Source organism: Poeciliopsis prolifica, unplaced genomic scaffold (genome assembly GCF_027474105.1).
Source record: "Poeciliopsis prolifica strain line A6 unplaced genomic scaffold, Auburn_PproV2 SCAFFOLD129, whole genome shotgun sequence".
In the NCBI taxonomy this organism is placed as follows: Eukaryota; Metazoa; Chordata; class Actinopteri; order Cyprinodontiformes; family Poeciliidae; genus Poeciliopsis; species Poeciliopsis prolifica.
This window is the reverse complement of record NW_026562504.1, coordinates 413,580-485,668: the sequence shown is the minus strand read 5'-3', so window position 1 is coordinate 485,668 and position 72,089 is coordinate 413,580. Positions and strand designations below refer to the sequence as shown.

Here is a 72,089-nt window from a genome sequence, read left to right as displayed (position 1 = left end):
TCTTCCAAACCTGAGAGAAATAACTGCACCATGTGACCCACCTGCATACCACTGGACTCTTAACAATATTCACAGTTACAATAATGTATTATACTGTTCAATTAATAGCTACATTTTCATACTCAGTGTTTTTGAAAAGCCTTTGCAGACGTTTTGTTCGGTTGGTAATGCATAGTTGTATCAAATGAGAAAGCTGACTCATTATCTGCTTCCACTGGTTTTACTGGCGCTTTGCTCTCCTTTCCAGTTAAAACTTTAAAATCTCAACAGCTGTGCAGATCAGAACTTGGTCCTAAAACAGCTGCAGTGGAGGAACAGACAGGAGCCACAAAGTGGATTTTAATTACAGTCGACTCGATAGGAAACCTGAAATGTTTTTATAAACTAAATGCTCTTATCTTCTTTAACTGCTTTTTCTTAAATGTGATGCATTTAATGCTTAGGCAGCTTTTTCTGTTATAAGTTAGATTTATTTGCAAATCACGAAAAAGTGGAAAATTACTCAATAAAATGAAAATTTCATTGAGTAAAGATATTTACGGTTTATTTCAGCAGGAATTGTTTCATTTTCCTACTGAAATAAAAGGTTAAATGTTGATTTTTAAAGAGAGAGAAAGAGTAAATACCACATATTTGACATTTGTGTTTGGAAATAATTTAAGCACTGAGGTGATCAGCTGCCTCACAGTTTAATTTAAATAATGGAGAATCCATTTGTAGTGAAGATGCACCAAAAACATAGAGGTTGTATTTTTACATCCCACAGAAAAGTGAATTACCAAGATTATGAATCAAAGTGTATACGCTCACATTTTTATCATCTTTCTTTGATTTAAAATCTACATTCTTAGTTTGGTGCATTTAAAAATCTGATGTTTTGATTTTCATCCAACAGAAATTAGTCTGAGCCAAAAGACAATTAGCCTTAAAATGATTTGCTTCAAACTGTAGATGATCAGATGGATGGAACCAGATGGACTAAACTATTATTTAAAGTGTTGGTTTTTCCTACTATCTTTAAACAAACTGTTTTCTCTCCATTGCAGCTTTTTACACTAAACCTCTGATCTGCACAATCAGAGCACCTTACTGCATCGTTTTCCTTCCCATCACCAGCAAACCGGCGTTTCTTCCCTCCATCCTGCTCTCTCCCTCCATCCTGCTCTCTCCCTCCATCCTGCTCTCTCCCTCCATCCTGCTCTCTCCCTCCATCCTGCTCTCTCCCTCCATCCTGCTCTCTCCCTCCATCCTGCTCTCTCCCTCCATCCTGCTCTCCCTCCATCCTGCTCTCTTCCCTCCATGCTGCTCTTCCTCCATCCTGCTCTCTCCCTCCATCCTGCTCTCCCTCCATCCTGCTCTCCCTCCATCCTGCTCTCTCCCTCCATCCTGCTCTCCCTCCATCCTGCTCTCTCCCTCCATCCTGCTCTCTCCCTCCATCCTGCTCTCTCCCTCCATCCTGCTCTCTCCCTCCATCCTGCTCTCCCTCCATCCTGCTCTCTCCCTCCATCCTGCTCTCTTCCCTCCATGCTGCTCTCCCTCCATCCTGCTCTCTCCCTCCATCCTGCTCTCTCCCTCCATCCTGCTCTCTCCCTCCATCCTGCTCTCTTCCCTCCATCCTGCTCTCTCCCTCCATCCTGCTCTCTCCCTCCATCCTGCTCTCCCTCCATCCTGCTCTCTCCCTCCATCCTGCTCTCTCCCTCCATCCTGCTCTCCCTCCATCCTGCTCTCTCCCTCCATCCTGCTCTCTTCCTCCATCCTGCTCTTCCTCCATCCTGCTCTCTCCCTCCATCCTGCTCTCCCTCCATCCTGCTCTCCCTCCATCCTGCTCTCTCCCTCCATCCTGCTCTCTCCCTCCATCCTGCTCTCTTCCCTCCATCCTGCTCTCTCCCTCCATCCTGCTCTCTCCCTCCATCCTGCTCTCTTCCCTCCATCCTGCTCTCCCTCCATCCTGCTCTCTCCCTCCATCCTGCTCTCTTCCTCCATCCTGCTCTCTTCCTCCATCCTGCTCTCTCCCTCCATCCTGCTCTCTCCCTCCATCCTGCTCTCTTCCTCCATGCTGCTCTCCCTCCATCCTGCTCTCTCCCTCCATCCTGCTCTCTTCCTCCATCCTGCTCTCTCCCTCCATCCTGCTCTCTCCCTCCATCCTGCTCTCCCTCCATCCTGCTCTCCCTCCATCCTGCTCTCTCCCTCCATCCTGCTCTCTTCCCTCCATCCTGCTCTTCCTCCATCCTGCTCTCTCCCTCCATCCTGCTCTCTTCCTCCATCCTGCTCTCTCCCTCCATCCTGCTCTCTTCCCTCCATCCTGCTCTTCCTCCATCCTGCTCTCTTCCCTCCATCCTGCTCTCTCCCTCCATCCTGCTCTCTCCCTCCATCCTGCTCTCTTCCTCCATCCTGCTCTCCCTCCATCCTGCTCTCTTCCTCCATCCTGCTCTCTCCCTCCATCCTGCTCTCTCCCTCCATCCTGCTCTCCCTCCATCCTGCTCTCCCTCCATCCTGCTCTCTCCCTCCATCCTGCTCTCCCTCCATCCTGCTCTCCCTCCATCCTGCTCTCTCCCTCCATCCTGCTCTCTCCTCCATCTGCTCTCTTCCTCCATCCTGCTCTCTTCCCTCCATCCTGCTCTCTCCCTCCATCCTGCTCTCTCCCTCCATCCTGCTCTCTCCCTCCATCCTGCTCTCTCCCTCCATCCTGCTCTCTTCCCTCCATCCTGCTCTCTCCCTCCATCCTGCTCTCTCCCTCCATCCTGCTCTCTTCCTCCATCCTGCTCTCTTCCCTCCATCCTGCTCTCTCCCTCCATCCTGCTCTCTCCCTCCATCCTGCTCTCTCCCTCCATCCTGCTCTCTCCCTCCATCCTGCTCTCCCTCCATCCTGCTCTCTCCCTCCATCCTGCTCTCTTCCCTCCATCCTGCTCTCCCTCCATCCTGCTCTCTTCCTCCATCCTGCTCTCTTCCTCCATCCTGCTCTCTTCCTCCATCCTGCTCTCTTCCTCCATCCTGCTCTCTTCCCTCCATCCTGCTCTTCCTCCATCCTGCTCTCTTCCTCCATCCTGCTCTTCCTCCATCCTGCTCTCTCCCTCCATCCTGCTCTCCCTCCATCCTGCTCTCTCCCTCCATCCTGCTCTCTTCCTCCATCCTGCTCTCTTCCCTCCATCCTGCTCTCTTCCTCCATCCTGCTCTTCCCTCCATCCTGCTCTCTTCCCTCCATCCTGCTCTCTTCCTCCATCCTGCTCTCTCCCTCCATCCTGCTCTCTCCCTCCATCCTGCTCTCTCCCTCCATCCTGCTCTCTTCCTCCATGCTGCTCTCTCCCTCCATCCTGCTCTCTTCCTCCATCCTGCTCTCTCCCTCCATCCTGCTCTTCCTCCATCCTGCTCTCTTCCCTCCATCCTGCTCTCTCCCTCCATCCTGCTCTCTCCCTCCATCCTGCTCTTCCTCCATCCTGCTCTCTTCCCTCCATCCTGCTCTCCCTCCATCCTGCTCTCCCTCCATCCTGCTCTCCCTCCATCCTGCTCTCTTCCTCCATCCTGCTCTCTTCCCTCCATCCTGCTCTTCCTCCATGCTGCTCTCTCCCTCCATCCTGCTCTCTCCCTCCATCCTGCTCTCTTCCCTCCATCCTGCTCTCTCCCTCCATCCTGCTCTCTCCCTCCATCCTGCTCTCTCCCTCCATCCTGCTCTCTCCCTCCATCCTGCTCTCTCCCTCCATCCTGCTCTCTCCCTCCATCCTGCTCTCTTCCTCCATGCTGCTCTCTCCCTCCATCCTGCTCTCTTCCTCCATCCTGCTCTCTCCCTCCATCCTGCTCTCTCCCTCCATCCTGCTCTCTTCCTCCATGCTGCTCTACCAGCCATCCTGCTCTTCCTCCATCCTGCTCTCTTCCCTCCATCCTGCTCTCTCCCTCCATCCTGCTCTCTCCCTCCATCCTGCTCTTCCTCCATCCTGCTCTCTTCCCTCCATCCTGCTCTCTCCCTCCATCCTGCTCTCCCTCCATCCTGCTCTCTCCCTCCATCCTGCTCTCTCCCTCCATCCTGCTCTCTCCCTCCATCCTGCTCTCTTCCCTCCATCCTGCTCTCCCTCCATCCTGCTCTCTCCCTCCATCCTGCTCTCTCCCTCCATCCTGCTCTCTCCCTCCATCCTGCTCTCTCCCTCCATCCTGCTCTCTTCCTCCATGCTGCTCTACCAGCCATCAGCTTTTCACGTTCCTTTAGGAACATATTTTTCCCACAAAAAGCCAGAATAAATGTGAACATCAGTAGCTTTAAGGACAGATGCTGACAGTGGCAGACGGGTTGAAGGAGGTGAAACGTTTCCGCTCTGCTTCATTTTCACTCAGACGTGTGGAGGAAGCCAGAAAAACAGAACAAGTTGTTCTCTCTGCGTTGTGTTTGCAGCCTTTCCACAGTCAGGTTAGCACACGGCTAATATATACAGCAACACACATGCAGCTTTTTAAGCTTTCTCTGCTCTCACTGATGCTCCTCGTTTGCAAACAATCAAGTCAAGCAAGCACTAAAGGAACAGGAAACATGCATTTCATAACTTGCTGGTTATGAGAGGGACGTCAAACTCACTTTTATTTTTGGCCGTATTGAGATTATAATGTCTGCTTCTGGGAAAATATTGATAAAACCCATCAACAAACCTCTGAAATATGAATAAACTGCCACCTCTGCACTCAGTGTGAGAAGTTAAATACTGAATTCATATGAAAACTAGAGAAGATGATGATGATGATGCCCACTGGGAAAAATCATTTGGGTTTTAATCTTCTGAGCTCAAAAGTCAGAATCTGAGAAAAATTTAAATTTTCACGTTTTTCCAGAATTTTCAATTTTTTCTCAGAATTATAATTATTAATCTTGGAAGACTAAGTCAGATTTTTTTTTTCTGTGGCCCTAATTATCCTCTGTTGAAAACTATTGGACTGATAAAATACTATTTCAGCAAACAACAGTTAGTTTCTGGGTTCTGGTCACATGTCCATCTGGGCCACATAAAGCTTTACAGCGGCCCATATTTGGCCCCTGGGCCTTGAGTTTGACACTTGGATTATAAGAGCCATTAATCTGAAAAAATTAAAGAGTCAAACTGAAACTGGGGCTGATATTGATTTCAGATCATCACCTTAATGTTCTGACATGTTACGCCGAGAACCTGGAGAAAAATGACAGATATGGTGGATCTGGGTTATGCAACTTATCTGATACTTAAAGGAGAAATATCATGCAAAATTCATATTAAATGCAAAGTGGAATAACCTGTTCAGAGAACAAAATATTTCACAACACCTTAGACATAAAAGTTGTGTTTTATTGCAATGCAAAACCATTTGGTGGCCTTGGTTTGAGTAGAACTCGAGTTTCCCTGCAACAGACAGTGAGTTTAATGAAACCGGTGCATAATACTGAAGGTGTAAATTCATACTGAAAACAATATTTGTAATGCAAGAAAGCTCCTTCATTGATACTTCTTGCAATTTATGGCTTTTCTTCATTTCCTTCAGGATTATTTTAATCCATTTCCAAAATATATGTAGCAATAAAACAGGTTATTTTCCCAGTTTCTCTCCTGCTCCCATTCACAAAAAGTTCAACATCGATGCATTAAATCTGAATTATGACAATCATTTTATTTATTGTACTAACATTAAAAATGAAATTTACCATGGGGGCACAAGGGAGAGTCCATTTTGTTTCCTGAAATGTGTTTTGCATAAAAGTAAAAACTGGACCAGACACATTGCTGTCAGTATTTTTATTTCCAGCTTTATTTTGCTGGTTCCTTCTTGGCGTCTCCTTGCAGAGCAGAAACTTTGACTCATTAATCACACAAACTCTCTTCTCTCCTTCACCCATAAATTCAGTTTCTCCCTCAGGTTTAAAACTTGATGAAACAACAATTTTGATCAATTTTTGCCTTGCAAAATTCTTTCAAGGACTTTTGAATTTTCTGCTGAAGCGTTTGCTGCAGTTGCTGCAGTCGGATCTATTGATCATTTATTCTGCTGCAAAACTCCGAGGGTTCTCAAAAGAGTCCTTTTGCGCCTCTTGAGTCCAAATCATTGAGTGAAAGCAGAGTTGGACCGGACCAGACTGACCCGGACCGGACCGGACCAGACTGACCCGGACCGGACCGGACCAGACTGACCCGGACCGGACCGGACCAGACTGACCCGGACCGGACCGGACCAGACTGACCCGGACCGGACTGACCCAAACTGGACCGGACCGCCTCCTCCTGCTGTCGCATTTGTCCTTATGAAGCTGTTGTCGTTCTGCTGTCCTCCGTTTCTCCTCCGTTTCTCCTCCATTTCTCCTCCGTTTCTCCTCCATTTCTCCTCCATTTCTCCTCCATTTCTCCTCCGTTTCTCCTCCGTTTCTCCTCCGTTTCTCCTCCATTTCTCCTCCGTTTCTCCTCCATTTCTCCTCCATTTCTCCTCCGTTTCTCCTCCGTTTCTCCTCCGTTTCTCCTCCATTTCTCCTCCATTTCTCCTCCGTTTCTCCTCCATTTCTCCTCCATTTCTCCTCCATTTCTCCTCCGTTTCTCCTCCATTTCTCCTCCATTTCTCCTCCGTTTCTCCTCCGTTTCTCCTTCGTTTCTCCTTCGTTTCTCCTTCGTTTCTCCCCATCGGTTCTTCATACAATAATATGAATGTTGCAGGAGTTGATCCTTCTGTGTTCTTTGTTTCAAAGAATGTTGTGCCATTTGTGAATAGCAAAGAGAACTATTGAACATATATGAAAAAGAAGAGCTTTTAAATTATTTTTGGCTTTTTTTGCTATATTTATTTTATTGTATTAGAATCTTATTTGTAGGAGGGAAACAAAAAAAATCAAAAACTGTATTTTTCATTAGTGCAAAAAACCTATTTTCTTCCTTTTTGTACAATTTCAATGTTTTAAGCGAGACTTTAAAAAGCAATATGATGATGATGATGATGTTCCTGTGACTGTAACTGCATGCTGTTTGTGTTGCCTTAATAATGGCTGCATCCCACTTTGTCCAACCCTTCTGCTGTCCTTTCCTCAACAATCAACCCGACCTCCAGAAGGGTTTCCAGTCCCATCTGATCCAGTCCAGACCAGTCCAATCCAGTCCAGTGCAGTCAATAAAGCAGTGCTTTCTGTGTACAAAGCTCTCTGCCTCTCTTTTCATCGCACTCATTCCTCACATTCAACATTTATTATATTCTAAATTAGTTCTGCAGCACTGATCAAAACTAATGCACCAAATTTTATGTTGTGATTTTATTTGTATTGATTTTTGGGGGCAGAAAAGTTTTGCAACATTCGGTTCTCATGACTGACAAAGTGAAACGTGTCCAGATCCAGTTGGTCGGATTAAACTGTAAATACTGAAGTCTGTTATCTAACCGAGACGCAGAAATCATTTAAATTTGAAATGATCTTTGCTCCAAGCTCAGTTCAATAACTGAACTTAAAGTAGAAATGATATTTAAGCAATATGCTTCAGACTGTCACTTTTCCATAGATTAGCTCAGTTTTTATTTATGAGACAATCAGTTACTAAACTCAGTTTGTGTTCAGAAATCTGCAGTTGAAACGAAGCTGGAGGATTTGGATCCCGACTGAAACCAAAAACATGAAAGTTTCCATTTCCACTGAAAGTGTCGATAATGAAAAGATGAGGCCATCAAAATCAGAATATGCAAAACTATCAGACATTAAGCAGGAATGACAAACTTTCTTTGTTCTTCAATTAAAACTCTCCTGATCACCACAGCTGCTGCTGAAACAAAGAATCTCACTAAAGGTTCATTCTTACCCTGGACGTTCAATCATAATTTACCTCATTAATCAGATTTTCAGCTGCTGTTGAAACTCCAACGTCAGCTGAAAGTTTTTCTCTGCAGTTATTTGGGGTGAAAACAGTGAAAATCACTGAGGCAGAACAAGACTGCACTATTTTAGTTCCAGTCATAAAACAAACTTTTCTTCTTCAAAAGCCGTTCACCAGATTCAGTTTTCTAGATTAGTTCAAATTATGCAACGATTTGTTCATTTGTGTGTGTGTGTGTGTATATATATATATATATATATATAATATATATATATATATATATATATATATATATATATATATATATATATATATAATATATATATATATATATATATATATATATATATATATATATATATAGCTGACTGGATAGCTCAATACATAAGGCATCAGTATATCACCCGAGAGGGCAGGGTTCGAATCCAGTCTGGGTCCTTAGGCAAGACCCTTCAAGCTACTGCCTACCTCATACCATGAGAGATACTAAGTTGCATAACATGCCGGCTCAGACGTCGCCCGGCCAAACAAGGTCTGCGTCAGGTGTTGGGGAACCAGAGCTTGATGACAAATGGGCTACTGGAACAAGACGGAAATGGGCGAGAGATGAAAATGTGGATCTGTTGGAATGCTACTACTCAAGTAACCCTAGTGAGAGAGGTTACATGCAAAGACTGGGGAAGGAATGGTTACTTCGACATCCCCAGTCAACACTAAGCGCTAAACAACTAGTAGCTCAGTGTTCCAACATCCGCAAACAGCAACTGCTATCACAACTTGAGATTGACGAGATACAACACAAATGCTACGGCAAAAGGGAGGAACCCGGATGTCAGGACTGTGGGGACTTAACTACAAGTCCCCACCCAGTGAGGGGATACACGGCCCCAATGAGCGAAACAGAGCTGAACGAGACAGCTGCTGACCTGAGAGAGAGAATCATGACCCGAATGACAACCAGGCCTCCCCGGCGCCAATTACAACTGCTGAGTGAAGTACCATCTGAAAGTCTCATTGAGAATGTGAATGCAGCATTGAGAACGATCCCTACCAACACCATAACAGAAACCAATGAGCTGATCTACAACTCAGCATCAGTGATCCTTGAGATACTTGGCTATAAGAGCAACCATGAGACCCAATACCCACCATGGAAAAGACGGTTAGAGGCTAAAATCAAGGTAACAAGGAGGGAAGTGAGCCAACTGTCAGAGCTCCACAAGGGTGCAATGAAAAGACCAGTACTCAGAAAGTACAGGCAGATGCCCATACCTGAAGCACTTGAAACTGCCAAACAGAGGCTCCAAGCCTTGGCCAGCCGCCTAAAGAGATACACAAGGGAGAATGAATCCAGAAGGATTAACCGGCTCTTCTCCACTCAACCAGCTAAGGTGTACTCTCAATGGCAGGGTAACAATAACAACAGAGCAGACCCACCAAGGCTGGAGACGGAACAATACTGGAAAGGCATATGGGAAAGGGAGGCGTCCCACAACAGCAATGCACAGTGGCTGATCTCTCTACGAGAGGACCACAGCAACCTCCCTGAGCAAGCCCCGGTAACCATCACTGTGACAGATGTTCAAGAAAGACTCTCAGGCATGAAAAACTGGACAGATCCATGCCTACTGGCTAAAGAAACTCACTGCTCTCCATGAGCGAATGGCAGCCCAAATGAACCAGCTGCTACAAAGTGGGACTCACCCTGAATGGTTAACTGAAGGGCGGACAATCCTAATCCAGAAGGATCCATCAAAGGGTCCAGTCCCACCCAACTACCGACCAATAACCTGCCTCTCCACAACCTGGAAGCTCATGTCAGGCATCATAGCGGCCAAGATAAGCAAACACATGGATAAACACATGAGCACGGCACAGAAGGGTATCGGTGTAAATAGCAGAGGAGCCAAACACCAACTCCTCGTAGACCGCACAGTTGCCCGAGACTGCAAAACCCGACACACCAACCTGTGCATGGCTTGGATTGATTACAAGAAAGCCTATGACTCAATGCCGCATACTTGGATCATTGAATGCTTAGAGATGTATAACATCAACAGGACTCTGAGAGCCTTCATTGCAAACTCGATGAGGCTGTGGAAACCACCCTTGAAGCCAACTGCAAACCACTTGCACAAGTGTCCATCAAATGTGGCATATACCAAGGAGATGCTCTGTCCCCGCTACTGTTCTGCATAGGCCTGAACCCCCTCAGCCAAGTTATCAACAAGACTGGCTACGGATACAGACTCAAAAATGGGGCCAATATCAGTCACCTACTCTACATGGATGACATCAAGCTGTACGCCAAGTGTGAGCGAGACATCGACTCACTGATCCACACCACCAGGATCTACAGCACTGACATTGGGATGTCATTCGGACTAGAGAAATGTGGTCGGCTGGTCACAAAGAGGGGGAAGGTCATCCACACAGAAGGGTCTCACTCCCAGAAGGAACAATAGCAGACATAGAGGACAGTTACAAGTACCTAGGTATACCACAAGCAAATGGCAACCTCGATGAGGCCACAAGGAAAGGAGCCACAGCTAAATACCTCCAACGAATAAGGCAAGTCCTGAGAAGCCAGCTCAATGGCAAGAACAAAATCCGTGCGATAAACAGCTATGCCTTGCCAGTAATCAGATACCCTGCTGGAATAATTAGCTGGCCAAAGGAGGAGATAAAAGCCACAGATATTAAGACCAGAAAGCTAAACAATGCATGGAGGGTTCCATCCCAAATCCAGCACCCTGAGACTGTACACGAGCCGCAAGGAAGGAGGCAGAGGACTAGTGAGTGTGAGAACCACTGTCCAGGACGAAACAACTAAGATCCATAAATACATCAGGGACAAAGCCTCAACAGACAATGTGCTCAGTGAATGTCTCAGACAACAGGGAACGGAGGTTGAGGTGCCAGAGATACCATCATGGGAGGACAAACCCCTACATGGGATGTACCACCAGCAATAACCCAAGTGGCTGATATCAGTAAATCCTACCAATGCTGGAAAAAGCTGGACTCAAGGACAGCACAGAGGCCCTCATCCTGGCAGCCCAGGAAACAGGCCCTAAACACCAGAGCAATAGAGGCCCAGATCTACCACACCAGACAAGACCCAAGGTGTAGGTTGTGCAAGGAGGCCCCTGAGACAGTCCAGCACATCACAGCAGGGTGCAAGATACTGGCAGGGAAAGCGTACATGGAGCGACATAACCAAGTGGCAGGCATAGTGTACAGAAACATCTGTGCAGAATATGGACTGGAAACCCCAAGATCAAAGTGGGAAACACCCCCAAAGGTGGTGGAGAACACCAGAGCTAAGATCCTGTGGGACTTCCAGATCCAGACAGACAAAATGGTAATGGCGAACCAACCAGACATTGTCGTAGTGGATAAACATCAGAGGAAAGCCGTTGTGGTAGATGTAGCAATACCAAGTGATTGCAACATCAGGAAAAGGAGCACGAGAAACTAGAGAAATACCAGGGCCTCAGGGAGGAACTGGAGAGGGCCTGGAAGGTGAAGACCACAGTGGTGCCTGTGGTCATCGGGGCCCTCGGGGCAGTAACCCCCAAACTGGAGCAGTGGCTACAACAGATCCCAGGAACAACATCAGACATCTCAGTCCAGAAATGTGCAGTCCTTGGCACAGCCAAGATACTGCGCAGAACCCTCAAGCTCCCAGGCCTCTGGTAGAGGACCCGAGCTCAGAGGATAAGAACCACCCGCCGTGGGTGAGAAGGGAATTTTTATATATATATATATATATATATATATATATATATATAAAAACACCAGAGCAATAGAGGCCCAGATCTACCACACCAGACAAGACCCAAGGTGTAGGTTGTGCAAGGAGGCCCCTGAGACAGTCCAGCACATCACAGCAGGGTGCAAGATACTGGCAGGGAAAGCGTACATGGAGCGACATAACCAAGTGGCAGGCATAGTGTACAGAAACATCTGTGCAGAATATGGACTGGAAACCCCGAGATCAAAGTGGGAAACACCCCCAAAGGTGGTGGAGAACGCCAGAGCTAAGATCCTGTGGGACTTCCAGATCCAGACAGACAAAATGGTAATGGCGAACCAACCAGACATTGTCGTAGTGGATAAACATCAGAGGAAAGCCGTTGTGGTTGATGTAGCAATACCAAGTGATTGCAACATCAGGAAAAAGGAGAAACTGGAGAAATACCAGGGCCTCAGGGAGGAACTGGAGAGGGCCTGGAAGGTGAAGACCACAGTGGTGCCTGTGGTCATCGGGGCCCTCGGGGCAGTAACCCCAAACTGGAGCAGTGGCTACAACAGATCCCAGGAACAACATCAGACATCTCAGTCCAGAAATGTGCAGCAGTCCTTGGCACAGCCAAGATACTGCAGAACCCTCAAGCTCCCAGGCCTCTGGTAGAGGACCCGAGCTCAGAGGATAAGAACCACCCGCGGTGGGTGAGAAGGGAATTTTTATATATATATATATATATATATATATATATATATATATATATATATATATATATATATATATATTTATATATATATATATATATATATATATATATATATATACATACACACACATTTGTGTGTGTATATATATATAATATATATATATACATACACACATTTGTGTGTGTATATATATATATATATATATATATATATATATATATATATATATATATTATATATATATATATATATATATATATATATACACACACATTTCTGTGTGCATTATTTTTATCCCAAAAACATTGCCTGCCTTTCTTTTAATAAGGCAAATGTGCAAAACCCTTTTTAATTTTGGGGGATACAAATTTATACTCATTCTTACAAAATCTCTCAATCCTTTATTTTAATTATTGCATGATAAGTTTATTGTTGAACAGGTAAAATTAGATTTCAAATTGTTGACTTCAAATGCAAATTATTCATGTTCATTTTAATAGTATTTTTGATTTCTTGTTTTAAGACTAGATATCTTTTCACTGACGATGTTTTTCCAAACACATAATTACCCAGTAATACTTTTACATTTTCCTGTCTACTTCCTGCCCCCACCCCGCCCTCATCTAACCCCGCCCTCATCTAACCCCGCCCTCACCTAACCCCGCCCTCACCTCGCCTTAACCCCGCCCTCACCTAACCCCGCCCTCACCTCGCCCCGCCCTCACCTAACGCCGCCCTCACCTCGCCCCGCCCTCATCTAACCCCGCCCTCACCTCGCCCTCACCTAACCCCGCCCTCACCTCGCCTTAACCCCGCCCTCACCTCGCCCCGCCCTAACCCCGCCCCGCCTGCCGGTGGACGCTCGCTCGCCTCATTTTAATTTATCATGTGATTAATTCATTTATTGCTTATTGATTTATTGCCTGTACGTTTCTGTGGCGGCTTGATGGACATCAAAGTTGATTAAAAAAAGCTCCTTTCCAATTATTCTGGACTTGCTGCTTTGAGTTATTTCCTCCAGTTTTGTCTTTCAGATCATCTTCGGCTCTGTGAAACCAAGACAAACAACTTTCTGACACTTGTCTCATCAATTTCTAAATGAAGTCACTGGGAATAAAAATGTCAGCTTAACTGATAAATAATATTTAGCTGAATGTTCGCCTCTTTATCCAGCAGCTCCAGTGGTCCCAGTGATCCCAGTGGATTTCTCTGCTGTTGTGCCGTTTCAGTCAATCAGGCTCAGATTTTAATGCTGCAGGGAAACGGAGTCAGTCAAAAACAAATCTGCTGGCTTTGAGTTAATGAATTATTCTTTTTAAAAAACGACTCGCTGCTGCTTCAAATATTAGACAAAAGATTCTGCAAATGTGGCAGATAAAGATGACTAACATCAGCAAACTGTGGGTGAAAAACACAATGATGTTTGTTTTGAGCATAAACTAAATTAGCGGTTACCTGAAGCTGCCTGTGAAGATGTGAGGTTTAGTCACGGCTCCCTGAGCAGCTGCAGCTTCATCACAGCCTTGAATATCATTTTAAACAAAACAGCAAAGAGTTTAAATAGGAGAAAAATGGAAGTGAGGAAGCAGCTGCATGAATCTGTGCAGGTGATGCAACCGTCTCTGGTTTCACTCCAGCTTGTTTCCATGTCTGAGGGATTCACACCGAATCGCTCGACCCCTGAGGATGACCTCACACTGAGAGGTGAAAGGTCATTGGACACAACAATTAAACAGAAAATAATGTTTCATTGGACCAATCAATCATCGCTTTATTTTGTAGCTGAATGCTCTAAATACTCATGTTCAGTCATGCACTTCCCAATATTTTAGCATTTTTACAAAATGATGGTTTTATAAAAATCTCTTTAGTCTAAAACTTATTCAGCCGTTTCTCCCGGGATGAAAATAACCACCATTATAGCCATCGGTTCTTCTGACGGCTAATCCCATAAAAGATTGGCAGTCATACAATTTTACAAATACATTATGCAAATAAACAACTTCAATAAGAAAAAAACATTTTACTTTTATAGTTTTTATTATAAACAGTTTGGGCTTATTTTCTGTTCAGTGTCTTTTCAGATCAGATGTTTTCATTAATCCAGACTCTACATGAAACATTAATATACAGAGTTGATCAAATAAAATCCTCATATTAGGATGAGCATTAATCACATTTTGTTACTCTGAGCATCAAACAAAATGTTTGTTTTACTTTGTTTCTTCAGAAAAACCAATACATTTCTAATATAAAACACTAATATTTTGATCATTTACCTTTTTTAAATGATGGCAGTAAAGTCAGGTGCCTTCCTGTGCTGCCCCCTGGTGGTGAGATGTTTCTTCACTTCATCCAGAGGAATCAGAAAATGTTCCTTCAGACTAAAATGTGAGATGATATCATGCAGTTTTAGATGATAAACATTGCATTAACATTTTTTAAGTTCTCTCAAATCTGATGCTGTTGCACAAGTTACACCAAATAACAGAGCTGGAGTAAAAACTTATCTTGAAATGAAAGTAGATTTATTTAATTTAAAGTAGCCAAATATGAAGTTTTATTTCTCTGAGATCTCTTATTCTGGGGACATTGTCACAAGGTTTAAGCCGAACAGCTTTTTTTTAAATCTTCCTAATTCCAGATTCTCTGAATCTTAAAATAACTCAACACTTTGAAAAACTTGCTACTAATGTCTTCCCCCTTTCCTGTCAACCAACAACCATAAAAACCCTGCAGGGGAAATAAACAGTTTATATCGGGTAATACTGCAGTCAAGTCAAAATTTTGTTTATTTCTTTAGAAATTGGACTTAAAATTAGAATTCAAATTTCCAGCAATTCTGAGGTTAAAATCTAAATTCTAAGGAAAAATGCATTTCTAAAGTCAGAAGCAGAGTAGCATGCATTATATAGCTATGCTTTTCTCACTATATTTGCATAATTTACTGCCCATCTTGAAATTATTTTTTTCATCTTTTTTACAGTCTGTAATAAACTTAAACACAATGCCAGGTTTCAATATAAACAGAAACTTTAAGATGCACTCGAGTTTCAACGATCAGTTGAGAGAAGAAGGTTAAACAGAAATGAAGGCAGTGGCAGGCTTGAGATGCACAGCAAGATCCGATTCTCAGGAGGATTTAATCGAGGCCAAATTTGCTCTTATCTGAGAGCAGATCTGGTTCCTCTGAGCTGACGAAGCAAAGTGACAAACCAAATATTTCCTGTTTTGTTTATGAAGCTGAGCTGCCTTTCTGCTTCAGAGAACCGTTTGTTCGGTTTTCACAAACAACTGATTTGGTTTTATTCTTTCTGAAAACACAAAGTTATGAGTGATTAAAAGAATACAGAAAAAAACTAAATAGAAAAGCCCCTTTAATGCCAGCTCAGGCAGAGTTGGGTATTAACTAGTTATATTTATTACATTTACTTGGGTAACTTTTTAAATATGTATGTTTAGCAGCATTTTTACTATGCTGTACTTTTTACTTTTACAAATTATAAAGTATTTTTCCTCTTATTTGAGTAAAATTTCTGGATTTTCTTCCCACTGAATGAAAAACAAACATGTTTTAACCAGAAATAGAACTCACACCTGCAGCTTCTGTTAAACTTCAACTTTTCATTGAAAGAAACTGATTTGGCAACATTTTATTTGGCTTGATTTTGTTATTTATATAAAAATTGTCATTTTGTTCCTTAAATTTATTCACTAAACTTTCCATCTGATGTAATTTTCAAATATTAAATGATTGATAATTTGATCAGTCACTTAGGACTTGAGTCAACCTTTTACCAAATACTTTTTCACTCAAGTCACTTTACTTCAGTAATACTGAATTAGTTCAACTAATATTTTTGGATGCCCTCCCCTCTGTCTCCAGGTTTTTGGGGAGAAATTAAATCTAACGCTGCAAGGGTTGAGATTTCCACTGAGCTGCTGTGTCCAGCAGAGGGCGCTCCTGGTTTCATGGAGGCCAGGTCGCTCCATGAAACAAACGAGTTTTTATGTGCAAAGTTCATAATCACTGGATTATGGACATTATGTTGAGCATGAACTTTGCACTCCGTTTAGTTTGTTGGGCTGGAGAGACATTTAAGAGTCAACTACTCTTGAAATGATGCATTTAGTAAATCTTAAGAAAAAAAAAAGATATTACATAACTAACATTTAGCACTGCACGCTCAGGGGAGGGTTAACCTGAATTATCAGGAAGAATTTTGTCCAGTTTGAGTAACTATTATAATTAAAAAACCAACCTGGTAACGGTCCATATACCCAGACCACAGCAGAATCAGCCTTATTTGTACTAAAGAGGATTTACGTCATCTCTATGGAAAATGATATAAACATGTTCTGAGCACCACCTAGTGGCAGAGTTGAGCACTGCACATGCCAACAGCGTTACACAACATTGTTATGCAATTTCAGTTTAAACCAGCTCAGTTAGAAATAAACTCAAAATGTATAAATTAACCAGGATGCTTTAGTTTCTTCTAAATGTAGCACTAACAGATGTTTTCACCAATTTCAGAGTTTCAAATCTACGTTTTCTAAAAGAGCAACAGAAATACCAGTCCAACCAGATCATGGTTTTCATTTATTAGTGATTTATTTAATATTTAGAGAAATCAACTAAAGTGAAACAGGGAATGAGTCCAGACTCATGGAGCAGCTGCACTGGCCTTCAGCGGCCCGCTGTGCGTTTAGGTTACAAAATGTTCAGTTACAAAAGTCGGAGGAGCAGAAATAACAGCATGAAGCCAACAGCAGCCGAAGGAACGCCACCGTCTGTCCATAACCCAGCCAGTTCAATGCGCTACGAAGCTAACGAGTGAATAAAAATCCCCATTTAAAATATACCAAGATAAGCCTGGTGGGGACAAATGAAGCCTGGTGGCCCACCAGGCTGGTGAAACGCTGGAGAAAACCCGACTTCATTCTACACCACGAGTTCGAAGCAGGAACACAGGAGCAACATGTCGCAGACGGTTCCTAGGATCTCTGGGATCCCTCCACCACAATGAGGCGGCAACATGAAGCCAGAAACAGTTTAACTGATCTGGGAGATGGCCTGAGGTGGCGCTGGTGTTAGAACAGAGATGCTAAAGAAAGACCTGACAATATTAACTGGTGGAAATGGCCTTCAGCTTGGTTTCAGGTTCCTTTCATTACAGACTGACATAAGAATTAAAAAGTTTTATTACATTTGGGGTCAAACAGGACAATGAGTAATAGCACAATGCAAAAATACTTTGATCACAAAGGGAAGTTAAATGCATAACCAGTTTATACCAATGATCGTATTGGTACCAACCATTTCCTCTCCAGCCGCTCCACCTGGTCTGGTTCTGATTGGCTGCTTCCTTCCTGGAGAAGGACACCAGCCGGCATGATGCTGCCATCACCGAGCCGGTCTCCTTCTCCTGCTGTTAACTCTTTACTCCATGAATGTAGAAAGTTCTCCTGACCAGCTGACCTGTTGTGTCTCGGCTCCGTCTCCTCGGCTCCGTCTCCTCGGCTCCTTCTCCTCGGCTCCTTCTCCTCGGCTCTGTCTCCTCGGCTCCTTCTCTGCGGTCATTTCAAATGGCTGCTGGTTCTGAGCCCGGTTCTGGTTCTGCTGGAGGTTTTTCCTGTTAGAGGAGAGTTCTTCCTCTCCACTGTGGCTACATGCATGCTCCGTATGAGGAATTGATGTAATTCCATAAGCTACATGCTCATGACTCAACATGAACATGTAGCTGTAGCCCCCTGCTGGTCAGGAGGAGTGAACGCTGTAAGTAATGCCTTCATGCAGTCTGCTGTTGTGGCAGACTTGCCAATTTTTTTGAAATCGTCCACTGACCTCAAAGTCTTGAGGATTGTCTACAGGAAGTAGCAAACCACATTTCACACTGTTCAGAGTCCAGTGCCATTGTGAAAACCTGAAAAAGAGGGTGGATTAAACAGTTGACATTACCTCTGTGACCTCTGACCTCCAGCAGATCTCTCCATTGATTACAGTTGTCCAGAAGAAATGAAATCGCATGAGGCCACGCGTTTGACGCCAAGACAAGCAGTTGTCACGTTTAAGTTGTTGGACGTAAATGAAATTTGTTTGAGTTAAATTATTAAAGTATGAACCCTCTTTCTGAAATACTTAATTAGGTTTTAAATTAAATTTTAAATGCAAACAAAAAATAATGGTATGTGTATTGAAATGTGGAAGACCTAATTTTCCACCCAGACATCCAGTTTTCATCTAAAAGACAAATAGCTGATGCAGCTGTGTTATATGGCCACATTGACTCGCCACCAATAATGTAGAGGTATGGTATCAAGGAGTATTATGGTGATATTTACTGGACTGAACTCAGTGACTTCCTGCAGCCTCTATACTGTATTCGCCAGTACTTTGGCAGCCATCTTTCTTTTACGGCAAAACCGATTTTCAACCATGAACTTCAGATTCCAACATGCCAATTACACCTGAACCTCCACAGGTCAACATGACCACAACAAGGTTAAACAGCAGAATCCTTCCCAGGCATCAGGCCTGGCGTTGGCCTTCAACAGCGTTAGCATCAGCAGCTAGCATCAGCAGCTAGCATCAAACCCACAGCAGCTCCGACTCTGAGATGTCTTCTGGACCCGCCATCGGGCAGCTGCTTGACTTAACAAACCTTTGACGGGTCGGGCGGATCCCAGGGGCCGCATGAAGCGATCCTGACTGTCAGGCCCCTCTCCGGCTCCAGGGGTCCCTCTCCCGGCTCCTGGGGTCCCTCTCCGGCTCCAGGGTCCCTCTCAGGCCCAGGGTCCCTCTCCGCTCCAGGGTCCCTCTCCGGTCCAGGGTCACCCAGGTCGGCTTGCTCTTCCTCTGCTGTCCTGTTCATCCACAAAGACGACTGCTGTAACTTAACCAGAACAAAACAAAACCCTCAAATAAGGAGTCCAAAGAAGAACTTACTACCGAGTAACATGGCGCTGCTCCCAACATGGCGCTGCTCCCAACATGGCGCTCCTCCCAACATGGCGCTCCTCCCAACATGGCGCTGCTCCCAATGGCTGCTCCTCCCAACATGGCGCTGCTCCCAACATGGCCTCCTCCCAACATGGCGCGCTACCCAACATGGCGCTCCTCCCAACATGGCGCTGCTCCCAACATGGCGCTCCCTCCCAACATGGCGCTGCTCCAACCTCCTCCTCCCACGCGCTGCTCCCAACATGGCGCTCCTCCCAACATGGCGCTCCTCCCAACATGGCGCTGCTCCCAACATGGCGCTCCTCCCAACATGGCGCTCCTCCAACATGGCGCTGCTCCGCCGCCTCGCGCCGACCGTCAGCAGGTGAGTTAAGGCTCATTGGGCCCCGGGGACCGCGGGCTCATTGCAGGTGGATTCAGCAGTTTTTGGAGAGATTTAGTCTGAGCATCAGAAACGATGCGGTGTCTCAGAGGACAGAAAGCTCGTTTTTACATCCGGGTTCCAGAGTTCATGAATGCCGCGCCGCTTCTGTCTTTCAAACAATTAACGTGGAAGCTGCGCATGCGCATCACGCTCATAAATGACAAACATGGCGCTGTTGGACATGACAATTTCCAGTAAAACTTGCCAACTGCAAAATCCAGTGCGCATCTCAAACCGTAATAAAGCCAGTGGAAATAGCACTATGTTTACTCCCAACATACTTGTAGAATCATTTAGGCAAACAGTGACATTGATTTACATTTTGTTATGATGTAAGACTGAAGACACGTTTTAAAGCTTTGAAAATGTACATTGTAGTCAGAACAACAATTTATCTCTAATGCAGTTTTTGCTGCAGGGGTCCCCACTGTGGGGGGCCCTGGAGGGCCGGTAGCATCCTGCATGTTTTAGTCCTTGGTGGCAGTGGCAACCTTCCAGAATGTCAAAGTTCTTCTCTGGATCAAATGGAGCCGCCATTTGATCCAGGCGCGTTAAAACAGGAAAAACTAAAACATGCAGGAAGCAACCGGCCCTCAGAGAAACAGTGAAATTTAACATATATAACTTATACTGCTCCTCCAGTCCTCCACTCCTACATAGCTTATTAATAATTGTGTAATGAACTTATTAAAAGTCTCCATTCATTCTGTCAGAACAATGAAGTCGAGTCCAGTCGGACAGATGTTTCACGTTTCAGTTTTAAATCAAGATTATTTTCTAAGAAAGCAACAGGACATGAAATGACACAACCAGATCATCTTTATTACTCATCTTTTGCTCCATTTTACATTTAGAAAATTCAAATCACACAAAAGTTTTCTGTCTGGAGAGTAAATTGTAAATTTACTTTAATGATCGACAAAATTAAACCAAATTTTGCAAGCTGTTGATTAACAGGACAGTTTGACATTTTGACACCTTACTGGCAGGAATGTTAAATCTTTATTTTAATTACATTTTTTCAGTGGAATGAAGACACAAGGAACTGAAAATATATTTTAATATAGAAACAAGATGCAAAGTTTGAACTTATTGCTACTTTTTCAAATAGGCTGAAATGTAGGATGGACACAGATACAAACATTTAATGTTTAATTTACCTTTACAAAGACCTTAATGGTCCCACTTTCCCTCCAGGCTTTTTTACCTTTTTGAATTTGAGCTAAAAAAAAACAACAAATTTTGTATTTTTATTTACTTTTATTCTGTTTTTGTCTTTTTTAAATATTTCATAAAGCTAAATTGAACAAACAAAAACGTTACTTACTTGTGAGAAAAGATACCCAAAACAAAGTGAAATTATGTTTCCAAGCCTTCCTCATGCCACAGCCTAAGTAGTTTCAAACCACGACTTTGACTAGGCCAATACAGAACCCCATCTGGCTGAATTCAGATATAAATTATGTCTTTACTCAGGTTCTGTTAAATATGAAAATTTGTGGTGAAAAAACACAACCTATTTCCTGTATTACACTTTTTTACTTTATCATATTTTTTGCCAGATTTTTTCCATAAATTTCAGAAATATTTTGGATATTTTTTTAGTAAACACAGGATAAAAATATCTTTTTTTCCACATTTGTGTTGACAACCATATTAATATTGACAATTTATGTAAATACATACATTTTATTCCTGAAAACCACTTCATGTTGCTGAGCACTGCACAAATAAAATTAGATTGAATGATCCGATTATTCATTGCAAACATTTATTACATTTTGTAATGATGCAAACAACAGCAGGTCCCATTCATGTTGGAACATCTCATTACTTATTCATGAGGGATGAAAGAGACACAAAGGGACAGGGACAGATTAAAGTATATTATGCACATTGTTTCCTTAAAAAAACAAAAACATGACAATCATCTCTAGTTGGTAATTTTGGCATTGTGTTCCCTCGTACAGAGTTAATAATAGTTCTTAAAAATAATCAAAAGAACAAGGCATGCATAATAGTTCCTGTTAATGCACATATTTCAAAGGTTGCCATTCAGAAATAGAAAATCCATGTACGGTGTTTGTGTACATTTCATATATTTATATTTAATATGGTCCCTTTGTCGGAGGTGTCCTAGGCCTGTCTACCTGTCTCCGCTGTTTTCACCAAATTCACCCTGTCCAAACGTCTCACTTGCTTCTAATATTGCCTAATTTGAACCAGCGTCTCTTTATTCCTTCCTCATCTCTTTATGGCGTGTTACAGTCAGCCAATTTGATTCCTTTAAATATCTATCTTTGCGTCAGCTGAACATTGTGATATCTACATAATTTTATCAAGAGTTATAGCCAGTATCATATTCTATTTCAAAACAAAAAGAAGTTGGCTCCAGTTTTAAAAGGGAGCCTGCTGAGAGGCTGGACAGAAAGAGATATGGGTCTAATTTATGATACACTAAGATAAACGCACTGCTCCATTCAAATACACGGGAAACAGCCAAATGTGTGATGGTGAGGGCAATTTTTAAATTTACTCAAACCATGTTAAAGAAAGCAACAAAAAAAAAACTGGTTAAATACAAGGTGGAATGAATTTATCTGTTAAAAAAGTGTACTGCTGTGTGGCTGTCTCTGAGTTTGGGGGAAGGAAGAAGTTTATTTAGCAACAGAATCAAACAGATTTAAACTTCTGAGTGTATCGGAAGAGGAGGACAGCAAACGACAGACACGGTGTAGAAAAGATTCAACCATTTCAACGTGAACCCCTCTCTCTTGGAAAAATGAAACAAAGTAAAGAGATGATGATGATGATGATGAGAGTGAGTGAGTGTGTGTGAACCAAATGTTCGACCAATAAAAGTCTATTGGGGTCGAGTCGTACTGGTTTCTCTGGAGGCGAAGGCAGACTTGATTAACCGAACGGGGCTCAGAGGATGATGATGGCGGGCGTCTGGATGGGCTGGTTTTGGCGCCCCTCGCCGATGGCGTAGTGGGAGGCGGGCCTGGTTTAGTCGATGTACTGGGACAGCCAGCGGAAGCCCTCGCCGTAGCCCTGCCTCTTCAACACGCTGCACATGAAAACCTCCAGTGGTCTCGTGTTCAGCTCCTTCATGGGGACGCTGCCCTGGAGACCAGAAAGGTTTTTATCCAATATCAGCGTGAAGCAGGAGAGGATGGAGAGTTATACACCTACTATAAAAACACTAATTTATGTAGTATTAATGAAGGTGTACAGATTTACTGGAGCTGATTTCCTGATTCTATATTCATTATAGATCGGCTGAGAACCGATGTGGAGCCGATCTTTTCTAACTCAGCAAAGGTCTAAAGGTCAGACTGGCAGGCCGGCCCGCTCAGGGCTGCAGTCGCCCCACTGTGACCAACTCAGTCACTCTACATTTAGCAATATTTCAGACAAAAAAAACTTAAAAACATCAATATCGGTCAAAAATGGATCAGCAGGTCAGGCTTTTAAATTGATGATTGTCCAGAAAACTGCAGTCAGTGAATCTCCAGCTTTAAATAAAACATTTTATTCCTAAACCAAACAGCAGCTTTCCTTCATGATTTGAAAAGTTCATTCAATACAGCGCAGGGCTGATCTGTTGATTAGTTTTGGATTAATCAATTAATCATTGGCAACCAAAAGGTGCCTAACAGTTTGTTGGGTTTTTTACTTAATTTAAACCAGATGAAACTTTGCTAAATGAGGAGTTCAAACACATTTCCAGACAAAGTAAAGTAACTAAACCCCAAATCGTTTTCTTTGCTGATTATTGAGACAGGTTAGTTCTGATTCTGTATTCATGTTTCTGTAGGTGAATTTTAATGTTTTCATATAATCAGACAAATGAGTCATCAGGTAGAAAATCAGCCGCGCTGGGTTATGCTTTCACTGCGGCGTTAGTTACACTTTCTACAGTTTTGGTTTAATTTCATGTCTGATTAGCTAATTATCAGAATATTAAATCATTTATAAAATCATTCTTTCAATAATTGATTCATCGTGATTAATCCAATTAATTATTAAAACAATGTTTTATTTTTTTTTTCTTTTCATTGTAGACTGAACGCAAACTGATCTTTGCAGTTTTAAAGTTCATTTGGTCTCAAATACCTGAAACATTAAATCAGAATCAAATCAAATTTTATTTGTAGAGCACATTTCAGCAGCAAGGCATTTCAAAGTGCTTTACATCATAAACACAAAAAATATCAGTGTAATATTAAACATTTTGACACTTTTAGTTCAGCAGTTTTATTATTTGTTTTACTTAGTTGATCAATACCAGCTTTGTTAAAGAGCTGAAGAGGTTTGTTCATAAGAAGTTGTTGATATTTAATATGAATATTTTTGTAAATTCACTCCATCTATTGGTCTATAACTCACCAGGCAGGTATTCAGGAAACAACTGAGAGCTGATTGGCTGTGATTTCCTGATTATCAGCTGATGCTGGATGAAAGAGGTTCAACAACAAATGGAGTCCAATCGAAAGTTTAAATCTGATATGACTTTTTCCATTCTCAAATTTCCATATTGAAAAATCTGAGTCCAAATTGTGTTTTCAAAACCATTTCCAGACTGTAAAAAAGACAGATGATTTTGTTCCTCTTTTTTTCACGTCAGTCTTTGAGTTATTTTAGCTTTTTATTTGTTTCTGTGACCATAAGGCAGACCGTTTGCTCCGTTCCTCACCTTGCCTGTCGTCTGGCCGTATAATCCAAAACATTCGCGCAGCTTCTCCTCGCTCACAGCTTCAGACCTGTCAATTTTGTTGCCAAGGATTAAGATAGGCACATTTCCGATGGTCTCGTCTGTCATTAGCGCCTAGAAAAGTGGATAAGAAAGAGCTATAATTATAGATCATCACTGAAACAGTATGTCAGATTAAAAGCCAATCCGAGCAAAAAGCATCCTACATATTTAATCTGTAAAATCTAGTAGAAATCCAACAGTGTTTTTACTAATGTTTCTCTAGTTTTTGTAAATATGTTGTTAAAATATTTTATAGATGCATATTACCTTTATCCAAATTCTGTCCCAGTTTTTGACAAAATAATTCAAAGGAAAACCACAGAAAAGCAGAAAGTTTGATGATTTATGAAACTTATTGCTATTGGTGATGCAGTTCCTGTATTTACATATGCAGAATCAAACTCCTCGACTGGCAAAGAGCTCAGAAATGGCAGAAAGCTGAATGTTTTCATCCCCAGATTGACCTCTGTGCTGGACAGAGACTTTGTGTCACATGTGCAGAAATTTCCCAAACCAAAACGACAAACCTGAAAAATTCATCTTTCTGTCACAAACTATTCCATCACTAAAGCAGCCGACACTCACATCAAGTTCTGCTTTAGATTCACCCATTCTCTGAAGGTCTGCACAATCCACGATGAAGACGATCCCGTTAATGGCAGGGAGGTAGGTTTTCCACACTCTCCGGGCTGCAGAGGCAAAAATAACCCACTTGTCAATAAACTGAAGATGAAAATAAAGAAAATTTCAATATATGTACAGACCCACTACTGGTTATAGTTTACAAAAGGAAATTTTGATCATGTGCTCAATGCTGGATTCTGCAGCACATCAACATGATAATTCTGTCACAGTCAAGCTACCATAACTGAGCTACTTCCTTCTGACTCACTATTTTTCCTGATTGAAACTTTTTTTCTGACCTTGTTATCTTGTTGCCGTTAGTAGTGAAGCACTGCGTCCATTTTTCTTTTACATATCTGACATATTTAATTTAGCGCGTTATGTTGATAATCTGGCAACTAAAACCCATGCTAGTCATCATTAGCGAGGAGCTTTTCGCCCTCCAGCAGGAAGCTGCAGAAGGGATCTTGTGCATGTGATGTTATGCTGCAACAGGTCTGTGTGTATCTATATATAAAAAAATGAATTACACACCCTGTGCGTGGCCTCCAAGGTCAAAAGTGGTGAATGTCATGCCAGCAATCGTCAGCTCCTCTGATGCTGAGGAAAGAAACCAAAAACCCAGACTTACAAACTGCTGCATGATGTTTCTAAGTTGTTGTATGTGTGGAAACAACTCACTGGGGTGTAAAGTTGGCACATGCTGTCCCAGTCTGTCATCTTTGAGCATGTGCAGTAGTGTCGTTTTGCCAGCATTGTCCAGGCCAAGAAATACTAACTGCCCGATTTCTTGTACAGTCCTAAAATTAGGAGCAAACTTAGATTTCTAAGTCGTAACAAATCTAAACAAAAAACTTTGTCTTTTACATCCTGAAATCTTAAAGGTCTAAAAAGAAAAAACAAGAAATTACAATAGATGTAAATAAATGAATAAAAGTAGTTCAAATACGCATCTAAGAAAATTAACCAAACATTCAGTAAAAAGAAATGTTTTTTTAATATTAAGTAGAAATATTTCTGGTGCATGCTACAAAACAGACAAAGTTTCTGTTCTTTGTTGCTTTTGTTTGAATTGTTTAAAGGACAAAGAACTGAAAGCAAACTCAACAACATCAGATCAAGTTCTTTATCTTCTGTTATGTAACTATGGAAACAAATACGCAATGCTGCAAATAAAATAGAAGTTGAATAAAAGCCATTTTATAAAGACACCAGGTCCAGCGCAGCTCTGATTTCTGAATGAGCTGATATTTTTAGAACGAGTCGCTAAGAACTGAGAAAAGAGCAAAGTGGGAAAAAAGCATCATGTGAAGCATTTTCTGCTGTCTTGTTGGCAAAATGTGCAGCACAAAGAAACATGCTAATGAGTGTGTTGCTTCACACTTTCCTCCACTGCTGTGAGTGACGTTTATGAAACTGTTGTGCTTCTGGACTTGATGAGAGAAAAGTGACATTTGTCTAAACTGGGCTGAATAAACCGGATAAAAGGTGCAAACTGAAGCCACTCCTCACTCAGCTGAGTCAGCACAGCGAAACTCAGAGGATTTATAAGATTGGAGGCTGAGTCAGCGCCGCTGAACGTCATCATTACTCACAGCGCTCTGAGCAACCTGTCAAACTGGGAGAACTGGAACAATCGCTGCATGTCGCTCTGACTGAAACTGGAGCAGCGCACTGGGGAGAAGACCTACTGGTACACTTCAGGAGAGCCAACGCTCGCTCGCGTCAATCTAGAGGCTAAAGCAGATGGGGGAGGAGCTTGTGCTTCAAAATAATATTTCCTTCGTTTGCTTTAAGAGATTAATATTACAGAGCGCAAGGGGCACCGGAAAAAAATAATCTCACTTTAGTCTCAGGATTTCTCAATATTGAAGTCAGAAGTTTAATGAAAAAAAGTCAGAATTCAAAAGAAGAAAAAAAACAACTAAAACGATCCAAATTTGGAGGAAAACCATCAGGATTCTGAGATGTAAGTTTCAAATCATATCTGTTGTTGTTCCAGTGGCTCTAATTGCATTAACTTCCTGGACAGACAGGTTGACATTCTTCCGTTCGATGTTGAGGTCAAAATGTAAAAATCTCAGCAGACTCTGGACCGATTCCCAGGAACCCGTTAAGAGTTCCTGGAAATCGGAACAATGAATATTTCAAATATCAAACTAAATAGTTGTCATTTCTGAAGCTCTTTGTTTTGGTTACAGAAGGAAAACTTGCAATAATGTTGGAAATTTTTTAGCCAAAGGTATGAGTTGTTACAAATATTTAACCCAAAATAGTTTTTTTCTGCCAGGTTTAAATTTCAGCGATTAGGGAAAATATTTAATAAATTCAAAATTTACTGAAAAGGTTTTGTCAAACAAACAAATATGTTTCATTTCTAATTCTCTTTTGCTGCATTAAATGTACATTAGCATATTAATTATTAGCACAGCAACCAAATCAATACAGCGACACTGAAATGGCAACAACCAGCAGCTTCACCAAAACTTTGACTCAAACTTCCAGCTCTGTTCAGCAATTTTCTTTTTGTTCTTGAATTTCTCTCGGTATAAAAAGCTGTGATTGCATCTCCAGGACTTCAGCACTCACCTAAAAACTGTAGTACGCTATTGAAACCGCTATAAATCCAATCGAATAGGAATGACATATCCGGAGCTGTTTAATTCTGCAAGACAAAACGAAAGACAGAAGAAGTCATTAATGGAAAAACTAATAAGGAAATGCAAAATGTTTCGTTTGTGTGAACCTAGTTCCTGGGGCTAACTCATCCAAAACGCAAAATAAATACAGGAAGGTTTCAGCACTTAAACTGTTTCTGAGAACAACCTGCTGAAGATGCAAACAATATGTATATTTTACAGAAATGAGCTATAAATGAGATTACAATTAAAATAGAAACTGATGGAAAAGCAAAGACAGAAATAAGTATACCTTTAATTTAATAAAATCTCATATTAATAATAATAATAATAATACAATTCTGTTTTTTGGAGACAAATCACAAGAAAGAAAGTTTCTTCAATAAAAATCTGTTGCAGCAACATTAATTGGAACAATGAAGCAGTTCTTCACTTCATGATTAATTTTTGTTAAAATCAGAGCATAATCTGGAAAAACCTTCAAACTAAGGGCAGTTTTATAAATCACTATAACTGTAGAGTCAAGAGTTCATTATGATTCATTTATAGTTTATGGTTTCTTATCACCTTATCCTACTTTTTACAAGCTTGTTACTCATTTTGTCTGTGACTAAACACCAGAGGAGGCAAAGTAACCAAAATCTATACTCAAGTAAAAGTAGAAACACATCAAAATAATTTTACTCAAGTCGAAGTAAAAAGTATCCAGTCAGCAAATATCTCAAGAGTAAAAAAACTATTTGGTGTAAAGTTTATTCAAGGGCTGAGCAAGTAATCAAATCGTTTCATATTTAAAAATTCAAGGTTTCCCCCAGAAAACTTGCTCAGCCTGGCGGTGGATGAGGGAGGAAAAGTGAAAATATTACTGTGTAATTATATGTTACGGGAAAACAGCATCAGTGAAACGATATCTTCAAACAACAAATCAAATTATTTACACTTCTGTTTAATCCAATTGAAGTCAGCGGCTCCATCAGGGCCCATAAATGCTAATATTTTAACACAGATATATGAATGTAACATTTGTTTATCAATGCTGCTAAATCTAATTCAGTGTTTCAACATGAAAAGATTTTAAAAACTGAAGTTGTTCGAGGTTCTGATGGTTTTAGCAGCAAGAGGGGCCCGTAGGTCAGATTCTGCTCCAGGCCTCATGCAGCCTTGGACCGGCCCTGCAGGATGAGCAACAAACGGAGATTTAATGTAAAGCTGCTAATGTGGCTTTAGTAGCTCAGATGTTTCTGTATGAGTTTAAGAGCCACAGAAACTGTTTTGGCTGCTGGAGTTTATGGGACGAGTTCTCAGATCTCCACGGACATTAACTCTGTCTGACGAAGTGGACAAAGCGACGGTGTGATTGGTCCGCTCTCCTGCTTTAAATGCATCCACTACAGACTTATCTTTTAGGAATAAATCCTCTCTACCAATGAAACGCTCAAAGCAAAGAGACCCTTGCAATCCATAATGACAAAAATAACCAAAAAGTGGGATTTCTTTATTATTATTTTCCTAAAAACTAAAACAAGCTACGCTTAGCCTAGTGTAAATCCTGGCGGGTTGCCAGGCTTATAATGCCCTGGGGAAACCCTGAAATTACATCAGCAGATGGACCAAAATATAATGTTATGCAGAAATTTTGGTATTTTAAGGGCCAAAATACAAGTAATAAAAAAAATTATAAAATCAGGCAAAATAAAATGTTTCTAAATCAGTTTCTTTCAATAAAACTTCTGAAACTGCAGGGGTGAGTCTGAGTCTGGTGAATCTTTGGTTAAAATGTTTGTTTTTCATTCAGTGAGAATTTTTTTAAATTTTACTCAAGTAAGAGTAGAGATACTTAACATAGTTAAAATACTCTTAAAAATACATTTAAAAGAAATTATGTAAATGTAACTAGTTACTAAATACCATAAGTCAGAAGAAGTTATGAAATTAAAATTTTCTTCGTTAAGGATTGCTCACTGCTGATTTCCAACCCCATCATCATCATCAGCGACTGATCCTGCAGCGTACAGCGTGGTAAGCCAGTACTAACCTCCAGGCTTAATTATGCAACGTTCAAACAACTCCAGGGCTAAAGTATAAGGTAGGCAAAGGTCAAGATCAGACAAATACAAAAACAAAAAAAAAGCAGCCAAGTGTCAGACCAGCATGTCAGACATGTGGTCTGATGCACCAGAGAGGGAAACTAACTAAAGTTGAGACTTTTCTTAAAACTACATTTCTTAAAACTAGAGTTAAGAGCATCGAACTCCAGAGCTTCACTCAGAGTATAAATCTAATCTGCTACTCAGACAATTTATCTATATCCTGCTTACGTTTTACTCAAGCTGAAATGTGTCACAGGTCTGAGGCTCTGAACTAATTGTTCTGTTAATATTTTCTGTGAACTTGGAAAAAGTCGAACTATTCACTAATATAAATAATGATCTGATAAAATGTGATTAATATCCACCAACAATTATTTCTAGATTTGCACCTCATTAATTTCCCATTTCAGACAGCCTTTGTAAATTTAAATAAATGAAATGAGAAATCCATACTGGAAAGATAGTTGGTTCAATTCATCTGACCTTTTGACCCCAGTTATTACAACCAGTATCACCTGATGAGATTACGAATGCTACTTCTTTATGGAAAGGATAAAGTTACAACAGTTTTCAGTTTAGCCTAAATGTAAATCAAACAAATATCAAAAACCTTGATTAGATTAAGAAAAGCAGGGGTTAGCTGTAACTCCTAATGATAACATTATTATCACCAGAGAATACAAATATTTTCACAGTTTAGGTTTAAAAATTAAATACTTTTAAGGGACTTGATCAGTTGTTTACTATTATAACAAACTATGAAGGCCAGTGTAATATCAAAAATTTTATTACAAAATTTTACAATGCCATCCTACCAAAAAATACAACTTTTTAGAAGTGTGTTTGCATTATTATCTGTTGTTCCTACATTTAATCAACATGCGTTATTATATTTCTCCCCTAACTTTATACAACAATGTTAACGTTAGCCAGTCTTTGTAAATGTTAACAGTCTCTGCTAACAAAATAAAAACCACCAGCTACTCTGGGATCGTGTGAAACCTGCTGTGGGCTGTCACACTTCAAAAGGTTTCATAACATTAAAATGAGAAGAAGCGACATTTTACGATACGTGAGATCGGGCCTATATCATATTTCAAAAAGAATACAATGTCATAGCTCTTGTTTAATTTGAAATGATGGGAAACAAATATTTTAGATCAACATCAGTTAACGACCTGAGAACGAGCTACGTGTCATATTCAGTAGGGGACGTCGTTCCGAGTTGCTACTAGCGGGCTAGCTAATTAGCAGTTAGCTAGACAAATAGTTATCTGGTTGCCTAAACGAAGCAGGTTTTGGGGTAACAATAGTGTTTCTCGATGTAATATTACTAAAAACTGCTATTATGCTAAGAATAATACATGGGTAGTTCATAACATGTTTAAAAAAGCTCAATCGAAGCAAAAGAGGAATGCTAATGTAGCATCGTTAGCTACCGGGGAAACAAGCTAAAAAAGCCGACTGCTCACCTCCGTTTTTGTTGTGAAATATGATCAAAACGACTTACCGGTTGCTTAGATGTAGATTTATTTACCAAGTGCCTATGCTCTAACAGTCATGTAAATTAATCTGTCGGTCAAAGGGAACAGGGCGAGCGGCTGCCAGGTCTTCCTCAGCCCTTTCGTATTTTGTTACTGAGCCACGACACTGCAATGGCTGTCCTGCTACTCCCAAGCCGCTTCCTGCTGGTGTCTCACCGTCAGCCTTCCGGCAGGCGAACTGTGGTAAACCAACACCCAAACGTTCCGATATTCTCATTAAATCTTCACATAATGCAAAAATTCATATCGATCCATTTTTTAAATGCATAGGTATATTTAGTTTAGTTTAGTTTAGTTTAGTTTAGTTTAGTTAGTTTAGTTTAGTTTAGTTTAGTTTAGTTTAGTTTAGCTACCAGTACAGTATTATATATTTTTTTAAAAAGGTTAAGCTTGTATTTAAGCAAGAAGGGAAACTTTTGTATTTAAAAAGCTTAATAAAATATATGGTGGGTAACATTTGTACGATTTTAATGATTTTATAGTCATTACATTGAAATAAAGAAAACAAAGAAAGGAGCAAGAAAATATAAAAATAAATAAATAAACTAATTAGAATTAATCAAAATACATATAAAATTAAATAAAACAAACAAATAAAAAACAGAAATTATAACTAAATAAAACAACTTGAATTAATAAAATAAATGAAAAACAAATACAATAAGTATTTTATTTAAGCAGATTTTTTTTAAACTAATGGATGGGAAATACAAAATTCTTAATGCCTTATTCTGCTATTTATATGAGGTGAGGACTACATCAAAACTCTGGTGAAACAGTGAGAAGTGTGCAGAAAAAAAACAAACAGTTCTGAGAATGAAGCAGATGAAAAACTGAGAACTTATTAATAGGAAGCAATATTTTTGTTTTAATAATTAACATTTTCATTTCTGGAGATCATCATAAAAGAGGAACTATTTAACGCAGGTGAGAAAATATCTTCAGTGTAGAAATGGCTTATAATTGTTAGCATTTTTTGAGAATAACAACAAAATTATGAATATACAGCTTCTTGCTCTAATTCTTTTGTCTCATATTTTACTTTTGCTGCCAAACAGGGAAAAATAATTGAGTGGTATTATAATAGATTAGAACAATAATATATGTGTTACTGAACAAAACAAGAAACTAAAACAATAGAAAATATTTTTTAAGTTGTTGAATTGTCTACTAACTCTTACTTTTTAATGTCACCAATGCGAAATTAATATGAATTGTTGGAATGGTACTCTGATTTGGGAAATCCAATATAGGTTCTATAATTCTGACGTTTGCTGCTGACTGAAATGGATTTAACTTTCTTTAATCAATAACACCAAAAGCAAAGACTGATTGTTCCCACAACCCCTTAAGAAATCTTTGCATTGACGTGGCCCTCTACTTGATTTTAATAAAGATATCTGGCACTAACTTGTGTTATTTTATTTTCATAATATTCACTATTTCCCTGGTTTTCCACACCCATTATAAACTTTGCCTCTTCAAGAATCACTCATGCAATAGGAGGAATTTTTCATTTTCCCTTTATTTGTCCAGCAGTGATGACAGATCCAACACATTGTTTGCCTCAGTTAGCAGGACAGAACATGCACACAAAGCAATGCCTTTCTCTTTTGTTGTGGTGTTTTTGTTCTTTTGCATTTAATTTCTTGTTTGACCTGTTTTTGTTGTTATTTAAATGTGTTTTTAATACATATTATGCAGTCGATGCAACCTTTTGCACTGTCTGTACATGTCTGTTGAAAAGTGGTTGATCCATTGTTATATATTTACTTTATTTAATAACATTTCATAATTAATTGAAAAATAACAATTATATTATTTTATTTGTTACATTTGGTTAATTGCGTTTATTTTTTTAAAGATTATTTATATCTCTTAAACGTCTATGAAATACATCACTTCTTGAAAAAAAAACATTCTCGAAAACTGCTTTATAATAACAGTGTCTTCAGTCGGAGGTCTCTTCAGATGCACTGTAACACAAACAGCTACAGGAGAGCCTTCCTGCCCAAAGTCATCAAGTTTCATCCATCCATCCATCCATCCATCCATCCATCCATCCATCCATCCATCCATCCATCCATCCATCCATCCATCCATCCATCCATCTATTTTCTATACGCCTTTGACCGAGCAGGGTCATGAGGGGTGCTGCTGCCGCTCCAGCCAACGTTTTGGGCGAAAGGCAGGGTCACCTGGACAGGTCGCCAGTGTATCACAGAGACAGACAGGACAAACAACCATGGACACACAGAAGGAGAATTTAGGAAGACCAATTAACAGTCATGCTTTTGACTGTGGGAGGAAGCAGGAGTACCCAGAAAGAACCCACCATGCACAGGGAGAACATGCAAACTCCATGCAGAAAGACGCCGGGCTTTCCATGTGTTTTCCACTGTACACATGTACTATGGGATCAAAGCCAGCTCCAAAACAGTGCAAACATTGTAAGAAGTATATACAACATAAACATAAATATGGTGTTATGTACAGTATTAAATCAGTTAACTTTATGTATACAGCCATGCACACATGACCTCAATATAATTGGTGCTTGTCAGAGTTCAGGGTGTAAACTGTTTTTGAGTCTTGATATATGAGGGTTATGAAGCTGGCCTGAGGTTTTGGATGGATGTTTGATGTAGTGAAATCTCAGTCCGTTTTGTTTCTGGTACTCTGAAAAAATCCTGTGCACAGGAGGAAATGCCACGTGTACATACTGCGCATGCCCAACCATTTTTTACGTTGATCCGCTGGGTGATCCCAACTTCCGGTGAAAGGGGAGAAGATTTACTCTGAGCAGGCCCGTCGTTGACCAACCTGTGGGTTGTCGAACCGGGTCTTGGGGTACTAATCATGGTTTAGTGACAGTGAAATATCGCCCAATCAACAGCTTTAAGTCAGCAGATTACTTCCGCCTCGGACTTCGCTCCTTTCTGTGAGCTTTCACCGTCAGAGCCACAGGGCTGAGCGTTTACCGCGACGGGCAGCGCTAGCCAGCTAGCTTTCAGAGCAGTCACCCGAGAACCTCCGAATTAGATTCTGGTGTCTGTTCAACATGTCAACCGCCGGGTTCAACTCCCAGAACGGGACCGGGACGGGACAGACGTACACGAACGGTGAGTAACTTTTTAACGTGTGGCAGGCGGTTCGTTTGGCTGTAGCATGTGAGCTAACGCTGTTAGCCGGAGTCAGGAGACGGTCCGGACTGAGGTTACCAGTTGTTATGCCGAGAAATGCATGCCTGCCGAGAATTGCATCCTGTCGCGGGGAGCGCGCATCGCTCTAAACTCTCGCATATTGACGAGTAAACGGGCTGAAATCCGACCGAAGAGGGAAACTTTTAAAAATATTGGTAACATTATCACGTTTCTTAATCATGTAAGCGCTAAAATTGTGGGTTTTATTTCGCAAATTAATTGAAATAAACACTGATTTTTTTCACGTTTACTGAGCATTTGTCGAACGTTCTTCAGTGTCTGATGAACAAGTTCTCCGCAGCTGCTTTGAAATTCCAAGATTTTTCTTTTAACACCATAATAGCTTAAAACTTTACAAAACCGAGGCCCAATCCCAATTACGTAGAACATTTTATATTACGCTTAGCTGTCTAGTGTATTAATGTAGGGGAGATGCATTTTCATTTCTGAGCCTGCTAATATTTGCATCCCCTGTCTATTGTCCTGTTCATATGAAACTTATAGTGGTAACTCAGGGAACAAGTGTCATTATGTAGAAAAAATGTAATTTCCAAGTTAGCAGGGATGCAATTTTTGGCAATATGGATTTCTAGCTTGCCAAAATTTGCATCCCCCCTGTTTTTCATCAAATATGATCCAATTGAGGTGAAACTCATACCAGCAGTTCTTACAACTACTCTGGTCATGTAGGACAAGTTATTTCACTCTTAACTCTTTATTTCTCAGAGTTAGCAGGGGGTGCAACTTTTGGCAAAATGGATTTCTAGCTTGCCAAAATTTGCATCCCCCCCTGTTTTCATGAAATATTTTCGAAATGATATTAAATTAATTCCAGTAGTTCATAGAACTACTCTGGTCATGTAGAAAAGGTTATTTCACTCTTAACTCGTTATTTATCCAAGTTAGCAGGGGATGCAATTTTTGGCAATATGGATTTTTAGCTTGCCAAAAATTGTATCCCCTCTATTTTTATCAAATATGATCCAATTGAGGTGAAACTCATACCAGTAGTTTCATAGAACTACTCTGGTTATGTAGAAAAGTTGTTTCACTCTTAACTCTTTATTTCTCAGAGTTAGCAGGGGATGCAATATTTGGCAATATGGATTTTCAGCTTGCCAAAAATTGCATCCCCTCTATTTTCATCAAATATTTTCAGAATGATATTAAACTAATACCTGTAGTTCAAAGAACTACTCTGGTCATGTAGAAAAAATATTTCACTCTTAACTCATTATTTTTCAGAGTTAGCAGGGGATGCAATTTTGGCAATATGGATTTTCAGCTTGCCAAAAATTGCATCCCACTGTTTTTCATCAAATATGATCCATTTGAGATTAAACTCATACCAGCAGTTCTTAGAGCTACTCTGGTGATGTAGAAAAAGTTATTTCACTCTCAACTTTGTGTTTCTCCAAGTTAGCAGGGGGATGCATTTTCCGGCAATATGGATTTTGCTCCTGCCAAAATTTGCATGTCCTCTCTATTTTTCTCAAATGTTATGCTAATAACATGGAACTCACAGCAGAAGCTCATACAACTATTCTTCTTATGCAGAAGATGTTATTCCACTCTTAATTTTTTATTTGTACACGTTAGCAGGGGGATGCGTTTTATGGCACAGCCTATTATCAACCTGCCAAAATATGCTTTCCCTCTCTTTTTTCCTCAAATGTTATCCTATTGATATGAAACTCATACCAGCAATTGAGGGAACAAATGTGATCATATAGAAAAAGCTATTTCACTCATAACTGTTTTTTTTTTTAAGCTTGGGGGGATGCATTTTTTGGCATAGCAAATTATGAGCTGCCGATATTTGCATGCCCTTTTTTTCAGCTCAAAAGTGTCGTACAGATTTGAAAGTCACTCTAGTAGCTCAGAGCATACGTGTCATTGTCTAGAACATTTCATATAACACATTACTATCCTAATTCTCCAAATTGCAGGACATGCATTTTCTGACAATTTTCATTTTGAGCACATTCTCAGATGCTTTCAATAATATTTGATGACAATAGCGGGATGCAGATTTTGGCAACCTGAAATTCCACATTGCCGGAAAATGCATCCCCCTGTTAACTTGGAGAAACACAGAGTTGAGAGTGAAATAACTTTTTCTACATCACCAGAGTAGCTCTAAGAACTGCTGGTATGAGTTTCATCTCAATTGGATCATATTGATAAAAATAGAGGGGATACAATTTTTGGCAAGCTGAAAATCCATATTGCCAAATATTGCATCCCCTGCTAATTTGGAGAAATAAAGAGTTAAGAGTGAAATACGTTTTTCTACATGACCAGAGTAGTTCTATGAACTACAGGTATTAGTTTAATGTCATTTCAAAAATATTTGATGAAAACAGGGGGGATGCAATTTTTGGCAATATGGATTTTCAGCTTGCCAAAAATTGCATCCCCTGCTAACTTGGATAAATAACGAGTTAAGAGTGAAATAACCTTTTCTACATGACCAGAGTAGTTCTATGAACTACTGGAATTAATTTAATATCATTTCGAAAATATTTCATGAAAACAGGGGGGGATGCAAATTTTGGCAAGCTAGAAATCCATTTTGCCAAAAGTTGCACCCCCTGCTACTCTGAGAAATAAAGAGTTAAGAGTGAAATAACTTGTCCTACATGACCAGAGTAGTTGTAAGAACTGCTGGTATGAGTTTCACCTCAATTGGATCATATTTGATGAAAACAGGGGGGATGCAAATTTTGGCAAGCTAGAAATCCATATTGCCAAAAATTGCATCCCCTGCTAACTTGGAAATTACATTTTTTCTACATAATGACACTTGTTCCCTGAGTTACCACTATAAGTTTCATATGAACAGGACAATAGACAGGGGATGCAAATATTAGCAGGCTCAGAAATGAAAATGCATCTCCCCTACATTAATACACTAGACAGCTAAGCGTAATATAAAATGTTCTACGTAATTGGGATTGGGCCTCGGTTTTGTAAAGTTTTAAGCTATTATGGTGTTAAAAGAAAAATCTTGGAATTTCAAAGCAGCTGCGGAGAACTTGTTCATCAGACACTGAAGAACGTTCGACAAATATGGCTCAGTAAACGTGAAAAAAATCAGTGTTTATTTCAATTAATTTGCGAAATAAAACCCACAATTTTAGCGCTTACATGATTAAGAAACGTGATAATGTTACGAATATCTTTAAAAGTTTCCTCTTCGTCGGATTTCAGCCCGTTTACTCATCAATATGCGAGAGTTTAGAGCGATGCGCGCTCCCGCGACAGGGGATGCAATTCTCGGCAGGCATGCATTTCTCGGCATAACACCGTTAGCTGCTTCACTTTCACAGGTCGTAGCGTCAGAAGAGCTGTTAGGTTAACCAGGATTAATCTCGACCCGATTCCTAATTTAAGATGACAGAAACAGTTTCTGAGGAGTGAACTGAAGGCTTCTGGCGCTGTAACAATTAGTTTTATTACAAATATTTCAACATTGTGAAGGCAGTGGAGAGCTTTCGGACTCGATGGAAATGAGCTGCTAATCTAAAATCTCTATCAACTTCATGTGTTGAGGAAAGGAAGTCATTATTCAGTGAAATGTTACCATATTTTAAACACCAAGATTCATATTGAAGACGCTCAGAAAGTGTTTGGTGTTTAGCTCACCAGCCTGAAGCTGTTCACAAACATCCAGCTCGTCTTTTCTGCAGAATAATCTGCCAGCAGCCCCGGTCTCCTCCATTTACTGGCTGCTGCTTTGTTGCAGTAGCAGAATATAGAGCCAAACAGAAGCAACTTTTCCTCTGCCTTTCTCTGTACATGTGGCAGTTTGGGACGAACCACAGGATTTCTTCCAGCAGGCATCATCTGCTGTGGAGATTATTTCCACATTTTAATCACATTCCTCTGAGATCAGAAAATATCTACACACACTAAGTGATTGCTGATGTAAGCATTTTGTGGCTTTTAATGCATGAAAATAATTTTTCCTTTACTGCTAACTTTATACATCTCCAGTTTATTGTTCTCCAAGCTTCATTTAAGACCAAATTCCCATTAATTTGGTCTTAAATTAATAAATAAATAAATAAATCTTACATAAATATATCGCTTTGGATTCGATGCCTGCTGTCTGTTAAAGCATCTTAAAGATGTCCTGTTTGTGTACAGTATGAGATCCTGTCGGTATTATCAGGCGCTGTTTACTGGTTTCACAACATCACCATCTTTATTCAAAAAAAAAATCAAAGTTCATTACAAAATGCAGTTAAATAGAAAAGCTAGATTTATTCCCACAGCTGCTGAACATTACAGCTTTTAAACTGCAATGTTTAAAAGCTTACAGTTTTTAAACATTACAAAATTGAGCCTTCCTGCGTGTAGCTCTCACGCAGGAGAGCTACACGTGTGTTCATGAAATATGTATTTCATGAACACATGAAATACGGGACAAAATAAAAGTTAGCAGTGGTTAATTTTCAGTGATGATGCATGAATATTTATTTAAATGAGCTTAATTATCCATTAGTAAATGCTGGCACTTCATGTTTTCACCACCGGATATCTTCCAAGACAGTTTGATGGCCTGATCAGCAGTGTGCAGCGACAGGTCGTCATTTTAAACTCCATCCAGTCAGAGTGAAATCTACCTTCTTCTTTTGTTGCTGGACAATAAAGAAGCTGCAATATGTTGTTGTTTTCCATTAATATAACGGTAATGGCATTTAGCGCTCATTCTCAAATATCAATGAACTTTCAATTTTAATGAACATTTAACTCTCGGACTGCAGGGGATTTTAAATATCCAAAATAAATAAACAAAACAAACGACAAACTAAATGAAGATTAAAACTTTTATCACCCAATTTTTGGTCTAAGAAAGAAAATGATAAATTGTTCAAAATTAAATTATTGAGATTATTTTAATTTATCAGGTGATTAATTTATTGATATGGCAACAATCCTGAATGCTCCTGGTTTATGTATTTGATTTCTCCTGTCAGATTTTACATAATTTCAAAGCAGAGCTTTATCTATCAGATCAGAATATATATATATATATATATATATATATATATATATATATATATATATATATATATATATATATACTTGAGATTGACGAGATACAACACAAATGCTACGGCAAAAGGGAGGAACCCGGATGTCAGGACTGTGGGGACTTAACTACAAGTCCCCACCCAGTGAGGGGATACACGGCCCCAATGAGCGAAACAGAGCTGAACGAGACAGCTGCTGACCTGAGAGAGAGAATCATGACCCGAATGACAACCAGGCCTCCCCGGCGCCAATTACAACGGCTGAGTGAAGTACCATCTGAAAGTCTCATTGAGAATGTGAATGCAGCATTGAGAACGATCCCTACCAACACCATAACAGAAACCAATGAGCTGATCTACAACTCAGCATCAGTGATCCTTGAGATACTTGGCTATAAGAGCAACCATGAGACCCAATACCCACCATGGAAAAGACGGTTAGAGGCTAAAATCAAGGTAACAAGGAGGGAAGTGAGCCAACTGTCAGAGCTCCACAAGGGTGCAATGAAAAGACCAGTACCCAGAAAGTACAGGCAGATGCCCATACCTGAAGCACTCGAGACTGCCAAACAGAGGCTCCAAGCCTTGTCCAGCCGCCTAAAGAGATACACAAGGGAGAATGAATCCAGAAGGATTAACCGGCTCTTCTCCACTCAACCAGCTAAGGTGTACTCTCAATGGCAGGGTAACAATAACAACAGAGCAGACCCACCAAGGCTGGAGACGGAACAATACTGGAAAGGCATATGGGAAAGGGAGGCGTCCCACAACAGCAATGCACAGTGGCTGATCTCTCTACGAGAGGACCACAGCAACCTCCCTGAGCAAGCCCCGGTAACCATCACTGTGACAGATGTCCAAGAAAGAGTCTCAGGTATGAAAAACTGGACAGCACCAGGGCCTGACATGATCCATGCCTACTGGCTAAAGAACTCACTGCTCTCCATGAGCGAATGGCAGCCCAAATGAACCAGCTGCTACAAAGTGGGACTCACCCTGAATGGTTAACTGAAGGGCGGACAATCCTAATCCAGAAGGATCCATCAAAGGGTCCAGTCCCACCCAACTACCGACCAATAACCTGCCTCTCCACAACCTGGAAGCTCATGTCAGGCATCATAGCGGCCAAGATAAGCAAACACATGGATAAACACATGAGCACGGCACAGAAGGGTATCGGTGTAAATAGCAGAGGAGCCAAACACCAACTCCTCGTAGACCGCACAGTTGCCCGAGACTGCAAAACCCGACACACCAACCTGTGCATGGCTTGGATTGATTACAAGAAAGCCTATGACTCAATGCCGCATACTTGGATCATTGAATGCTTAGAGATGTATAACATCAACAGGACTCTGAGAGCCTTCATTGCAAACTCGATGAGGCTGTGGAAAACCACCCTTGAAGCCAACTGCAAACCACTTGCACAAGTGTCCATCAAATGTGGCATATACCAAGGAGATGCTCTGTCCCCGCTACTGTTCTGCATAGGCCTGAACCCCCTCAGCCAAGTTATCAACAAGACTGGCTACGGATACAGACTCAAAAATGGGGCCAATATCAGTCACCTACTCTACATGGGATGACATCAAGCTGTACGCCAAGTGTGAGCGAGACATCGACTCACTGATCCACACCACCAGGATCTACAGCACTGACATTGGGATGTCATTCGGACTAGAGAAATGTGGTCGGCTGGTCACAAAGAGGGGGAAGGTCATCCACACAGAAGGGGTCTCACTCCCAGAAGGAACAATAGCAGACATAGAGGACAGTTACAAGTACCTAGGTATACCACAAGCAAATGGCAACCTCGATGAGGTCAAGGAAAGGAGCCACAGCTAAATACCTCCAACGAATAAGGCAAGTCCTGAGAAGCCAGCTCAATGGCAAGAACAAAATCCGTGCGATAAACAGCTATGCCTTGCCAGTAATCAGATACCCTGCTGGAATAATTAGCTGGCCAAAGGAGGAGATAAAAGCCACAGATATTAAGACCAGAAAGCTACTAACAATGCATGGAGGGTTCCATCCCAAATCCAGCACCCTGAGACTGTACACGAGCCGCAAGGAAGGAGGCAGAGGACTAGTGAGTGTGAGAACCACTGTCCAGGGACGAAACAACTAAGATCCATAAATACATCAGGGACAAAGCCTCAACAGACAATGTGCTCAGTGAATGTCTCAGACAACAGGGAACGGAGGTTGAGGTGCCAGAGATACCATCATGGGAGGACAAACCCCTACATGGGATGTACCACCAGCAAATAACCCAAGTGGCTGATATAAGTAAATCCTACCAATGGCTGGAAAAAGCTGGACTCAAGGACAGCACAGAGGCCCTCATCCTGGCCGCCCAGGAACAGGCCCTAAACACCAGAGCAATAGAGGCCCAGATCTACCACACCAGACAAGACCCAAGGTGTAGGTTGTGCAAGGAGGCCCCTGAGACAGTCCAGCACATCACAGCAGGGTGCAAGATACTGGCAGGGAAAGCGTACATGGAGCGACATAACCAAGTGGCAGGCATAGTGTACAGAAACATCTGTGCAGAATATGGACTGGAAACCCCGAGATCAAAGTGGGAAACACCCCCAAAGGTGGTGGAGAACGCCAGAGCTAAGATCCTGTGGGACTTCCAGATCCAGACAGACAAAATGGTAATGGCGAACCAACCAGACATTGTCGTAGTGGATAAACATCAGAGGAAAGCCGTTGTGGTAGATGTAGCAATACCAAGTGATTGCAACATCAGGAAAAAGGAGCACGAGAAACTGGAGAAATACCAGGGCCTCAGGGAAGAACTGGAGAGGGCCTGGAAGGTGAAGACCACAGTGGTGCCTGTGGTCATCGGGGCCCTCGGGGCAGTAACCCCCAAACTGGAGCAGTGGCTACAACAGATCCCAGGAACAACATCAGACATCTCAGTCCAGAAATGTGCAGTCCTTGGCACAGCCAAGATACTGCGCAGAACCCTCAAGCTCCCAGGCCTCTGGTAGAGGACCCGAGCTCAGGATAAGAACCACCCGCGGTGGGTGAGAAGGGAATTTTTTTTTTTTTTTATATATTGTTGGGGAATTCTTCTGTTAAATCATAAATGAATCACAAGTTTCTTCCTGTGACTCGTTTTTCCAGATTTTATTTCCAATACTTTTTATTCATAACATAATTGAGCGTCTGTCAATCGCATACGGCCGGAGAAAGAAATGTGACAATAAGAACGAGCCACAGTGAGCAAATGAACGACTGATTAGTATTCATAATATTTATTATTTAAATATTTATTGTCTTAAAAACCGTATTGCGTATCAGTGAGGGTCTCACAGTCAAACTTTTCAGTAATAATATTATCTCTGAAGGCCAGTTTCCGTTTGTAAATCCATACTGCCATTTGATTTGTGTGACATTTCTGGAGGCATTGTTCTGATGAGCTCATCTGATTGCCTGCATGAGAAATGTGTCTGAACTTGAAGATGTAGTTCATAAATTTCCTGCAAAGATACATAAAAATAAGAAACTGATATTGTTCTTTTTCATGTAATTGCTCTTTATTTTTCTCTTGCATGTGTTGAGAAAGAGTTGGAGAACGGTAGAAAACTCCTTTTCATTTATGTTATAAATTAATAGACTGCAGCCATTTAAAATGTTTTGCATCTTTCTGAAAAAGCTTTAGATAATGTATCTGATGAGATTTTATATCTTGTATTTATGAAACTGAGGAGAAAATGTCCAATAAAGCTGATTCAGTGAAATGGTTTGATTGGCTGCTCAATTAAATCCCATTAAGGAGATTAGACCTTTGGCTGCAGCTCAGCAGTCAGTTGATGCATTTATTGAGATTCTTGGATTGAATTTAACCTCTTTGGAGGTTAAAGTGCTTGGAGTTAATGTGACCGGATTGGTGCATCTAAAACACAACTTTCCTCTGAGAAACTTCAAGACGACAGTAATGTACGTGAGGCTGAAACGATTCATCTAATTAATCATGATTAATCGATCATTGAAATAATCCATCAACTAATTTAGTAATCAGTTAATCATTAACTGGAGCCCTTAAAAAGACAAACACACTTAGAGCAGCAATAAAAACCAAAACTGTACAAAAATATAAACATTTTGCGTTTCTTCAACTGTAAGTCTATTCTATCCAGAATTACATTTTTTATCTTCTCCTCCTTTAAATTCAGTAAAAAACAATCTCTTGTTAAGCACCTTCATAAGAGATTTATTAATTTAATACAAATAATCAGCAGATTATTAGACAGTATTTTTTTAGCTACAGATTCATCTTTTGGTACAAATGAATGTTATGATGTTGCATTTTATCCAAGAAAATGTAAAAATGTTTTTATTTGTATCTTCTAATGGATTTTTAATATTGTGTAAAAACGACTGAAGTGTTTAAATTAAAAAAATCTAAAAAATGTGATGATTTTTTTTTTTCTTTTTTCGAACAATCATTACTAAAACAATTGTTGGTTGCAGCCCTAAAATGTGGGTCAGTGAGGACTTTTGAGTTTCTGCATTAGTTGTTTCGAGTAACAGAAATGTTTAATTTTTAACAAGTAGGGGTGGACGGATTTATCAGGCAGCCAATAAATCGGCTGCCCAGATTTTAGGCGATCGGCCGATGCAGCCATATGATGCTGATACTTTCTACCTCATCAAAGCTCTAAAAATCAGATGCTCTGCGGTGAGAAGTTTGACTGATGGCCCGGTTCACCAGGTCAGATCCAAACCAGTTAACAGATGTTGCCAACTCGGCGTCTTTATTGCTATATTTAGTAGGAATGCACTGATTGCAGTTTTCTGTTCTATCCTCAGTTACCGATTTTTATTTAATTTTTTTCCTCTGAAGAGTTTTTGCGGCACTTGTGGCTCGTATTTTTTGACAGTAGGCAGACAGGAAAGAGGGCGAGGAGAGGGGGGAAGACATGCGGCAAAGTTCGCCGGGATCAGGAGTCGAACCCGCGACGTCCGTGTCGAGAACTGAGGCCTCCAAACATGGGGCGTGCTAACCCCTGCGCCACCGCAGCATGCCCCCCTCAGTTACCGATTTTAAAAAAAACAACTGAACTCCTAAAAGAATGGAAATCAGCGCCAGTTAATCTATGCACAACTGATATTTAACAACACGAAGAATTGGTATCAGCCAAGCTTTGAATTGTTGAAGATCGGTAAACTGCTTTTATTTTTCTCCTGATCTGCAGGTCCGTCCCAGAATCCCGTTGCTCTGCAGCAGCCGCTGGGGGTCGGCTACGGCGTGAATCACCAGCCGACCTACAACCCGATGCAGGCCAAAGTGTTGGGCCCCCCCGGCCCCGCTCTGTACGCTTCTGGGCCGTACCAGCCGGTTCCGCCCGGATCGCAGCTCGGCTCCTACCCTCCGGCGCCGGCCCAGCCTCTGCTGACCCGGCCGCAGGTCGGCGTTCTCCCGTCCCACACCCCCCCTCAGTCCGCCAGCCCGGGCCCGGGGCCCCTGCCGGCTCAGGCCACGCCTCCGGCTCAGGCCACGCCTCCTCCTCCTGCTGTCACCTCCACCGGCTACTACACCGGCCCTCCAGCCTGGCAGTACGCTACTCCCCGGGGCCCCGCGCCCAATCATGTGAATCCAGCTGCTGCTGCGCCGCCCCACATTTCCCACAGCTCCGCCCAGCCGCCTGCGCCAGGAACCACGCCCACCTCCATACACGGATACCCTCATCCAGGTCGGAGCAGACTACCGCTAACTATCCTCCTCACAGTTTCATTCCAGGAACATTTGCTCTGGGTTGGTGAAACAAAGTCCAGCTGACACTGAATAGCCTGAAGAGATGAATCATCTGCTCCAGTTTCTTAAACTGGCCTAAATTAACAGTTAGCTTAAACTGCTAATTTAGGCTCCATTGCTGCAAAATCACTGCCAGTTTCTGCAAACAAGACAATCTTCTATAAAACCTGCACTAAAGAAGGTTGTGCTGATTTGTTAGACACTTTTATAAGTGATGAAGATTCAGACACAAACCAGCTGCTTAAATGTTGCTCGGCTGAAATGATTAAAATACTAATCACGATTAATCAATTATTGAAATAATCAACTAGTTTTGTAATTGATTAGTAAGATATAGACCAAGAAAGCCCATTTGCTGAATGAACAATTAATTAATTAAACTGTATGGCATAATGATAATGCAAAACAGATTCTCAAAAACTGATCAGCTTTAAATTCTAATGAACATTTGAAAGTGGAACTGGAAGACATTTTAAATATCCCAAATAAATAAGCAAAACAAGTTTTTGTAAATAAAATTATTCTAATTAAAAAAAAAGATTAGTTGAGACCGAAACACCAAAGTGAAACGTTTATCATCCGGTTTTAAATAGAAAGAGAAAAAAAGCAATAAATCATGTAAATGTTAAGTGAGTTTGTTTTATCATGTGATTAATTGATTTATTGTGACAGGCTTATTAAAGCGAATAGTTTTATTTTCCCCTGTTTCACTGTGTGTTATAATAATGTTTAGTTTCAGCACTGAAACTGCAATTACTCTGATATGATCTGGAGATGGGCGTATCTGCAGCCTGATACGTTGGAGCTGGACGTTGACCTCTGCTCCGACACAGAACATGTTGGCCAGCGGCCCTCCCAGTGACAGACACACACACACACACACACACACACACACACACACACACACACACACACACACACACACACACACACACACACACACACACACACACACACACACACACACACACACACACACACACACACACACACACACGTTCAGTCGATCTCTGGGCAAAGTCCAGATCAAACTGATCTGATCAGAATTAAAATCACATATTTTAAAATAGGAGATGTTTTGTTTTCAGTTTATAAAGTTTAAGAATGTTGTGATTATTATTTGCGAAAGCACATGAATCCATCAGAGGATGCAGAAAGCTGCTCCGTTATCTGAGAAGTTATTGGTTCTTTTGTTAATCTGTCAGTATTTAGTTGTTTTTACTTCCTAGTTTCTCCAAACCGTCACTCTGGGCCAGATTCAGATTATAAAGTTAGTAAAACAAGTTGATTTATGACATAATCTTATTGAAAATTTTAATTCCTTTTTTACTCCTATAAGACTAAAAATAAACCTGGTGAGTTATAAATTTAGCTTAATCTTTAACATTTTTGACAAACTCATTTTGGAAAATGCTGCAGACATTTTACACAAAGTAGCAAGTAGTTAATGGTGTAAACTTTATTTTATTATTATTTTTAAAAAGTCCTAACTGGAAGTTTTGCCTGTTTTTCTCTGTCTGAGCCTGATGATTAATATATTTTATTTTTCATTTTTGGCTGTTTTGATTATTTATTTAAAATGTCTTTTTATTAAATTATTTTATAAATTAAAGTTTATTAATCTTAGAGACTCTGTACTTGAAATATTCAGTTATAATTAGTTTAAAATTGATTCAAAATAACAATATTATGGTCTAAAACAAATTTTCTAAATTTATTGTTACAGTTTACATATTAGTTATAAAATGTCTTATTTTGATTTATAAACTTAACCCAAAAAAATTAGTTATACCCAAATTTTGATTTTAATTTGAAAGAAATTGCTTGTTGCTCCAAATAATGTAATTAAGTTGATATATTTTCAAAGTATTGCTGTTGTAAATTTTGACTGAATGAGAAATAAGTTGCCTGTTGGATTGAAAAAGAAGCGGATCTGATATAAATCTGCTCTGTGTTCACTGGCTTGTGAAGAGGATTATTGGCAGTAAATGCAGCTGTAAACCTGCTTCATTCATTTTTCAACTGGAAACTGAAACTGTACTGTAACAAAATATTGAATTTTTAACTCATGTTTAAAAAGATAATGGGTGGCAGTAGATTTTTTTCCCCTCAAATTAATCAAGATATCTTATTTAGAAAAATGTAATAGTTTTTTTTCTCGATGGGAAAATGTGAAGATGAGCAGAAGAAGTTATTCATGTCTAATGTTTCCAGGCCCCCCCCCTCCACCAATGAACCCTCTGCCTCCCCACACATACCAGCCCAACAGGCCCGGCTATGGTCCTCCACCCACAGCGCCCCCTGCTGGGCCCCCAGGAACCACCGGCACACCTCCTCCTCCCAAAGCTGATGGTGGGTTTCGAATCCGCTGGGTTTCAGTCCCGCTGTTAAAGATTTCACTTGTTAAAAATTGGATGTTTTTTATTGTAAATTTTAGGGATGGGTAAGAACAGAGTAGAATATGAAGTGATCTGAAAAGTGTGGTGTGCATTTGTACTAAGGCCCAATTTAGCCAGAGTTGTGTAGTAACTAGTTACATTTACGTGAGTAACTTTTTGGAAAAAATGAACTTTTAGGAGTTTTTTTCTTCACTGTACTTTTTAAGTTATGTATTTCTGCTCTTACTTGAGTAAAATTTCAGGATTTTTCTACCCACTGAATGAAAACAAACATGTTTTAACCAGAAACAAACCTGCAGTTTCTGTTAAAGTCAGACATAAATCCAGAACTTAAAAACTGAGATGCTGTTTGTCCAGTCTGATGGAGTTTAAGGTTTTTTGCAAGAAAAGTCTCGGGATTTCAGTCTGTGGGACGTCACAGCTGTGGACTAGAAAGTTCTGATTTAATTAGGCCAAACACAGCACACTTTAAAAACATAATTTTCTTTTTACATCACAAATATGTACAGCCTGAAGTTGGCCTGTAAATTGTTAACGTTCATCAAAGTTCACGTGTTTGTGACAAAACTTTAAATGTTTCAGGGTGTGAATACTGTCAGCTCAGGAAGCCGGGATGGTTACCGTGATGAGTTGTTCTCGGGGCAGAGTAAACGTGATGCAGGAGCGATCGTGTGGTTGTTGACCTGATCTGGATCCACTGTTAGGTTTCATGAAGCAGGTCCAGTTTGTCTCTGATTATAAATCGACAGCTGCTTCTGTCCTGACCCTGTCCGTCCCTCTTTTTGTTCCCCCTCATCGTCCTTATCGAGGCCAGCTCAGTGCTGGGGGGCTGCCAGCAGCGCCCGGCCCCCCACTGAGCCCGACACCCAGGAAGGAGATGTTGAATGTCCAGGTGTGGCCGGGTCACGAGTGTTGCTGTGTTGGCTGTTCTGTGCTGTTTGGGTCATTTTCCATCCTGTGTTCTGGTGGTCAAACTTCAGCCAATTAACTTTGTTTTATTACCAGAATGTCTTTAAATAAGCCTCCAAGTTTCAGTCACCTTTAGTTCCCATACTTGTGATCTTTATTGTCACTTTGTTTTAGGGCTGCAACGGTTATTTTAGTAATTGATTATTCTGTATTTTAAAAATTGGCTCACTCTGCAGATTTGTTATACAGTATAAGAAATGAAAATAAATCCAAATACAACAATTAAATTCTTTTTTTAAATAAGAAAATAAACATTTCATTGCCTAAAATTGGGCCTGTACCAGATGGTAAATTTTCCCAGGAGTTATTGTGGTAAATTATGATGTTGTTGTTTTGAAACCATTTTCAAGAAATGTAATTGGTATAATTCTAATGAGAGAACAGATTCGTAAAGATCAGTAAACCTTAAATTCTAATCAACATTTAACACTAAAACATTTTTAATATCCAAAATAAATGAACACAAACAACAAATAAAGTGCCCTTAAAACACCAGACTGAAAACTTTGAACATCCAGTTTTTGTTAGAAAAAGAAAAGTGATAATTCATGCAGATGAAAATTATTGAGCTTGCTTTAATTTGTTGTGTGATTGATTGATTTGTGACAGGATTTTAAAATGCAATCAGAATCTGATGCAGATGAAACTAAAAAGCTGGTTGTTTTATCTTAAATGCAAAATATCCATATTATTGTACGGTTTTGGATTTATTATTACTTTGAATATGTTTTATTTTTTTAGTCTGGAAACTCCAGTCAAAGACTAATTGATTAATAAATTAGTTGCTGATTATTTCACTGATTGATTAATTGTTGCAGCCCTGCGGTTTGAGTCCATCTGCAGCTTTTATCGCCTCTGAGTCGGAAACATTCAGGTGTCTAACGGATGAAATCCTCTCTGCTGTTTTTGCTCTAGGAGATGTGGCAGGAAACGGCCCACAGGCACCAAACAGCTACAACCACGTTGACAGCAGAATGGGTAAGGCTTCCTCTGCACCGACGCAAACCGCTTTCACATTTCACATCCACCAAGTTACAGCAGCAAAACCTTTCAATCTTCATTAACATCAATTAAATTAAGGATAACTTGTTTTTACATCTTCTGTGACGCCACCCAACCTTTCCAGAAAATAATTTGTAATTTTATGAAAGGACCAGATCTTTTTTTCTTACCGTTTTCCCAGTGACTCAGAAACGGCTGTAGACGGAGATGATAGCCAGAATAATGGAGGCGCTGAGCCCGTTAAGGTGCAAACAAAGCCTGGTGGCCCACCAGGCTGATGAAACACTAATGAACCCTTACCACTAGAACCAGAAGACACTTTAAATATCCAAAATAAAACAGAAACGGCAAATACAATAAATTATAAAGTCTGTAAGTAAAATTATCCTTAAAAATGTTAAGTTGCAACCAAAACAACAGACTGAAGAGAAAAGCCATGAATCAGGAGATGAATTTATTTCTGCTGTTAGTTGATTTATTGTGACAGGGGACTAATTCTCCTGGTCTAAATGTTCTTGTTGTGTTCACCTCAGCTGGTGCAGCTCAGCCCGGCCCGCCTGCTCGGCATTTGGGCCACTACCTGTCCCTGCCCCCCGGGTACCAGAACACCTCGGCGCCGCCTGCCTCCTCCCTTCACCCGGCGCTCCAAGCCGCCACGCAGCCGTACACACAGGGACCGCAGCCGTACCAACAGGTGAGGGAACGTCGCCTCAGATCCAGTTCAGCTCATTTTCACGCAGATCGGCTCTGAAAGCTAAGAGTTCTGCTGTCAGCCGGGCTGAAAATGGACATTTCCAAAAATCATTTGTTTTGTTTCTGTGAAACTAAAAAATGCTCCGTAAATCTGGGACTATTTGACAAATATCAATATATCAGCGACATCATTCTGACTAGATGTCTGAAATAGGGAAGTCTAATTAAAGAAATATCTAATTTATTTGGACTTAGACTTAGACTTCCTTTATTGTCATTGTAACAAAAAAAACACAAGGTGAATCTTGACAACGAAATGTCGTTACTTGGCTACCAGTGTAGCAGAGCTAAAACCTTAAACTACCCAATAAATAAAGAAATACAATACAAGTGCCATAGAATACACTCGGTTCAGTGTTGTGAACAAAACTAAACTAAAGTGCATGTATTGACCATGTCCATGGGGGGTGATTTGGTTTGTGAGTGTGTGAAGGGGTGTTATGTGGCGTTAAGCAGTCTGATGGCCCGGGGGAAGAACCTGTTCAGTAGTCTGGTTGTTCTGCACAAGATGCTGCAGAACCTTCTTCCAGACGCCAGGGGGGAAAACATTTTAATATTTTAACAGGAATATTCACTCATCAAAATCCAGATATTACTTCAGTTTGTCATTATTTGCACTGGTTGAACCTACATTTATCTGTGGAAGAGGATTAGGGCCATTTGGGAAGAAAATAATTCTGACTTTCACCTCTGAATTAACATTTTTTCCCCCCTCAAAATCCAGATTTTTGTTGTATTAATTTTCTCAGAATTTTGTCTTGATGTCGGACCAACTCGGTGTTTGTCGGTTCCGGTCCGGAGGCCTCCTGCCCTGCATGTTTCAGCTTTTTCCCTGCTGCCGCTTGCTGGTCATGCAGTCATTTGAATCAGCTGTTCTGGAATAGAGGCTCATCTGAAACATGCAGGGAAAGGAGACGCTCTGGATTAAAGTCTGAATTGTGAAGTTTTTTTCAGAGACCTTGTTCCTCTCCAACCTATAACTTCCAAATGAACGAGATATCTCATCAGAACAGAAAGCAGGATATTGTAAATAGACAAGTCATAATTTATTTAAGATGATCAGTAATTAATTGTAGATATTTTAATTTAAATCTTCATGCAATCTTCATGAATGGAAAATATGACTTCATTTATAATAGTCAGAATATAATCAGAAATATCAAATACATATATTGTCTTGTCAAAATATTATATTTTAAGTAATATTTCTAGTCATAAAGTATTTTCTGATGTCTGGAATGTAAGTGTGTTGAGGTTGATTTTTATGTTGAAACTGCTTGCCATACGAGGAATGTTTCAGTTTTAGATGATAGTTTCACCGTGTCCCTGCAGCCTGGCGGTCCCGGTCCGGCCCAGCTGAGCCCGTCGATGGCGGCCTTGAGCCTCCAGTCCAGCACGCCGGAGGCTCTGAGAGTGGTCAACCTGCTGCAGGAGAGGAACCTGCTGCCGCCGGCGCCCGCCCCGACGCCCTGCCTCACCCAGGACCTGCAGAAGCTCAACTGCAGCCCAGAGTAAGGCGAGACGGGCCGCACGCAGCATCTGCTGCAGTTACACCTTTGGCTCTGATCACGCCGTTTGTTCCTCCAGGGTTTTCCGTTGCACGCTGACCAGCATCCCTCAGACCCAGTCTGTGCTGAATAAAGCCAAGCTGCCGCTGGGCCTGCTGCTGCACCCCTTCAAAGACCTCTCGGTAACTCCAGGTCATTTCTGATGGCCGCATGCTCAGTCTGGACTCGTTTCTGTGTCGTTTGGAGATGAAACTGGTTTCACTACGTCATGTGAATGCTTTTCTGGCCATGTTTGTCTGGGAGAACAAGAGGCAGAGCTTTGGTGCAAACTTCAACTTGTTGGCATTTAAATTGGGGAAAATATTTAGATTGTTATTCTAACCAGCCTGAATTTAGTCACTGCACTGCAAAAGCACAGATTTCGCCGGACAAAAATAACTTCTGATCAAGATAAATGAGCTGGTTTTGGGTCAATAATTCCTTAATATTCATGAAAAAATTCACTTTTTACAGTCAGCATTTACTTTATCAAGTACTTTAAAATAATTAAATTGTGTTTCTCTTATTTCTTTTCAGAAATTTTGTAAAATAAAAAACTTGAAATGTGAAACAGTTGTTTGATTGTTTAAGATTAAATGAAAGCTACAGCTTTTAATACTCATTTAATTGGTGAGATAAAAACTACTTATTGGACTTTTAATGCCCAAACATGAATATGGATGGAATAAACTGAAAACAAACTCTGATGTCTTCACAACTTGTGACAAAACTGAACGACTCATTTGATTTCTCCTTCCATGTCTTTGAATGCAGCAGCTTCCTGTGGTGACGTCCAGCACCATAGTGCGGTGCCGGTCCTGCAGAACCTACATCAACCCATTTGTTTCCTTTCTGGACCAGAGGAGATGGAAATGCAACTTGTGCTATCGAGTAAATGATGGTAAGAAGATGCTTAGAAACCAAGACGCTGCATTTATCTATTTTATCTGAACATTATTTTCAAACATGTCCATTTTCACATGAAACCTTAAATGATTTTCATGCTTTTGTGTTTTAGTCCCTGAAGAGTTTATGTATAACCCGGTCAGCAGATCATACGGCGAACCGCACAAAAGGCCAGAAGTCCAGAATGCCACTATTGAGTTCATCGCTCCTTCAGAATACATGGCGAGTTAAAATCCCTTTTTATTACTGCATCGATGTCTGAGGAACGATAATATTAATAAGTGTGTTTTTACAGAGCGTTTTGCCTCCATGACGCCACGGTGACCACTCAACTCCAGATACAAACAGACAACACAAAATGAGCATGAAATAACAGAAATGCAGCTGAGAAAATATAATAAGACAGATTAAAAGTAAACAAATACAAATTCAGTAATCAGATTCGGAGATCCTTGCAGTAAGATCACAAAAAAGACCAATTTCATAAACTAGATACCGATTCCAATGTAAAATAAATGAGATGTTATTATAAAATAAAACTCAATTCTGTGGTAGAAATACAAAACCTACAATCTTTATAAATGCTAAAAGTAAGATTTAAAAAAACTGAAAAGAGGAATAATGAATGAGATAAATTTAAATAATAAACATTTTTAATGCAGCAATAATAAATGGAAGTAAAATAATGAAATTCAGATTCTAAAATTCTAATGACTAAGATCCAGAAAAATAGATATAAAATATCAGAAAGAAAAAAATCCTGATTTGGAGAGAAAATAATGGAACTGAATGCTGAGGTAAAGATAAAAATATAATTGTCCTTAAAAGTTCAAACGATAATAATAAACATTTAAAGTGGACTAATAAGCTAAAGATTTTTCATAAAATAAGGGAATATAATGAAGTGAAATAAATATATATATCCACACACTAATTAACTAACAAGTTGAACTTTTTGGTGAGAAAAGGTTTTGTCTGTTGATGTCATTTAAAAAAGAAATTTATACAAAAATAGATGTAAACAAAAGTGTCTGTTTCATTCAAGTTGTTAATTAATCACAGCTAAATTATATGAAATGTAATTTGTTGCTATACTTGCAGTTTCCTGTCAGTAACTCTCCCCGCTTGCCCTGCAGCTGCGGCCGCCGCAGCCGGCCGTCTACCTGTTCGTCCTGGACGTGTCCCACAACGCCGTGGAGACGGGTTACCTGAGCGTCTTCTGCCAGTCGCTGCTGGACAACATCAACGCGTACGTACCGATCAGAACCAGGAGTTTCTTCTGATTTATTCACCTGGAACCGGCTCTAATCAAATGTTTAACGTCTTCATATTTAACTGGAACAGTTTTCAGGAAAGTCTTTGAAAACTGGAGTGAAGCTTTGTTTCTGTGCCTCAGGCTTCCCGGAGACTCGCGGACCAAGGTGGGCTTCATCACCTTCGACAGCACCATCCACTTCTACAACCTGCAGGAGGGCCTTTCCCAGCCGCAGATGCTCATCGTCTCTGACATCGAAGGTGAGCCGCGTCTGGAGCGCCACGGCTGGACGGTTTCTGCTTTCTGCTTTTATTGAAATTATAACGTTTGATCCACAGATATCTTTCTACCAACACCAGACAGCCTTCTAGTAAACCTTAACGAGTGCAAGGAGGTAAGAGCCTTGTTCCATCCACCAGTCATGTTTTGACTAGGACTGGGCAGAAAAATAAAACCTGGTTCATTTCTTGCTTTCTTTTTTAACAAATGACAAACGGTAGAAAATATTTACTTCCATCCTCGACAGATTATTACATCATTTTTGTTTAATTGCACAAATAGTGGTAATAAAGATGCATTTTCAACAGAATAGAAAGTTATTTTAATGAGAGAAATTGTTTTTTTTTTTTTTTTTGCTGTCCTAAAATTGCAGCGTAAAAATGGAGACATTGATCTTGAAGTCATTTTATTTTATTCTCATATTAATGCTGCTGTATTCTTGAAATATTTTGACTTTATTCTCGTTAAAAAATAGAAAAATGTTTTCTGACTCTTACGTTTTGTTGACCTGCATTAAAATCCAATAAACAGAAGCTGTAAAACAAGATGGCCGCCCCGGCCGTTTTGACGTCACACTGAAAATGGAGACGCAAAGAGTTTATTGGTGGAAAACAAAATCCAGATTTTCCAAAAATGACCTTCTTTGTTTTACACAGTAACTCTGACCACAGCTGCATCAGGAGAAAACTTTACCGTGTTTCCGTTTTTCCTCCAGCTTGTGCAGGATCTGCTGAAGAGTCTGCCGACCTTGTTCGAGAAGACGATGGAGACGCAGTCTGCTCTGGGCTCGGCTCTCCAGGCCGCCTTCAAGCTGCTGTCTCCCACCGGAGGCCGGATGTCCGTCTTTCAGACGCAGCTGCCCAACCTGGGCGTGGGGGCGCTGCAGTCCAGAGAGGACCCCAACCAGAGAGCGTCTGCCAAGGTACAGACTGGAAGAGACTCGGTGACGGGTGTTGGTCTGTCGATCCTACATTGCTGCAGTGAGAATGTGTGGATTCTACTAACCATACGGTTCCCTGCATGTTGTTGTTTACATCTGGAAATTTCACCCAAAGCTCCATCGTGAAAAGACGATTCTTTTCCTTCCTTTCAGCGGCGCTGCTGCAGTAGAACCGTTGGCTAAATGAAACCTGGAGATGAAGCTGCTAATAATTTAATCAGCAAAGGGAAAAATAATAACTTAAAACCACTTCCACACCAAAAAACACGCAAACGTTTCCCCACAGAGCAGAACATTCAGTCTGTAACAGTTCTATGATTTCAGGCTTGATGTTTGTTTTGTGATTATCAATAATTGATCGCTGTGATAGATTAGCCAAAGCTGCTATTAGCTGAGCTAACATAGAGGTGGGAGGTTCGCTAACTGAAGACCTGCTCTGTCAGAGTTGCTGTCAACGTTGCTTTTTTGTGTTTCACTGACCTGAAGCGCAACAAATTAATTAAAACCTTTCCAGACCTTATCTAGTCGTAGTGCTGACAATCATTAGCAAAGCAATGTGTCCATTTTTCTTTCATACATCAGGCGAACATTTCAGCGTTCACACGTTGTATTGACAACTTGGCAGCTAAACCAATGCTAGCATCGTTAGCGAGCAGCTTTCGCCCCCCAGGTGGAAGCTGGGGGGAGATCTTGCGTGATGTCACGTTGCTAATGGTCTATAACTAATTGGAATTACGAAAATAAATGTGCTTAATAGAAACACAAGAGGTTTGTGTGCCAGGATGAGGTGGTTTTTCAGCCATATTGAATTTAGTGAGTTTTCTAAAACTGAGAAACTTAAATTGATAAATGACTTTACAGATTTTTGTGATCAGTTGGTAATTTTATAAGAAAGCATCTCAGTGAAAATGGCTGATTGGCTGGTATTTCTGTTCTCGTTTTCCTGCCAGGACGTCCAGCATTTATCCCCAGCAACAGATTTCTACAAGAAGCTGGCGCTGGACTGCTCCGGCCAGCAGGTGGCAGTCGACCTGTTTCTGCTCAGCGCTCAGTACTGCGACCTGGCGTCGCTTGGTGAGGAAACAGAAAAAGTCTGGTCAAAAACCAACAGCCAGCGGTTTTAAAATGCATGCTTTGTGCTAAGACAAGCATGCATTTTGCTTGAAGTTGCTGCGTTTGTCCTGAGTTTAATTTGAAACGTTTTCTGCTGCTGCCTCTGTTTCTCAGGATGCATATCCAGATACTCGGCAGGGAGCGTTTATTACTACCCCTCCTATCACCATCAGCACAACCCGGCTCAGGTGGAGCGCTTCCAGAGAGATCTGAAGAGATACTTAACGCGAAAAATCGGCTTTGAGGCCGTCATGAGAATACGATGCACCAAAGGCAAGAAAACCTCCCAGCTTTTTATTTCATTCTAGATTTTTAAAATCCCTAATTGAGCTTAATGGCTGAAACAATTATCTAAATTAATGGTTATTATTGAAATCATTCTCAACCAATTAATCAATTTATTAACTGGACTATCCAGACCCCCCAAAAAGGACAACATACTCAGAACAGTAATTAACTTAAAACTGTTTAAAAATTAATAAGTTTTGTATTTAAGATTAAACTCAAGCTGTAAATATGTCCTCAAATTATTTGGACTTGATTATTAATCCAAAAAATAATTAGTTGGCTGTAGTGTTTTAGCTGCAGATGCATCTTCTGCTACATGTGATCAATTTTTATTCTTCAGAATAAAATTATTTGCTAATTTTCATCTTTTAATGCATCTCTAATATTGTGTGAAAGTAGGCCTGTATGGAACTGAAAAATCTGCAGAATGTATCAGTTATTTATACGATTAATCGATTACTAGTTAGCTGCAGCCTGATTAGTTGAATCGTTAATTTTCTGCAGTATGATTTGAGTTGTTTTGAACATTTTAAATTGTCGTTTTTCTGTTTTTCTTCTAATTCTTGTACAGCATGAATTATTATAATATCAGAAGCATTTGAATTGCACGTCATGCCTTGTTGCTAGAGAACTGCTGACAAATAGAGCCTGTTGTTCTTCTTCTCCTTGCAGGATTGTCCATCCACACGTTCCACGGAAACTTCTTTGTGCGTTCCACGGATCTGCTGTCCCTCCCCAACGTCAACCCAGACGCCGGCTTCGCCGTCCAGATGTCCATCGAGGAAAACCTGGATGACATGCAGGTCGTCTCCTTCCAGGCTGCTCTGCTTTACACCTCCAGCAAAGGTTTGAGAACAAGCTCTTATTTTGAAAGGCAAACTCTAATTTTTTTCCCTCCTGTTTTTCTGAAACAAAATGTTTTCCCTTCACAGGAGAGAGGAGGATTCGGGTTCACACCATGTGCCTCCCGGTGGTTAGTTCTCTGTCGGATGTGTTTGCTGGAGCGGACGTTCAGGCCATCACTGGGCTGCTGGCTTGCATGGGTACGCACTCCTCCAAGCTGCGCAGACTCTGAAGTCACAATATTATTCCTCTTCTCTGAATCCACCACAAATATCCACTCCCTTCATGCAACAAACTGTCTAATTATTAGTTTACTACCTTAACTAAATTAAAATGATGTTTGGCCGCCAGGGGGCGCTAGAGAGCCTCCAATTTGGAGGGAAGTTCATTTTTAAGTCTTTGCATTAATATAAAAAGATAAATGTCTGGTCTTCCATCTTTATTATAAATATAAGTTAAAATAATTGATCAAAGATAGAAGACAGAAATAACTTATTGTTTCAGAAGAAATTTAGGCAAAAAGTTTTGTCCTCAAGCTGGAAACGGAAAAGACGAGACAAAGAAAGAAGGAGACGTCTCCTGCAAAAAACTATTTTCAATCAAATTTGATGGCATTAATATAAAAATATAAGTGGATGTTTTTTTTATCAAAAGAGGGGGTGTGGTGGAAACTTGTATCTAATATATTCAACGTCAGATTAATAATATTTAGCTAATAATATTTAACCCTGAAGTGGGCTGAGTGGATCAGACATGGTGCTGAGCTCAGTCTGTGTCCATGATGATCCTCCGGCTCGGAGTTAGCAGATGCTGCAGCTTCTGGCTGCAAAACAAGCTAAAAACTTTCTATTCGTCCAGTTCTGGTGTCACAGTTGCTCACCAGATCAAACTGGGATGACATTCAAGAAGAACTAAAATAATTTGATTAAAGATGGATTAATCCAGAGGAAGGTAGTTACTTCTGAACTCTGAGGAAAATCTGCTCTCTCTGCTGAAACTTGATGAAAATGCTGCGTTTCCTGACGTCTGTGTCTCCGTTCCCAGCTGTGGACCGCTCTGCGACGTCCAGCCTGAGCGACGCCAGAGACGCCATGACCAACGCCGCCATCGACTCGCTGGCGTCGTACCGGCAGTCTGCGCTGACCGTCCAGCAGCCAGGCCTGCTGGCTCCGGCCTGCCTGCGCCTCTTCCCGCTCTACATCCTGGCTCTGCTCAAACAGGTACCGCCTCTGCTTCCATCACAGCGCCGGGTCTTGGTACCAAAAGTCACGTTTCAGAACCTCCAACATTAGAAGAAGAGAATTTTATTCGTGTGGCCAGAGATGGAGGCTGGATTCGCTCCTTATCCAGCTCACCATGACTGAAACATTTTGGTTTGTTAGATTGTGGTTTAGATCCATTTTAAGTGAACCAAGTTCCTCTGTCGCTTCACCTGAGCAGCTCTTCAGCTTTGGATCCATCCGCCCGTACGTCTCTTTGTTCATACCAGTTTACATATCCGTGTGATCTGCTTCACTTCAAGCAGCCTCAGCTTGTAAAACACAGAAAAACTCCATAAATTACGTCAATAAAACGAGATTAAGGCAATTAATCAGGAAATTTAAGCACACTAATGTTACAAAGCAGATCTGTTTGTGTGTTCCCGGCAGAAAGCCTTCAGAACCGGAACCAGCACCCGGCTGGATGAGCGCGTGTTCGCCATGTACCAGCTGAAGTACCAGCCGCTGGCGTTCGCCATGCTGATGATCCACCCGGCGCTGTACCGCCTGGACGACCTGAGCGACGAGGTGGGCTCAGGACGCCGGAAGCATCTTTAACGCGCCGCGTTTCTTTATTTTCACCTGGTTTCCCGTCGTCCTCAGGGAGCGCTGAACGTCAGCGAGCGGACGATCCCCCAGCCCAGAGTCCTGCAGCTGTCGGTGGAGAAGCTCAGCAGGGAGGGAGCGTTCCTCATGGACGCTGGGCTGGTGCGTTCAGAGGGAAGGAGAACCTTCCTGTTGAACAAGGGCAGAACCGTGACGCTTGTCTTTTGTCCAGGTCATGTATCTTTGGATCGGACGAAACTGCCACCAAAACTTCCTCTCTCAAGTCCTGGGAGTTTCCAGCTACGCTGCCCTGCCAGAGAAGCTGGTAGGAAACACTGCAACAAAATTCAGTGATAATGAATTTTAATAAGGAGAGCTGCAGAGTTACTGCACTGCAAAAACACAAAGACTGCCAGCAAGTTTTGTAGAGAAAATATCTGAAAATGTATATGAAATAAGACAAAACTAAGTTATTCAGCGAGAAATGTAAGTTTGATTTCAGTCAATAAACTGATTTAAAAAGTTCTAATTCCACCAGCAGATTATTTTACTCACATTTTCCTTGTTATAAGTGGAATAATCTGCATTTTAACATTAAGGATTATTGACTGAAATCAAGTTATTATTTCTTACTGTTAGTTTCAGATATTTGCTCTACAAACTAAACAATATCTGGTAAAAAAAAAAAAAAAAAAAAAAAAGAACTGTGTAGTATGGTAAAATAATTCCTTATCTTGATGTTTTAACAGTTTGAAAGTTCCAGTCCTTGTCTCTTCCGAGTCTCTTTACTTTCTGTCCGTCCTTCAATCTTCCCTTCATCTTTTGTCTGTTTTTCTGGGATCTACTGTCCTTTTTTCCTTTCCTCTTTCCTTCCTTGTGTCCTCCTTTGCTTCCTTCCATCCATGTTTTCCTCCTTTCATTCATTCCTTTTAGTTTCTGCCTGGTTTCTCTAAATATCCAGGGTTTTTTGTGTTTTTCTGCAGCAGGACTTTTTGTCTCTCCCAGATTTAAACCAAGTTAAACTCTGAACCGTTTCCTGTTTTCGCCGCCCATCTCGACTGATGCTGTAACTCAGTTGCATCTTTTTTATTTGTATTTTGAAAAGGTTTGTTGCTTTCCTCTGCAGCATCTCCTTCCAGAGCTGGACACTGCAGAGTCCCAGAGAACCAGAGCGTTCGTCAGCTGGCTCAGGGACCAGCGGCCGTTCTTCCCCTCCCTCCACATCATCAGGTGGGTTTTGTTTTACAATCATTCAAACAAACTTTCTGCTTTTATTCATAAAGTCTTGGACCTCTCTTGTTCTAACTGCCATAAACTGCAGTTAGTCAGTCAGACATTTTACGCATGAATCTGAAAACCTTTTAGGTTTTTTTAAGTCTTTACCCAGATTGCAATTAAAAATATCTTCAGTCAGTTTTAAAAATAGAAACTGGATTTTAAATGTGTATAAATTTCACACAGAATTATACACAAAACTAAACTCAGGATTCCTGCTGACATTTGGCTAGAAAATGTCTTGGATGTCAAAACTCGATAAACTGGAGAAAAGATTGATAGTCTGTCAAAAGATGAATCTGTTTGGTGGAAAACAGTCTCAAAAAATTGGACCTCCAGTCCAAGTCGGCCATTATGTTTCAGCTGCTGTAGAAAGTGGAAAATTATAACAAGATATTAATAACGGCTAATAGTGAATTTGTCTCATTTATATCTCCAAAGTTTTATGGTAAAGTATAAGAAGGAGGCATTCACAGGAGTAGTGTTGTCCCTAAAAGCCTGATGGTTTCACTTTGACTGTGTTGTTGGATCAAAGCTCCATTGATCAGGAGTTTCTCTCTTCTGTTCGTTTTCTGCTCAGGGACGAGAGCCAGCTGAAGACCCACTTCCTGCAGAACATGATCGAAGACCGGACGGAGTCGGCGCTGTCCTACTACGAGTTCCTGCTCCACCTGCAGCAGCAAATCTCCAAATAATCAGCAGCGGGTCGGAGAAAGACGATCGCCGTGTGTATGCCTGCGTGTGTGTGTGTGTGTGTTAGGATGTGTGTGTGTGGGGCAGAAAGAGGCCGCTCTCCACACACCCTCCAGCTGCGATCCACCATCACCTCTAGAAAGTCCTGAGTGGAACGTCGGATCAGAACCTGCCGGGCGGAGGAACCGGACTCTGCCATCTCTCTGGGCGTCGGCGGCTGGAGTCCATGTTGATCATAATGGCGTTTATCGAATGAATCAGTGTTTCTTTTCCTCAGAACTGTCGAAGCGAGGCGTCGATCAGATGGAGGACCGGCGGTCTCCAGCGTTTCTGTTCAAAAAGCACATTTTGTCTTCACTAACAAATCAAACTCGTCTTCTTCATGTGAGAGAATCTGCTTTAGGAGGCGGCTGAGCCTCAACGTACCTGAAGGAGAGTGTGTTTCTTTTTCCCTTTTCAAGTCATTATAATTGTTGAACAAAGCAAAGACTCTGAACCTGGAGACGGACGGACCCGGCTGTCTGGGCCCGGCTGTCTGGACCCGGCTGTCTGGGCCCAGTGGCGGGGAAAAGGTCCGGTCGGTCAGATCTCACCTCCAGAAACTCGTCCGCCATCTTTTCTCTCTGGACTTTTCAGAACCTCTGATCTGTTTTTCTTTACTTTCTGACTTCTGTTTAATTTATGAGACCCAATCTGATTAAATTCTATAATTGCCTTGTATGGGAACTCACTTTTTATTATTAAACCTCTGTTTAAATACTGACTCTATATATGAAATATTTTAATATAATAGGATTTGGGAAATCTTTAACACAGGCGTGACGAAGCCATTCTGATCTTTTAATCTGCTTATTGATACTTGTATATTGAACAGACTGCATTATGTAAAGGAGAAGAAATGCTGATGATTTTAGTATGAATAAGTTGAAATGGTTGCTAAGAAAATAAACAGTTTGGGACTTTTTACATGTAGTTTGTGTTTTAGTTTAACAATTACGTTTATTGTGGAGTTATAAGTTCCAGGTTCATTGAAATGCAGTTTATATGCTACCTTAGATGATCTGGAGTTATAAAAATAAAATGGAAATGGCTTTGAATTTAAAGATCTTCATGTCAAACAGATCCTTTCGGATCACTGATCTGGGTCGGGGTACCTGCAGATCCTGAATGAATACATGAAAACTTCCTGGACCTCCAGAGTAACTATGCTCTGAAATAAGATCTCTGAGTAATGAAAGTCCATTCAGTTTTCTGGTGAGCAGCAAATGCAGATTCATGTATTTATTCACCATTTCCTGGGAATTATGAAGCTCTTGGAGCCAAAACAATAATTACTCTTCAAGCTTTTCCAAAGCCAGTCATTCATACATTTTCTGTTTTTGTTTCAGGTGTTATTGTTTTTGCAGGTCATACTGGCTGAAGTTATATCTGTGTTGAACTGCAGCAGGATGAGAATCATTGAGTCCAAACTGCGGGACATGCAGGCGCAGAGAAAACTGGGCTTCGTCACAGAAACAGGAAGGGCGGCATGTCACGTGTTCTCCGCGACCCTCATCACTGCCTTGTAATGCGCATGCGCACCGGAAGCGGCACCAGAAAGCGCAGCTGCGTTCAAGTTGCTCCGCTGGGAAGGAACTTCCAAAGCTCCGATTTCCCAGTTAAATACGGAGAAACGAGAGTAAAAGCTGAGGCTGACTTCACGTCACGGCCGCTGCTCACATCAACAGGCTGTTTAATTATACGAGACAAACCGTCTAAAATCCCTATTATTGTTGCTCCTTCAACTATTGACTGAACAAATTGAAAGTAGTGCTTGGATGCGCAACTTCATGCTTAAACTGTTTGGAACAGGTGCCGCACACACACGGTCAGGGTTGAACCCGGGTCTGACGTCACACCACGCTGATTCACGCGCATTTCCCAGGTATCTTGAACGCAGCATACCGACAGTATGCATCAGTGTGCATGTTTGCAAACTGACGCAAAGTTAAGAACAACAAACGTTTTCTGCTGCTGGTACAACTTTGGTTATTTTCTGTTTATCTTCGGTAGGAATTTATGATTTGTGTATCGAGTTTAGTGTTTTATTATTTTTGTGTTTCTCCCTGGCAATCTAATTTTTAAGATGCACAATTTATTTTCCACAATGTATTTTGCCAAATAATCCCGAAAGCAGTATTTCCATGTAGTGGTGGGGCATTTTGAACATTTTATGAATTGTCTTTATTTCATTTTTTCATCTTGTGTAAAGGTTGTGATTTTTAAGAGGCTCTTGATGAGGCTCTTTGGTAAACGAGCCTCATCTGAACGCGTCTTACACTTAATGAATAATGATGAAGATCCATCGCCTCCTGAGTTGAAGGTAATGGGATTCTCCTCCTGGTGTCTCACCTAAAACAATAAAAATGAAAAATAAAATAAAAAGTTGTTTTCTGTGCTGGAGGCTGTGACCCTAACCCTAACCCCCTAACCCTAACATGGCAGCAAGTGTCATTTATGAAAGTTGGTTGTTTTTCAGAGAAAAAGGAAAGTAAAGAAAATGTACAACCAACGTAATTATGGCAGGCAGTTTTAACATAAAATCGGATGAGTCTGACTATTTGCAACCATAATCGTAATTACATTATAGATATAATGTAATGATCAAAACTACAATGAAATGTATTTCTAACTTAATTTGTCATAATTACGTCAGAGATATCTTAAATGATAATAACAGATTTGTCCCATTAGATAAGTCATTTGGGATTTTTTGAAACGAATTTTGATTCGTCAAAATATAAGTAAAGATATTTTGAACTATTATTGTTACCTGTCAGAATGTAAAGACAGATATCTTAAATTAACATTCAGAGATCAGAGCAGAGATCAGACCTGAGATCAGAGATCAGAGCAGAGATCAGAGATCAGACCTGAGATCAGAGCAGAGATCAGATCAGAGATCAGACCTGAGATCGGAGATCAGAGCTGTGGTGGTGGATGTGTGATGAACTACGGAGCAGAAAGCTGAAGTCTTTCTCCCTTCATCCTGTGGTGCCTCAAATTACTTCAATCGATGGTAGCCACACAGGCTCACCCGCTATAGGAAACAAACGCACCCAGTACAACACTCTCATCCTATTGGCTGAGAGGTTGCCAGGTGAGCAGAGAGGTTTGCTGGCGAGAGGACAAAGGTTTGAGAATATTAGAAGGAGAGCAGAAGTCAAGATGATCCTGCTTTCAAGCTGAAAATGTGGGCTCTGGACTTACAGCAGCAACATTTCCTCATATCATCAGCGAACACTTTTAACATCTTAAGTGTCCAGAAATGCGAAGAAAAGCCATTTGAAGGATGAAACCTTTCAAATGCTTAAAGATTTGTTAAAAACTAATCTGATATTTTTCTGTTATTTAAATACCTGCTACAGTTTTACACATTGTGTCGACTTTTGCAAAATGTGCAAAGATCGACAGATTTTGCAAAGTGTCGACCTTTTTCCAAGAAGAAAACCATGACAGCCATTGAGGACGTGGCGCTCTGATCGGCGTGGCTGTCCTTGGAGCTGCTGCAGCTGCTGCAGCTACTGCTGCTGCTGTCAGCTGGAGAAAAATTTAAAAAGGAGCTGAATCTGCAGAGGAACATCAGATGGAAGATGAGCAAATTTAATTTCTCTGTAGTTTTAGGCAGCGGTTGAGATTTGTCTTATTTTTTCCACCAGAACCTGAAAAATGAGCCACTATTTGCTTAAATGATGTTCATATCAAGCTTGCCTAACCTAACTAGCAGAATTTTTTTGTTTATAGATCCGAGAGGATTTATGGTTGAGGTGTTCTGTGTTTTCAGGCATGTTTGCCATTTTATAGCAGAATCCAGTAATTACGCTGAATTCAGTTCTTATAATAATGCTGTGTATGGAAATCCCATCAGTTTTTTTTTTTTATCAAATGCTGGGATTTGATTGGCTTAAAAACATTAGGCAAAATGAAAAATTTTATTCACTTTTTATTTACATGAAAAAGAATCAAAGCAAAATGCCAGGTATGTTTCTTATAATAACATAACATGATGTAAAGCTGAAACTCCCCTTAATTCTCTAAAAGTAGAAGAATGTAGTATTAAAGTGTTCAGAAGTCAAATTCACAAGTAAACCTGTAAAATATATCCCTAGTCAAGTGAAACAATGGAGATAGTAACTCAAACCTCAATGGGATTAATTTGATAATTCGTCGAGCTTTTGTTTCTTTGCAACTCTTAAAATGTAGCTGTAAATATTTATGTTTTTTATTACAGGTGTACTGCAGATAATGTAATGGATGTTCAAACTAACTGAAACATGCAGAGCTTCATACACTGAAACACTCATCTGCTTCAATATGCAGACTGCTGATGCTGTATTGCAACTTGTTTGTTTCATGACTTATTGATTTAATGTATAGCTTGCTTTGATTGAATTGTGAAATCATTGAAACATGGAAGTTACAGAAAGGTATCTTTTTTCATAAACTGTAATACTGTAAACAGAACAGCAGTTTTGTTTTTATTTGGTTTGTCTAGCTATTGCAGGGGAGGCAAAAATAAAATGTGTTTAAAAATGTTGACTATCAAATGAGCATTTTTATGGCTATTTGTCTCCATAGTTTTTGAAAAACATGCAGTAAAGCAAAGAAATGATGACACTTGAATCAGTTTTTGGTCACAATTAAACAAGAACAAGAAACAGTAAAATTATGACATAAAACCTGGGAAAATAAAAATGGTTTCAAAAATCTTCCAGTCAGCAAAACTAAACGGACTCATATTAATCGTTTTCTGTTTTTTCTGGGTTTTTATCCGCTGAAAGCCTTCAGGCATCCTTCAGGCAGATGTTCCTGTGAGGCAGCGTTCAGGGAAAAACAACAACTTCCTGCGTCAGTCCCGTTGTCTCCTTTTGATGACGTCATCCCCGTGCGCTCGGCCCTCCATTCTGTGGCGCTTTCCGTGAGGGATTAAGCCGTTAGAAGCCTTTGTTGCGCCCGCAGCGCGGCTCGGCTCCTGCGCTGTGACCGGGAGGAGGCGGCTGGTGCTGGGCATGGAGGCCGCGGAGGAGAAGGCGGGCTCCATGTCTGCGGCTCAGCTCCGGGCGGAGAAACGCAGGAGGAAACTGCTGCTCAACTCGGAGGACAGAATGAACAGAATCGTCGGATACACGAAAAACGAGCCGGATCACAGCGGTAGGCTGATCAATGATCGTTTTTAAAACGCTTTGGACGATAAAATGCATCAGAAATTAAACCTGTATCTGACCTGTCCACACCTGGATTAGTAGGAAGAAGGAAAACGTTTTTAATCACTAAACAGATTCTGCAAGTGAAATGAACTGAAACGTGAACCAGGGCCGGACGGAGGAGGATTAGGGCCCCTGGGCTACAGATGGTTTTGGTGCCCCATCAAAACAAAAGAAGCATTCCCCCCCCCCACGCTTTACAGTAAAGGGTAGAAATATACATCAGCAGGTCGCTCCAAGTTAGTGCAACACCTTGAAATCATCAGTAAGCATTTTAATGGCTAGAGGTCAACAGCATCTGACCTTTAGTCTGAGATTTATAGCAAAGGATGCATCTGCAGCTAAAACATCCTTCTAACAGGGAAAGGCTGAAGTCAGTACAGTGCAGAGATGATCTGGAGATTATTTTTATTCATAATCGGATAGTAAAAGGAGATAAAAAGATTTTTTCAAACAGAGTTTGAACCAGAGAAAACAAAAACCAACCTAGTTGAGGAGTTCTGGACAGAACATGTTCTGTTTTTAGAGTCTATACTCCAGTTAACTATTAGTGGATGATTATTTGAATAATGAGTTCATCACATTTACAAAGAATTGAATCATATTTTTCATCTTGTAAAATGTTGAGTTTTTTGCCATGTAGGGTTGCAATCAAAAAAATCAACAAAGTCCAGAAGTTATAGATCTCTTATTCGTTTTATCTTTTTGTTCAAAAACATTTCCATCCAGTTACAGCATGACAGGTTCACACACAAGAGGGAGAGACCCTTCTGATCTAACACACCTGCCTTTTAAAGCATTGGCTCTTCCTTGACTAATTAAGGGGTGGAGTCAACATTTACAAGTAAAAAAAAAACATTTGTACTACACTATATTCCTAGAAAGAAATTTACATTTCAACTAACAATCTTCAAACTAAAACAAAAACAATCTGGGCCCCAAATTAAATCCAAAAACATCTCCCCTCTCTCTCAAACAACAGATTCTGAGGTTGATTGAAAACATCAGGTCCTTGTCAGCACTGCTCATGGGCGCGCCTCCATGGCAACACCTGACCAGGTGACCTCAAAGAGAAGAAAAATGATTAAAACAAAAACACCAAACAAAGCAAGTTGCTTCCTCCAAACAAAATACAGTTAATAAATAAATTGGAATATAGCAGCACAAACACATCACCTTTTAGGGAGGGGTAAATCCCTCACATGCCATTACAGGTGAAAAAAGTTAAATTGTCTCCATTCGTGTTGCTGTCTGCAGCAGCCGGCCTGCGACCCGCCGAGCCGCGCTTCCACCTGGACCTGGACAGGTCAGAGCCGTGGTCCTCGCCTTCGCCCAGGCCGTCTCCCTTCCTGTCGGAGGCGCCAGGCGCCCGCTCCCACACCGCCACGCCCGAGAGGCGGGGCTCCCCGCTGCCGGACTTCGGCCAGCCTCGCAGAGCGTCTCTGGAGGGCGACGTGGGCGGCCTGCGCCACAGAGCGAAGGCGGAGCGGCCGTCAGACGAGGCCGGCGGCTCGCCACGCCGAGGCCTGCACCAGTACTTGTCTCGCTTTGATGACGCCATGAAGCTTCGGAGCCAGCTGGCCAATGAGAAGCCGGAGCAGGACGGCGGTTCTGACGTGGAGGAGTTCGATCCGTTTCGGGTCTTCAGGCTCGTCGGCAGCGTCCTCCTCGCTGTTTTCGTCAGAGTTTTTGTCTGCAAGTACCTGGTGGGTCAGCCTGCTGCAAACATGGAGCTCCAGGATCCAGCTTATGATTTTATCAACTCTCAGGGTTTTTAATACGATGCATGTTGAGGGCCACACTAGTGAAGAGATAAAAAATGAAAACACAAGAAGAAAGCCATAATATCACAGGAATAAAGACGTAGTAATATGAGAATAAAGTCATAACATTGTCATAATTTAACTTTTTGCATTTTCTAATGCTGCATTGATGCACAGAAAAACTCATTTTCTCCTGTTTTTTTCTCCTCCAGTCAATATTTGCTCCATTTCTGACCCTTGAACTCGCCTACATGGGATTGTCAAAATACTTCCCAAAGGTAAAGTCACTTTTTAATGTTTTCTTTTAACTAAATGTAAATAATACATAATTGAACCTCATGGTAGGTCAGGTAGTTTATCACCACTAAACTGGAATATCATAAATGAAAGAATTTCCACATTTCTTATGACAAATTTAAGTTAAACTTAAGATTTTCTGAGGAAATGAAGAAAATAAAAAATCTGTGATCAAAACGTTTTGTTTAATGTAATTTTGTTTATTCAAAACAAATCCAATTTATTTTAAATTAATCTGAAAATACACAACAAACAAAATTACACCAACATATTTGAGTCACACAGACAGATTAAAAACTTTTGAGTCAGTTTTAGCTTTCAATTCTCTTAACGTTAGTTTTCTCTGAATGACTCTTTAAACATATTTTTCAGTTTGTTGATCAACTGCAGGATATTTTTCTGCTCCTTCAGGTGGAGAAGAAAACCAAAACCACAGTTCTGACGGCCGCCCTGCTGCTGTCCGGCATCCCGGCCGAAGTCATCAGCCGCTCCATGGACACGTACCGCAGGATGGGCGACGTCTTCTCTGACCTCTGCGTCTACTTCTTCACCTTCATCATCTCCCACGAGATCCTGACGCTCTTCGGCTCAGAGACGCCCTGACAGAACAAAACCACACCTCCTTCTTCTTCCCTCCTCATGCCGATGAGGCTTACTCGTTTGCGCCCCTGGTGTTTACATTCTGCTGCCTTATGTTGAGGCTGCACCCTGGATCAGAGCTCTTCAGCTCTAATCAGTCCAATGTTCAAACCTGCATGTTGATTTCACTGCTAACAGAAACTTTGGAACAGGTTTCACGTTTTGATTTTGTTTACATACCAGATCCATGTTTATTAAAACCAATATTTCAGGCACAGAACACTGAAAAAAACACAATCTTACCTAGTATTTTCATCTAGTTTCCAGTACAAATATTTTAATAAACTTGAATTAATACAAAACTAACTTACTAGTAAGTTTTCAGTAGCTTGTTTTGAGTAAATGTTCACTTGATTTTGATGAAAACATTCCAGGTCCACTGGCAGATTATTTAACTTAAAACATAAGAATTTCCCTTGAGGGCAATAAAGCAATTTGAACTATAAATGATCGTCATTGTTAGTTATTAGAAACAAACAGATGCTGCACTGCAAAAACACTAAATCTTATCAAGTAGATTTCTCTGGTTTCTAGAGCAAATATCTGGATCCTTGAAATAAGACAAAGCTAGCAATAAACTGCGGCTTATTTTAGGTTAATCCTAAATATTGATTTTAAAACGATGTTATTTCCACTGGCAGATTATTTCACTTATAACATTAAAAAATGTCTTTTTATAAGAGAAATAATCTGTCAGTGGAACCAGAACATTTCATTGATATTTAGGAATTATTAACTTAAAACAAACTTTTATATCTGCTGAAATGTGACAAAACAAACCCAATTTATGAGTTAGACAAAACTAACTTTTCATCACTTGTAAGTTAGTTTTGTCTAATTTTAAACGTAGTAAGATATGTGCACCGGAAACTAGAGAAAAATACTTGGTGAGATTTTGTGTTTTTGCAGTGACTGAGTTTAATGGGAGCTCATTAAAGGATTAAAATCATAAATAACAGACAGAAGGCGTGACATGGTCTTCAGAGAATATTCTACTGTTACATTAAAGGGGAAATATGACCATTTTATGATTTATAATTTGTTGCATAAACCATTTCATTAGAAACTGGTGGGGCGGCCATTTTACTTGGAGAAATGTGTCATTATTTTAATCTGTTAGTCGAGGAATAAATGAGCTGAAATACTTTGCGCTGTCTTCATGCTTAGCATAACGTTAGTAAAGAATGTGGAAGAAATGAAGGAAATTAGATCTGACTCTATGATCTGTTATTGTTTACTTCAGCATTAAAACCAGAGGGACGTTTTCTGTTTGGGTCATTTTCGCTCCATCCTTCAGTTTAAAGCCATTAAAAGCAGTCGGTTCATTGGTGAATGTAAAATATGCGTCAGCATGATGAACAAGGTTTTCTGTTTCTGACTAAGCATTTTGCTGTGAAACATATGAACATAAAGTGAGTGTTGCATTGTGTGTTTGTGAGCATAAAGTTCCATGTTTGGTGAACTGGTGGGTTTTGTGAACTTCCTTCAAGCTTTTTGTACAGTATTTTCTCTGCTGTCCTTGCTCCTATTTAATCCTAAATTAATTTATTAGTGCTGTTTTTTTCATGTAAATGCATTGGTGTGATTTATTCTACAGCTTATCTGCTCTTTCCTATTTTTTGATCAATTTACTTAGACAGTTTTTAATGGTTGTTGTTTTGCTGAGATTGTGTAAAAGCGATGTTTCAAACTGAACAACTCATACCAAATAAATGACCCCTTGTCTGACTTATTCTCTAATTTTCTGTTACTTGTCTAATTTAGGGAATGAACTGAGATTAATGGGGTTCTAGCAACACTTTATAAATTTATTCTTCATCTTGACGATGGCTTGCAGGTCATGAAAAACCAAATATCTGATCAGAAAATTAGAATATTTGAATAAAGTTCAATACTGGAAACTCATGGTGTCATTTGTTTATAACTGCCTTATATTCATAATAACTAACCACTTTCCATCACTTTTCTTTATTAAACCACTGCAGTGTAATGCTTCCTGCTTCTTATTCTATATTCCTCATAAAACACTTTGAACTGCCTTATTGCTGTGATATGCAGTAAAAATAAACTTGCCTTGTGTTACATTTACGCTTAAAATGTTGAATCCTCGTGTAAATCCAGAAAAGTTTTGGGTTTTCATTATTTGTAAATCATTATAATTAAAATGAAAAGGAACAAAGGCTTGGGTGAAGATGATGAAAATGTACATTTGTAATTTGCCAAATAAAATAATTAGATTAATTGCCAGTCTTGTGCCTGCTTTAGTATTCATATCATTAAAACCATAAATAATATGCTCATATTTGAGAGAAAATGCGACAAATTTTCATTGTTGCATTCTTTCCAAAATCTTCTTGTTATATGACAAATCCAGAAGAAATGACTGATTGTTTCTTGATGCTTTTTGCATAACTCAGTTGTCTATAGTTTTAATACATTTGATACTGTATTGACTAGTTGGATAAAATCTGTGTAACAGTGTAAAGGAGACATCTCTTATTTGGCTATTTATCTAAATTTCTGATTAAATGTCCAGACCTTTTCCCACAGTAAATCAGGAATAAATCTGCCGATGTTTTTTACGGCCTCCGAACACGAGGGGGCGCTCGCTCTATTTTTACCACATGCTTGTCGCAGGTTTCATACGTTTCTGCGACACAAACAAACCATCGTCTGCATTCGATACGCATTAGTTCCTTTAAATCAATTTGACCTTCATCTAGTGAAACTGAGTCGGAATGGGTCGTGAGTCCAGGCGAGTCTACACATTTCT

At 40.6% G+C, this 72,089-nt stretch overlaps 2 protein-coding genes and 2 pseudogenes across 3 annotated transcripts; 3 read left to right on the top strand and 1 right to left on the bottom strand.

Annotated features, from left to right (window-relative positions):
* Positions 1-20,437: 20,437 nt before the first annotated feature.
* On the bottom strand, positions 20,438-31,430 carry LOC129355302 (GTP-binding protein SAR1b-like; annotated as a pseudogene).
* A 2,631-nt stretch (positions 31,431-34,061) lies between these two features.
* Positions 34,062-62,340, top strand: LOC129355297 (protein transport protein Sec24A-like). Of its 2 annotated transcripts, none has more exons than XM_055024810.1 (23): positions 34,062-34,414; positions 44,748-45,245; positions 47,522-47,659; positions 49,594-49,653; positions 50,211-50,371; positions 51,763-51,941; positions 52,018-52,120; positions 52,752-52,878; positions 52,996-53,105; positions 54,020-54,132; positions 54,280-54,398; positions 54,477-54,532; positions 55,133-55,339; positions 56,308-56,431; positions 56,585-56,743; positions 57,431-57,604; positions 57,691-57,801; positions 58,646-58,821; positions 59,251-59,388; positions 59,464-59,568; positions 59,639-59,731; positions 60,533-60,636; positions 61,262-62,340. In XM_055024810.1, exons 1-23 carry the CDS (start codon positions 34,354-34,356, stop codon positions 61,374-61,376), a joined length of 3,231 nt encoding a protein of 1,076 aa, XP_054880785.1. In that variant the 5' UTR covers positions 34,062-34,353; the 3' UTR covers positions 61,377-62,340. The 2 variants fall into 2 exon arrangements, with proteins under 2 accessions (XP_054880785.1, XP_054880784.1); XM_055024809.1 differs by having other exon boundaries at positions 49,591-49,653.
* Positions 62,341-66,216: 3,876 nt separating this feature from the next.
* Positions 66,217-69,304, top strand: LOC129355310 (guided entry of tail-anchored proteins factor CAMLG-like). Its single transcript, XM_055024819.1, has 4 exons — positions 66,217-66,564; positions 67,875-68,323; positions 68,593-68,658; positions 69,089-69,304. The coding sequence occupies exons 1-4, from the start codon at positions 66,423-66,425 to the stop codon at positions 69,278-69,280; spliced, it is 849 nt and encodes a 282-aa protein (XP_054880794.1). The 5' UTR covers positions 66,217-66,422; the 3' UTR covers positions 69,281-69,304.
* A 2,750-nt stretch (positions 69,305-72,054) lies between these two features.
* LOC129355300 (probable ATP-dependent RNA helicase DDX46) overlaps positions 72,055-72,089 on the top strand; it is a 15,688-nt pseudogene continuing 15,653 nt past the window's right edge.

What these genes read in the sequence shown, in the direction of transcription:
- LOC129355297 (XM_055024809.1), top strand. Translation starts at nt 34,354, where the DNA reads ATGTCAACCGCCGGGTTCAACTCCCAGAACGGGACCGGGACGGGACAG. An exon ending in AAGCTCAACTGCAGCCCAGA is followed by an intron (nt 51,942 to 52,017) that starts GTAAGGCGAGAC and finishes TTGTTCCTCCAG; the next exon opens with GGTTTTCCGTTGCACGCTGA. An exon ending in GTGCTATCGAGTAAATGATG is followed by an intron (nt 52,879 to 52,995) that starts GTAAGAAGATGC and finishes TTTGTGTTTTAG; the next exon opens with TCCCTGAAGAGTTTATGTAT.
- LOC129355310 (XM_055024819.1), top strand. Translation starts at nt 66,423, where the DNA reads ATGGAGGCCGCGGAGGAGAAGGCGGGCTCCATGTCTGCGGCTCAGCTC. An exon ending in AAACGAGCCGGATCACAGCG is followed by an intron (nt 66,565 to 67,874) that starts GTAGGCTGATCA and finishes TGCTGTCTGCAG; the next exon opens with CAGCCGGCCTGCGACCCGCC. An exon ending in TTTTTGTCTGCAAGTACCTG is followed by an intron (nt 68,324 to 68,592) that starts GTGGGTCAGCCT and finishes TTTCTCCTCCAG; the next exon opens with TCAATATTTGCTCCATTTCT.